Source organism: Amphibalanus amphitrite, unplaced genomic scaffold (assembly GCF_019059575.1).
Source record: "Amphibalanus amphitrite isolate SeventyFive unplaced genomic scaffold, NRLGWU_Aamphi_draft 000382F_arrow, whole genome shotgun sequence".
NCBI classification, from domain to species: domain Eukaryota; kingdom Metazoa; phylum Arthropoda; class Thecostraca; order Balanomorpha; family Balanidae; genus Amphibalanus; species Amphibalanus amphitrite.
The window spans coordinates 428,919-500,526 of NW_024881876.1; the positions used below are offsets into that span (position 1 = coordinate 428,919).

The 71,608-nt window shown below is 53.4% G+C and overlaps 1 protein-coding gene and 1 long non-coding RNA gene across 3 annotated transcripts; both read left to right on the plus strand.

Moving 5' to 3' along the window:
- Window positions 1-9,139: 9,139 nt before the first annotated feature.
- LOC122390112 lies at window positions 9,140-13,202 on the plus strand. Its single transcript, XR_006258091.1, has 2 exons — window positions 9,140-9,437; window positions 12,097-13,202. It is a non-coding gene; the product is annotated as an uncharacterized LOC122390112 (long non-coding RNA).
- Window positions 13,203-18,611: 5,409 nt separating this feature from the next.
- LOC122390110 (homeobox protein engrailed-1-B-like) lies at window positions 18,612-34,105 on the plus strand. 2 transcript variants are annotated; one of them, XM_043382769.1, is made up of 3 exons: window positions 18,612-19,140; window positions 32,066-32,405; window positions 32,953-34,105. In XM_043382769.1, exons 1-2 carry the CDS (start codon window positions 18,663-18,665, stop codon window positions 32,398-32,400), a joined length of 813 nt encoding a protein of 270 aa, XP_043238704.1. In that variant the 5' UTR covers window positions 18,612-18,662; the 3' UTR covers window positions 32,401-32,405; window positions 32,953-34,105. The 2 variants fall into 2 exon arrangements, with proteins under 2 accessions (XP_043238704.1, XP_043238705.1); XM_043382770.1 differs by having other exon boundaries at window positions 18,623-19,140; window positions 32,066-32,326.
- The last annotated feature ends 37,503 nt before the right edge of the window (window positions 34,106-71,608 follow it).

The following is a 71,608-nucleotide window of genomic DNA, read 5'->3' on the forward strand; positions in this document are numbered from 1 at the left end:
TTTAAGCTAGCTAGAGCAGTTTCCATAAAAATTGTTTAGATAGTTGACATGGCTTGTGACAACTCTTTTGCTGTTTCTAAAAAAGTGGAAAAATATTTTCCTGCATTAAGCACACAAGGCATGTTATTCTCATAAGCTATCGAATGTGTGTGTGTGTTTTTTAAGCTGTTTTTTTTTAAGCTTTTAAGCTGTAACTTCAGTTACTTCACTTTAGAACATATTGCCCAGAATGCGTCACTGATCATGAGCTGGTATATCATATCATATGTAGCAAATACATAAATGAGAATAGTGTGTCATGAATTTTTGTGCATGCTTCTGGATCATCTGTAATTAGGGGAAGGTGGGGTAAGACGGACCAGCTAAGGTTTGAGGCCGCATATCTTGCTACACTGCTCTCGTAATTCATATTATTTATAGTCTTCGGAATGCTCAATCCTTCCTCTGTTGATATGTGTAAAGACTAAATTTCAAATTAAAGACATCTAGGTGGTGGATGCTCTTAAAGAGGGACATGTCAAAAACTCAGACAGGAAAAAACGTGGGGTAAGACGGACCACCCAGCAGTGCCTGCTATCCGTTCATGTGTGTTACACTTCTGCTCTGTACTCTTGTAAGAAAAAGTAACCAGAATGGTAAAATAACAAAATGAGCCTTTATTCTTTACTCATGTGTGATGGAAGTGCAGCTAAAAGCTGGGAACATGTGTGTTGATTGTCGTTTGGCATGAATGCATGCTAACTGAGCACTTTCATGCATGGCTCACATGCAACGAAGACTCCTTCCTGAAAAATTAGCTTACTTAAACTTGTGTCAATGTTTTGGAGAAAAAAATTTCCATATGCAGGGTACAATGGACCACCACAGGGTAAGATGGATCACAGTGGTCCGTCTTGCCCCAAATCTAAATTCTGTCATTATCATGACGTATATGTCAAATAGCCCAGCATTGCAAAACCTTGCCTTTCCTAAAGTGTGATTATAACTATGTTTATAACTTTGTTCTTCACAGTAAAGTGCAAAATAGAAACTAATCATGCAAGAAAGGCGCCGTAATTGAATCACCCGTAGACCTCTTATATTAGATCGGTTTGACGAAAAACAACATTTTTCTCAATAACTCAAAAGCTATGCGTCCTAGCAGCATGAGCTCAAGGTGGTCATTGTTACGAAGGAAAACAAACATAGTGAGTGCATAAAGCAGTAGATACCAGCAGCGGTTCAGCCGGGAGGGCTGGTGGTCCGTCTTGCCCCGCTGGGCCGTCTTACCCCACCTTCCCCTACATCAAAGGCTCGGCTCAAGAGTGTCCTGCCGACCAGCTTATGCCCAACCCTTTCTGTCCGCAGAACGTCGCCTGCGACTCCCGCACGCCGTTTGCCCCGGCCGTCCGTACTGGTCTTCGCGCTGCGAGCCGCGCTGGAGTTCGCGGCGGCGTCGTGGAGCTCCCATCGGGACGGCGTGTGATGCCCGCGTCGAGCTTATAAGCCGTGAGCTTCGATTGGCGGCTCACGCGGTCACCAGCTGTATGTACAGCCTCGGCCCCGACGACCCCGCTAATGGCCGAGACCGGCATACCCCCGGCATGGGTCCGCTGTCCGGCGCAGCGCTGGCCGCCCGCATGCTATGCTACTTTTGGCTGTATCGCTGCCCAGCGGGAGCGCGCTCCACGCTGCGGAAGAGGTACACGTTGCGACCCGACTGAGGACTGCAACCGGATGGTGACACGTCGGCCTCTGCGCCCTGGCCGGGGCAGGCGTGACCGACGTCACAGTGGAGGAACGCCCAAACAAGACCAGCCCACCGTCGGAGCAGCATGGAAATATCATGTTCTGCCTGGACGTCGGACCCGGCGGCGGCGCAGTGCACCTGCACACGTGCGGAGAGGGGCGCTGGAGGCTACTCTGGAGCTTCTGCCATTCCGCGGCGCGACTGCTGGCAAAACGGCGGCGATTGAGGCGGTTGGGAACAGCTGCAGCAATGGTGATGGCGGTGATGGCGACATGGCGGTTTGGGACTTCATCTCAGCGCGGCCGCCGCCCAGGCGCCGCTGCGCCCGGCTGCTCAGCCACCTACCGGATGGCGGGGTGGCCCTTACGGCCCTCACGCCCGTTCGGTCTGCGGCCACGTTGTGGGGTGGCGGTCGCGGGGTTAGCGGCGTTGGACTTCGTCCTTTATCCAGACTGCACCGCACCATCTGAACGGATGGATCTGCCAAGAAAGATGACATCCAAGGCGGCTATGAGGCGATCACAAAGCTTCACCAAGAGCTTCTCCTTCATGGGGCCGGCCGGCCGTTAAGTCGCAACACCGGCTGCCGAGTGCCAACAGCTGCGTGCGCTGGCGCCGACGCGTTGTGGGCCGCGCTGCTGACGCCCAAGCTGCGATATCAACCATCTATGAATAAGTGGCAGCGGTGGCGGCTTGTCAGTTGTTAACGTGCCTTAACAGACGTTGCGAATAGCCCGCGTTGGAATCGCATGGTTGGGAACACAACGCAAGTAAAAATGGGCTTCCTTGATGAACCTACTTTTTAAGCATTGTAGCCTTTGTAATTTTGGATGTTTTGCTGTAGATATTATTTTCTACATATATACTATATAGGCACTCACGTGCTTTAAATCGCGCAATGCAATTGAACCATGGTAAAGACAATGATAAATGAACTGAGAGCTGACATGCTCCATGCTTTGTGTGTGTATGTGTGTGCGTGTTTTTTTTTGCGAGTCGATAAAAGTGGTTTTGGACACTGGATGAGTTTTTAGGGGTGTGGTGAGGGGGGATGTAATTCCACAGACCTTCTGTCAGATTCACTAATGCAGTAGGTCTGTGCGGTGTTTAGTTATCGGAGCATTCTTTGAAAGTCGTGAATAGGGCCACCGAGTACCTAAAGCCGTGATATTCCCCCACAAAAACTTCTTTTAAATAACCGGGGATAGGTACATGAGCAGAGTAAATGCTATTACGAACGCCTATCACAATGCTGAGCGAATAGGAAAATCCATAGATGGAGAATTGTGCCGCGTTACGGGTGCTCGGGCGCAGCCAATCCACCGTTACCCCAGCGGTGACCTTAACCCGCATCGTCTGTCTCGGCTCCAAAGCCAAACCGGCGTGGAATTGGGAGCGTTCGAGCACTCATGGTCCAGCGCAATTCTCCACCTAAATCCATTCCTGATACACATTTGCTTGCTCATAGTCATGTAACCCCGGTAAATTCACCCAACTTTCATATTGGTCGCTCCATAGACAGATGGCCACAGAGATCAACTTAAAAGGCCATTGTTGCTTTCATTTAGTGGAGATCATTAAAGAGCCGTGACAGGCCACAAGTCGCGTGACATCATACGTGTAACGACCAATGACGTCGGCCTGCAAAACCCAATGGAAGCGGCTAGCAGCGTGCAATAAAACAGGGCGCTGCTTTATAAATGTCTGTCGTGCGCCATAAATGAATATATTCTTTGTAGCCTGGCAACTCAGTATCTTTTTTTTAACTATTGTACTAGTATTTAATAATTTCATAATTTTATAATTGTGCTTACGCTTTATGTTGATATTAGTGATAATCCTTAGATAAAGTAAATCGATGTGATATTTAATAGAAAAATAGCAAACTAACGCACCATTCATTCGAAAGCTGGGGAACCTACTAAAAAGAACTACTAAAATTCCTGAGGAACTAAAGGATTAAATGGGGATTAAATAGATGCCTGCTATTCCGTCGTGAAAACGGCCACCGGGAAGTATAGCAGAAAGCATTGCGAGATCTCACAGAAAAGTGAATGCATGGAGATGGACACTGGGCAGGATACCCAATGAATTCTACCCTCTGGCCCGAGGTGATCTCTGGTGTCCTCTCACTCTGGCCTGAGGTGCCCTCTGGTGTCCTCTACCATTTGGCAGTGATCTTTGGTGTTCTCTACCCTCTGGCCCGAGGTAATCTCTGTTGTCCTCTGCCATCTGGCTCGAAATGACCTCTGATGTCCTCTGCCGTTTGAACAGCGGTGACCCAGCGGCCCTCCACCTCCCGTTGGCCCCGCCCTCTCCACATGGCTGGGGTACGCAGCGCAGCCTGAGTCCAGCCCCGCCGGCGCGGCGGCCAGGATCCATCCCGACATCCCTGGCCAGATTGAACTCGAAATTGCCGCCATTTTTAACCCGATATTGGTTTCGGAGTGGCCGGCTTCGCTGATTTATTGGACACGTTTTCTCTGGATCGGGGGTGGCTCCGGCTGCGCGCTGGCGCCCATGATGATTGTATTGGTCGGCGGGCCGGCCCATATTTTACGGTCAACATGAGCGTCCGTCCCGGGAGGCCGGCGCACAGAGCGAGGGCATGCCACCACCAAATTATGGCCCGCGGAATTAACGGCCGGCCTCTCCGGAGTTTTTGTGGCGGGCGGCGGTTTTTCTGGCGGGCCGATGGAGATGGGAGGAGCCAGCGTCCAACATGGCAGGGCCTATGAAGAGTTCAAATTCCACAGCGCCACATAAACTACCCGGCCTATGGATGGCCTGCCAGTGAGCGCCCTTTCAGTGACGACTGTAGCCTCGGAAAACATTTTTCTGGCCCAAAGTGACCAAAAGATTTTTTTTTTTTTTTGCTGTGACAGGGGAGCCCACTGGACAAATGACACTGCGGTTACCATGGTGATCAGTGCGGACATCTCTCCCGCCACAAAAACGGCGCGGCGCCCGCTGGAACGGCCCGTCCGCAACAATAAAGGAGCCCCGACCACTAATTTCGACCGGAGTTACGAGCGCCGGCCGGGACAGTTGGAGAGATAAAACTCGCCGCGGCCGCCAGCGACTACAAATGAACGGGCGACAGTTGGTGTCGAGTGCCGGCTAGCCGGCCGCGATGTAACTGTCCGCGCTGTGGCCGCGAGTGATTCGTCTGGGGCGCCGCCGGCCGCGGCAGACTGGCCGCGCCGCAGCCATTTTGAGCGGGGGTGAAGGCGCCCAGTTCGGAGATGGTCCCAAACGGCCGGCCGGCCGGACAGAGTCGGTCTCGGGCAGTCGATCGGGGTCCTGATGGCGCCGCCAGAGCGTCATCACTCTGAATTATGGACATGTTTTGTCGCAGAATGCTTCTAAAACTGGCGTTTATTTATCTAATCGAGCCAATTAGGTTTTTCATGTGTGTTTCCGCTTCTGAGATGAAATTTATCGAGTGTTTAGTGGTATAATGATATCGCGTGTAAATAAGTTACGATACTTTACGCATAACATGCAAGTCATGATTATTTGATTATGATAATGCTGCCAAAATCATGTCTTCCTTTCCACCTTTTTTGTCGCCACCATGCATTGAACCAGGCGACAATTATAGCCGGATTCTCAAGTCTGAACTACGGCAGGCATGAGACGTGAAATAGGAATGAATAGAAATTAAAAAGTGAAATCAAGAGTAACAAAAATCGCAAATGCACTTACACTGCACAATCACAAGCAGGAAAAGAGTCGTCCAATCGTAGCCATGATCACTCGACCTTATGTGGCCCATATGACAAGTATTAACTCGGATGCTGGCTTCTTTTTGAAAGTCTTTTTGCCTACGAGAGATTTTTTTTTTGCACTGCACTTCATATATCCGCATTCCGCGGCCAGTGCGACTGCAGGTAGACTCGAAGCCATGCGAAAACATGTCCCTTCAGCGCTGACCCTGCTTGGGGAGGGCTCTGCGCAAGGCAGAATGTCTTAAATTGGCACAATGCTGGTAATTTACTCGCACTCGTATGTCCAGATAAAGTACACAATTCCGCGTAACTACCCCAAGCCATTTTTCTTTTGCAGATACCAGAAATATTAAGAGCTAAGTTATTCAACGGGTGGATAATTCTTAAGGACGTGAGCCAATGTGTGCTTAACACAACGCCATGGGATAAAACAAAAAGGGCAAATGCCAAAAATGTGTTATCATATAGCTTCAACATGTATTTAACCAGATTTTATGGTTAAATGAGCCACCATGAGCCAATGATCCAGATTTCAGCGGCATTTACTGCGGGAGCGGAAGGGGAGGTGACGAGTGCCCACCTCCCTTCTCAGGCTATCTCAGAAGCTGAGCAGCGCGTCGAAGCGCGAGGGATGATGTTGGAAAACTCTCACCCGGACGCGTCTAAAGCACTGAAGTCAAATTATCAGCTAAATGTTTAGTAGAATCTTAATTCTCAACGATAAACTATGCGTGTACTAAAGGCAGACCGAGTTAAGAAAAAGTCACTTCGCATGTGAGTTGTGACATCAGCGCACAGTGACAAATTTTCAGAATGTTGTGAACTCATGTGTGGTTTCAGGTTTTGGCTTTCTGAGGCTATCATTGGCCCGCTCGCCGATGATGGCCCGCGCCCTGTGACCGGTCACTGACTGTGGAATATGACAGTAGGTATAGCTCTGACCGGCCCGGCCGTTACCGCCGCTGACAACAGGCCGTTACCGCCGCTGACAGCAGGCCGTTACCGCCGCGCCGAGAGCAGGCCGTTACCGCCGCCGAGAGCAGGCCGTTACCGTCTCAGAGAACAGGCCGTTACCGCCGCCCGACCCGGCCGTTACCGCCACCGAGAGCAGGCCGTTACCGCCGCTGACAACAGGCCGATACCGCCGCTGTCAACAGGCCGTTACCGCCGCTGACATCAGGCTGTTACCGCCGCGCCGAGAGCAGGCCGTTACCGCCGCCGAGAGCAGGCCGTTACCGTCTCAGAGAACAGGCCGTTACCGCCGCCCGACCCGGCCGTTACCGCCACCGAGAGCAGGCCGTTACCACCGCTGACAACAGGCCGATACCGCCGCTGTCAACAGGCCGTTACCGCCGCCGACAGCAGGCCGTTACCGCCGCCGCTGACGATCTCGGCGGCCGGCCGTGCACAAAACGGACCGATCTGTTGCACGCCATAACCGGCCGGCCGGCGGCTCATGCAACATGCACACCGCGGCTGCCGAGAGAGGGCGACCGGCGATCGTCCAGATGTGCATGAATGATCAGACAAACCCCCTCAGCCGGTGGCCCCCGGCCCTGTAGTTTCCCGTGGAATTTGGCAACGCTCGTTAAGCGGTCTAAGCGGTCCCCCCCCCCCCCCTGTGTGCGAGTGATAATTGGATTGTTTGTAGTGGCAGTGATGTGATTTTAGGGTGCGCATTATGACGTCAGTTACTAACTATCCAGCTTTGCGTATGTACTAGTATGCACAGTATGTATGTACGCACAGGCGGCCCTGCGACTGTCCGTCGGCCCTGCGACTGTCCGCCGGCGGCCCACCCGGCAGCGGACAGAACTGTCGGCTGATGCACGGCGATCTCTGGACATCAATCATCACCCCCCCCCCCCCTCCAGCTCCCCGGCCAGCCAAACGTCTCCCCCAGGTGCGATAACTTTTACGGCCCGTTGAGTGAGCGGGCGCCGCCGTAGTTTTTCGGCCGTTTTAAAGCCGTCAGTCATAAATAATTCTGGGCCGCCGTGGGTGGTCCGCGGATCAGCACGTAGTGACTCGCCGTCGCCTCCCTCTGCCCCGCCCCTCCCGCGCTCTCTCCTTCTCCAGCCATGTCACAACAGTGCGCGGCCGGCCGTCTCGATCCTATCTGTGCTCCCGACCCTCAGCCTCTTTTAGCCTGTAATGATGAGTCTGTGTGTGTGTACGTCTGGGCAGAGGGGGGGGGGGGGCAGAGGCGGACGGCTCAGATGACGCGATAGGGACCGATTAACGGTTCTGGTCTATGGAGACTCTGCTGGGCGCACAGTGCTCCGCGTTGGCCGCCGCCGCGCCAAAAATGGCGCCTCTCGGCCGGCGCGTCATTAGCATGTGGCGGCAAAAACTGCAGTGACGGCTCTATGACCGGCGTGTACTGAAGGAGCAGCAGCCAGCGGAGCAGGCCCTGTTGTGGTTTTAACTGCGACAACAGCGAGTACATATAACATCTTTTCTTAGCGGTTGTAGTGCAGGCCTAATGCATCAATGCATCAAATGCATAAGGCCATACGAGGAGTTTGAGAAAAGTCTCACTCTGTGCTCTGCGTCGCTCATATATGTAATATATTCATATTGCTAATGTTGCCTTGTCTGACCATACAAAAGTACTGGACACTCTGATTCAGCGTCACGTTTCGTTATAGTGTTCTGAACTATAACAGGAACCCTGCAGGCAATCGTCATAACCGTGCACGAGCTTACGTGCACAGCCGTTTGATGATTGACAAACGATCAAACATCCCAGCTGGCCTCAAAGGACACACGATATTTGTATAGCACCAACCAGTCTTTTTTCCACGCATTCGACCGCCCTGGCGCCTTTAAGTGACCACAGCGAATCCCCGGTGTCAGCATTGTTCTGTTTGCAACAACCTACAGTCACCAGTGACTGGGTCGATTGCGCTGAAGACTGGTATATCGTATGATATTCATGGCTCGGTCCAATTCCTCGTACCTCGAATATATACACTCGTACATTCCGCGGCTGAGGTGCTTCCACTCGGGCGCACGAGTACGTGGAAGCACCTCAGCGGCGGACCGGTGGCACTGTAATTTGGCACGAAGTCTACCAACTTGAATTTTTTATAAGTTAGTTTGGTTTTTGGCATTTTTTATTATTATTTTGTTTGTTTTTGGTTTGGTATCATTACCAAATTTTCTGCAACTGGCATTACCAGTAACTGTGTACAATTTGAGTACCTATATGTGTACCGAGACATTTGTTGAAATGTGTTTGGTACTTTTTTATGTCAGCATCCCCAAGTGATCTTTAGATTTATGCCTGCATTAAGAAGACAATATCTATTGCAAAGGTTTAAGCATAGACGATAGACATACATATGTAGAGCTTGTTATTGACTAGCTTGAAAGTGTACCAACATACGCTTCATACCAATCGAACATTGACTAATAACGTACATGTGTATGAGCTGCACATATGTAAGCATGCACACATGTGTTTGTGCATATGTGTAGACTGTAGATATGTTAAAGTGACTATCCCACCTTAACATGAGTTTCTAGTTGTGATAGCCAAATTGCGGTCCCTGGCTGGCAACTACCGGTTTGGGCACTCGCAGCATCGACCGATGCTTTAATTCGGCGATATCTAATTTCGAATTCTGCAGTTTTCGGATTCTAAAGGCCACCGCACACTAGCCATTCGGCCGGTTCATTCGGCCGTTACAGCAGCGATTTTCTCGCGCGAGTCTTTATATCGGCCGAAACAACGAACCAACGACGGTGCATTCGGCCCATATTATTCAGGCATTCGGCCCAAGCGATGTTCACGCGACGACCGAAAAAAAGTTCGACCGGTTGAACTTTTCTCGCCGAAGCAGTCATTTAGCGGCCGAAAATCAACAGCCGCCATATTGTTTTCATACAACCTTGACAAGTGTTGTTTACATTCCAATCATTTTCGATGTGAGGGGCTCGTGTGGTGTGGAGTTGTTTGCGATGGAAATGAAGTAAGTAGGGGAGAGTGGGGCAAAGCGGCCACCCGGGGCAAAGCGGCCATCCATCGTTTTAGCCCTCCACAGCTGGCGTCAGTTCCAATTTATGATTTCCAATTATACTTCTCTTTGCGGTCGTTCGAATGAGCCAGACCGGGGTTTCAGGCCCATCGCCATTGTTCTGTGAAACACGGGAAAGCATTTCTTGCCAGGTTACCAATTATGTTTACAATTTTTAAATGTTATTTTATTCCATAACCGTTTGGAATTTTTATAAGCGTTTTTGTCCATGCATTGCGTGGTTATCGTATATGCCTTCTACCAATTTTAATGCTTTTTACCCCACTAATAGCTGAGCTGGAATATTTTTGTCTCGGGCGGTATGCGCGGGGCAAAGCGGCCGGGGCAAAGTGGCCAGCCCCCAATTGGCCATAAGTTGTTTCCATCTGGATAAAAACATTATTTATATTCAAATGTGTCGTCATGCATTCATCTTGGCCACTTTTCGGTTACATGAGTTACCAAATTATGCAATTAAATGTTTTTCCAAGAAAATTCTTTCTTTGTTTAGCAATAGGTGGGAAGATAACAAAGTAAACATCCATCTTCCCTTAAACCTTGTCACCATCAAATACCCTAGTCGTGCATGAGGCAACTATTCTGTTTCTCATATCGGGACTTGAGAAGTCGCCAGTGGCCGCTTTGCCTCAGGGATGGGGCAAAGTGGCCAATATGCTATAGGTTTAAAGTTTTGTCAATATCTCCCATATGTGAACGCCTTTGGAAATGAAACGCAGTTGGAATAAAAGACAATTTAATAGGGATCACATTCGTATAGAAAGAATCTTTCCAAGTTTAAAATTCAAGCGTCGGCATCGTTAGAAACGTTAGGGTGGCCGCTTTGCCCCACTCTCCCCTATTCGAATGAATATCTGTGTTATGTATTTTGTCAATTGCATATGTGATTCAGATTGAAATGTTGTTTAAATATTGGTTTCAACTTTCAACCATCTCTGCTCCACTATTCATTTCAATTTCAATTTCCATTTCCCCATTTTCTCCATTTGCCATGATTATACATAGTCAGTGGGCATAAATTTGTCTACTACTCAATGCCACAGTAGGTATTCTTGGAAAATGGCCATTTATTATCCATATAAGCAAATATTTTCTGCTTTTGCCAGTTAACTTGAAATGCTGGACACAATTGTTCTAGGTTTCAAGGAGCTATTCTTAAATTCACATATATAAAAATCAAAACGTCCGTATGTATGTATGTATGTATGTAACGCGTCAGTCACGCTTGGCGGGCTATTGCTCCGGAACGGTGCGGGCTACGGCGGTGAAATTTTGGACTTAAGTCGGACGCGTGCATCTGTTTGTCGTATTAAATTTTGGTGGGGGTGCGCTCGGCGGTTTGCACGTGGCGGGCGCATCTCTGCGGCATTTTGGGCCGCGGCCGGCGCCGATCAGAGAGCACGCGCCGTAGGCTCAGATTGTTCGCTGCGAAAACTGAGCAAAATCAGAGCCGGAAGGTCACTGACCTTTGGCAATGAATACCGGAACAGGGCACCGCCGGCCAGGAGGAGACGCCAAATTTATTCTGGCCATAACTCGGCCGCTACTGGGCCGATTTTGATGAAACTTGATTTATTACGCTGCGCGTAATGCTCGGCACCTAGTTATTTAATCAAAATTCAAACCTTGCAAGTCAAAGTCATTGAAAGTACCTGTAATGTTCTTATATAATGTTCTTACCATGCAATCTGGGTTTTCATTTATCATTTCATTCACATTGCCTCCAACAGGCTACTGTCGCACTAATGTGTCACATATTAGATATGTAGGTACTTAATTGCATGGTTGGTGAAAGTGTTGAGCACAACTCTTTCTTATGGTACAAGAAGTGCCATAATTCAAAATCTGAGTTGTCAAAGTATAATAGAAATTCCATTTTTCAGAGTATTTTTTCCTTTTTCTGTGTTTCTGCCAGATCAAGATGTTGGTTGTGTCAAACGTAGGGCCATGAAAGAAAAGTCTGGAGGCTTTATGGGATGCACACAAACACTTGCATGCAATATTTGCATTGAAAGAGTTGTGAGATCAGCATGCTGAATGTGTTTTTTGTGTGTTTTTGTCTGCTCTGTACAGGAGCTCATTTTATGTTAAATAAAATGTAATGGCACTGAACAAATATAAAAATAGCCACCTGTCCTTTCTGTAGTAGCTATTCACCATTCAATACTGTTTTGTGTATCATTTATTCCCCAGAGATATTTCACAATAGTGATAGTTTTCTTCTCTGCCGGGTCAATGAACCAGGTAGATGTGTCCACTCCAACCAGTGCAGATCCAACTTTGTGTACAGTTGTACACATTTCAGTGTGATGAGCGGACCTTTGATAGCTGTTCCACCAACCCGCCTTTAGATGGCGCGCGCGTCTCCCAGCAGGCAGCAGAGGCGACATCTACTGTCGGCTCAGCTGGTGTGGAGGGTGCACCGAGTGTCATTACCAATATACCTATAAAGTATAAACACGCCATTGCAGTGGCCTCACTCGAGGTGGGCTGGACCCAAGAGGATGGATGACTCGGGCTAAAACGATGACGCGGGTCGTGGGCCCAGCAGCACAACAGGTGGCGTTCAAAATTAACAAAGTCCCTATGTTTTCAGTTGGGTCGGAGAAGTGGATCTCATTCAAGCGGTACACAACAAGCCAGTTTCATGAAACACGAGTCTTCCTGGACGATGAGGCACCAGCTGAACCGCAAACGGCCGGCGCACCAGCTCTGTCCCCGGGGCCGGCGCCCCGGCAAGCAGCACCAGCTCCAAGGCCGGCGCTCGGGCCAGCCCCGTCTCTGGAGCGGTCGGTGCCGGCATCACCAGTGTCCGCAAGGAGCAGCCGTGCCCAGTCGAAACGCTCGCAGCACTTCAAAGTGTACAACAGGTGGCTAAACCGTTGAATGATGCCGACCTGGCTTTCGGTCAGTGTGTAAAAGCGGTTCGAAAAAAGCCATCGCTCCCGGAACTTCCGCTCACTGGCGCGCGACGTCTCCTCCGTCGGCTCCGGCAGGTACACTGCACCGCGGACGTTCACGATCGCGCAACAGATGTACACCAACGCGCGCGTGGTCGACTCCGCGAGCCGGTAGCTCGGCGCCAGAGCGGAAAATTCAGCCCCCGACGCCAGATAGTGGAGTGTAATCGCCAGCCGCAGCGGTGCGCTCACCGGCTGGAGGAAGGTGGTGGTCGAGCGGGTGATCTGGCCCTCGATCTGTGCTAGTAGGAGGCTGAAGGCTCCCTAGCTCAGTCGGAAATACTGAACCTGTGTCGCTGGGGGTCGTTGAGCCGAAGCTCCTGCTCTCGGTTGGCGTGCTCGCCCAGCTCGTCTCGGCGCTGCAGCACGTCGCTGACCCCATGCGCCGGACCAAGGGTCTGCGTCTCTCCTGCACCCTCTGGAGTGCCAGCTTGAAGTACAGTATCGCGATGGCTAGTTGAAGTGTGTACGGGTTGTTTGGTGGCTCAGCATGCTGATAACTAAATCTTTTGGTCCCAGAGCATCAATACAATGCACATTAATGTTGCTAAGTTTGGTTAATCGCTTGCGATATGCTCAGACCATTTAGATCTCAATAGTCGGTGTACTTTGCTCAATGTTTAAACATTTCTAACAGCCAATTTGTTTTCATTATCAAGCAAGCTACCTACTCAAACTGCAATTAACCTATAATTTTGTTTCTTTTTTGAACGATGCACTAAATATATGAAGCTGGATTCTATTTGGTCTTTTCCAATATTCATTATAAAACATTCATTACTTGCGCTCTTGGAATTCGGTTACAACAGTTTAGGCGATATTTCAACGACGATATTTCTGCTCTAAGCGATTCGGCCATTCGGCCGATATAGACACTCGCGCGAGAAAATCGCCGCTGTAACGACCGAATGAACCGGCCGAATGGATAGTGTGCGGTGGCCTTAAGGGTCTAATGCATTTGAATGCCCCTTTAGGCTTTGTGACGTCAGCGCAGATCAAGCGATTTTAAAATCTTATACTAAAACCTTTACTAAAACCTGACAATAGTTTCTTAGGTGGTAGGTATACTCGTATACTACATTGTGCGCAACAACTGTCGCACTTTATACCAAATTATTGCTTCCAAGTGACGTCATAGGAACACCGGGGGCTCCAAAAATAAACAAAAATAAAAGTATTATATCTGAATTATCTGAATATCTGATATTTAGTAGATATTCATTCTTACTCTTTCTGAACCACGGTATACATCACTTTTATGTCTATTCATTACTTTTTTGAAGATGGGAGGGTCCCTTTAACTATGCGCACACTCCTTCCTTCGTAGTTCAAATTCCGGTTAAATAGTTAACCTTGGTGATAATTCGATGACGAATGAGACACACCCAGCTTTTGCTAGCCACCTATGTAGACACGTTCCTCTTCATTGATGTAAGAAGTCACGCATTTACCTATCACAAGACAGAAGAGTTGTTCCGAAACTCACGCTGCATCACCTCTAGAGTACCACTGCGGGACTCGGCTGCAGGGCCGCGCCCGGCTCCCAGCTGCGCCGCTTCACACAGGGCTCATTGCCAGCCCATTACTGCAACCGGTCCAATTTGCATCCTCCGCTCGGCGCCGCTGCGTTTCGCCGCGTATTGCCGTTGGCGGCTGTTGTGCTGAGCCGTCTGTTTGGCTGGCGATCAACCCGCGGTACAAGGGCGATAGATCACCATTATCACCGGCGGCGCTGTGGCCTATCAATGGTAACAGCGGCGGCCTGCCGGCACAGGGGACACGGGGAATGGCGGCGGCACCAGCCCGGCACCAGCCCGGCACCAGTCCGGCACCAGCCCGGTACCGTGGACAGCCGGGCGCCGCCGGCACCAGCCCGGCACCGGGGACAGCCGGGCGCCGGCGGCACGGGCCATGGTGTGGCTCCGGCATCACATCATCATCATATCATATATCTAGGAATACATCCATCAAATGGGTATTCAGCGTTCCACGTCATGTAACATGCAAGTAAAAGCAGTTAACCTATCAATCCACATTTATATTCCCCTTTAAAAGGCATCTGCGATACACTTTTTTTAAAAACAGGATTCAGGAAGAGAAGACGCGATTCTCGCACTCAGCGGTAGCCCATTCCATCCTCTCACCGCCCGATTGAAGAACGACCGACAGGCAAACTCTGTGCGGGCCCGCGGCACCTCCAGCTCGCCGGCACGTGTCGCTTTTGTTTCACGCACAGACACATCAGAGCGGCAGGGCGACCCAAAGCCGAGAGAAGGGTCGGGTCCCGGGTGATGTCCTGCCGACCTCTCCGCTCAGGCCGGGGTTGAAGCAGGTCGACGCCGAGTGGCCACGGTGCCGCTGTTTCTGCTCGCACCTGTACAAACTCCAGTTCACATCAGAACACAGCTGCTACTCGGGATAGGACAGACGGATGGAGTTGGGGTTCCTGTGTTCGTACCTACAGTAGCAGCCTCAGGTTCGCGCGCCACAGGATGCCACTCTTAAATTTGAGAAAATACTTCACTTGCCGCTCTATTCAGCTCCGACCTAAGCAGAAGCGTTCCTTTTACGTTTCATAATGGTTAATGCGAGAACTACAGGTGTCTCTGGAGCCGGTCATAGTTAGGTGACCCCTGAGTATCTGTCTCTGTCGGCCGAAGGTGATAAGGAGCGTGGGAGCCGGTCGCATGCGGCGCCGGCCTGCACCCCGAGAACAGTGGTGCCGCTGTGTTTCCCCAGTGCAGTGAGGGTTTATAAGCGTCGTTAATGACGCGATACCCCGGCGTCGGTCGGTAGAAGAGGGCCCCGTAGCGCTGCATGACGGGATGGCGGGGCAAGGAGAGGGCGGCAAGGTGGCCCTGCGAGATACTGTATTAATATACTGTGTTAAGTATTATTATTAATATTACTGTATTATACTATACTGTATTAAGGACATCCGCAATATACTTGCGGCTATTAATGCCTTTCGTCACGTGCGAGAGTAGGCTGACTACTGTGGGAGCAGGCTGACTACTGTGAGAGCAGGCTGGTCCCTCAGAGAGCAGGCTGACTACTGTGAGAGTAGACTGACTACTGTGAGAGCTGAGAGCAGGCTGGCGACTGTGGGAGCAGCCGGGTTCCTGAGAGAGGCGTCGGTGTGCCACCATCTACCCCCGGTGAAGCTGTGAGGTCCCGGGTCGGTTCAGAGACTGCAGGTGGAGGTGTGAGGTCCCGGGTCGGCTCAGAGACTGCAGGTGGAGGTGTGAGGTCCCGGGTCGGTTCAGAGACTGCAGGTGGAGGTGTGAGGTCCCGGGTCGGCTCAGAGACTGCAGGTGGAGGTGTGAGGTCCCGGGTCGGCTCAGAGACTGCAGGTGGAGGTGTGAGGTCCCGGGTCGGTTCAGAGACTGCAGGTGGAGGTGTGAGGTCCCGGGTCGGTTCAGAGACTGCAGGTGGAGGTGTGAGGTCCCGGGTCGGTTCAGAGACTGCAGGGTCGGTTCAGAGACTGCAGGGTCGGTTCAGAGACTGCAGGTGGAGGTGTGAGGTCCCGGGTCGGTTCAGAGACTGCAGGGTCGGTTCAGAGACTGCAGGGTCGGTTCAGAGACTGCAGGGTCGGTTCAGAGACTGCAGGTGGAGGTGTGAGGTCCCGGGTCGGCTCAGAGACTGCAGGTGGAGGTGTGAGGTCCCGGGTCGGTTCAGAGACTGCAGGTGGAGGTGTGAGGTCCCGGGTCGGTTCAGAGACTGCAGGTGGAGGTGTGAGGTCCCGGATCGGTTCAGAAACTGCGTTGTTTGGTCGGACTGGGCGGACTTGCGCTCTAAAAAGAGCGCTTGGCCGCAGAGTCGTCCGAGCAGTCGTAGACACACACATCAGATAAACAGTGCTGTGCAATAGGCGAACCAGCTCCGCCTCCATTTATAAACACTGGTGTGACTGCTAACTGCCCAATGCTCGTGCACTGTCATCACTTTCCAAGCAGCTTGGACAAACGTGCGGAACTGAACTTCACTATCAGGCTAAATCAGTGATGCAATCTCTCTTGATGTGTTCCATTATAGAACCAAATGAACTAGACTCAGGGGGATATTGAACATACTTGACTGCATACAAGCGATGACCTTGTTACATATTTTGGACACTTCACTAATCAATTTGCCCAAGCGATAGAAGTTTTTATCATTATGGCCAATTACATAAGAGCAAGCAAACTGGCATATGCTATGCAACGTTATATTCACACCAGATAGGTAACAAAGAAAATAAAGATGTAGAAGACGATAGAAAAGATAACTAAAACAAAGAGATAGACGAATAACTATGCCCAGTAAAGCGCTCAATGAAAACATTTATTTAGTGGTGCATGGTCCAGGCTACGGTCGCACTCATTGGTCGCATGTGCCAGTCTGAAGGCCTATGCTCAAGTTCATACGTGGACCGCTGTCAGATACCTGCGCAATGCGCATGCATGTGATGAGCAATTCAAAAATGTTAACAAACCATTTTTATGAACCATTCCTTTGAACTGTGCGCAATACGCATGCTTATCTACTATATAATAAACAATATGACTGCTGGCTATGAGCCGTTTTCACAGCGGTTATCTGGCACACATTTGGTCACATTTGGTGCGATCTGATCAAATTTGACTCACATTTGATTCTTAGTAGTGTTCGGCTTAGTCTTCTGCACTAGTTCCTTATACTCGTATGCCTGATTTAGCAAATTATCAGGCACGTTATTTTCGATTAAAGCATTGAAATAAATTCATGGTTTTTATTTGCTGTAAAAGAAATGTTAGATTTGGTCAAGTTTACTGCATTCGTCAGATGACTCGTCGTGAAAACGGCCATTGTGTTGGACAACTGATGATTTTATAATGGGTGCTCTAGTTGATAATAGTCGTTTTCACGGCGGGCTATCTTACGAATGCACCTTATTTGACCAAATCTGCACCAGTGGCGGCGGAACACTTTCAATTAAGGGGGGGTGTCACTGTCGACTTTTGGTCCCATTCTTTCCATGCAACGCCCATAGGGATAATGATAAGATGCCAAAATCAAAGGGGCACGGTGCCCCGGTGCCCCCCCCCCCGTTCCGCCACCTATGATCTGCACCTAATCTCTTTTATAACAATTAACAAATGTCTCTATCATGGATTTGTGTGTGCTTTAATCGAAAATAATGTCTGATAATTTGAAAGATGAGATTTTTTATAAGCATCTGTGCAACTCAAACAAACAGCCTTTCTTTTAATACCTATTCTATTGATAATCTGAATCTGTTATTAAGAAACAAGGAATCTAATTTGACCAAATTTACACCAAATATGCACGTAATCTGCACTAAATGTGTATCATATGGCCGTCGTGAAAACTGAAAACGGCTATTGCAACCAGTTTTTTCTTAATTCACTGACTAACGTCACAATCAAATTAAAATAGGTGAAAACATAACATTAGCACAGCAGGTTTATCGTTCGTGGTTGCATTGCTACCTACCTAATATTTTTTAATTGTTACTTTGCAGGATTTTCGTTTAATGAAAAGTAGCATTCAATGCATTTCTATTCTTTTGAGAAGATGGCGCCAATATTTATTTCAGCGCTGTCTAACCCAACAGCCAGGTACCTATGATGTATGGCAGCCGTCATGTTTAATATGATTATTATTCATGCATGGCCCATCGTTAGGGAGGTAAATGCGTTTCAATTTCCATTTTACCCAGGGCAATTCGCCATTCACTAATTGCATTTGCAGAACTAACATCTGTTTGCTGGTCCACACGCCAAATAGGTATTGAGTGCACGACAAAGTAGCCATGCCATAAAATACCTCATTCAGTATTTAAAAAATCACTAAAGTGATTCAGTCCGACGAGACAAAACGCTGCATTTGCTGCAAACCATCCGCGAAGGCTGTAGCTTATCACATGCATAATAGACATGTACGACGAAATCTGTTAATAAGCTGCCCAATAGAGTGATCCGGCCAAACGATATCCCACGTTGTCTGACGGCCGGGAGCTCCTCCCTCCGGCGGCGGCGTCTGCGCTCCGCCAATCAGCGGCCGACCAGCCGTTGTAACGCCCCCTCTGATTGGCTCGCCGGTCGGCGGCGGGCGGAGCCTGCGGCTAATGATGACGTCTCGGGCGGGCCGCCCCTGGCCGGCCGGTGGCTCTTCATTCGCGCTGTCCGCCGCCGCGCCAGCGGGTCGCCGCCGCCGCCCCATGTGTAGCAGCACCATGCCGCTGCCGGCCTCGCCGCTGAGTGTGGGCCCGGTCAGCCCGGCGCCCAGTGCCAGCTCGGCCGGCTCGCCGCGCCTGTTCGTCTGCCCGCCGCTGCCGCCGACGCCGCCGCACAGCGAGCGCTCGTTCAGCGCCAGCCCCGGCCCGACCAGCCCCGGCGCCCTGTCACCGCGCCCGCCGCACCGGCCGCTGCCCTTCTCCATCGAGAACATCCTGCGCCCCGACTTCGGCCGGCCGCCGTGCCTGCCGCGGCTGCCGACCCTCTCGGCGCTGCCGCGGCGGGCAGCCGCCGCCGCCGCCGCCGCCGGGACAGCGCGGCCCGTCGACCTGCGGAAGCCGCCGCCGCCGCCAGCCACCTCCGACCCGCAGGTGTTGGCCAACCCGCCGCTGCCGCCCGAGGAGAAGATGGTCTGGCCGGCCTGGGTGTACTGCACGCGCTACTCGGACCGACCCTCGTCAGGTAAGTCACAGCCCACCCGGGGGTGCCGGGAAGGGGGCCGGTCGGCGGCAACTCGCTGACTGGTCTGAGGGAGTGGTGGCGGAAATATTGGAACCGTAGCCTGCCCCGTATGGTTGCACTGGCTGTGGCGGCGACTTTATTCAGTTGATTCAGGTCGTGCTCGTTTCGTCGTTGGCCGCTGTGCCTCTCGGTAGTTGTCACTGGCTCCACTGGCACACGGTGACCCGCGGCGACCCCTGTGACCCGGGGTGACCCACGGCGACCCCTGTGACCCGCGGTGACCCGGTGCCGGTAACGCCGACCGTCGCTCCGAGTGTGCCGCTCTCCGTTGTACCGGCGCCGGTCCGTCCAGGTGTCGTCCGGTCCGGTCGGCCGGTGGACCGGTCGGGGTTCCCGGCCCCAGCGGGCGTGGGCGCCGCCGCTCCACGCCCGGTGCCGCCGCTCCACGCTGGCCACTGCTGAGGGCACGATCGACCCAGTTCGTATGTGCTGGGGTTCAAGAATGTGTTGGCGGGGGGTCGTTATGTACCCATGCCCTCACTGCTATTCGCCGGGGTCCGCTCTCCACTGCTGGTCGCTAAGTCCACCGACCACCGTCCACTGCTGGTGTCGCTAAGTCCACCGACCACCGTCCACTGTTGGTCGCTAAGTCCACCGACCACCGTCCACTGCTGGTCGCTAAGTCCACCGACCACCGTCCACTGCTGGTCGTTAGGTCCGCCGTTCCCTGTTGGCCACCGCGACTCGATTTCCACCGTCCCCTGATGGTGGCTGAGTGATCAGTCCACCGTTCACTGCTGATCGCTGGCTCCGCTGGTCGCCGTCCCATGCTGGTCACTGGGACTCGCTTTGCACCGTGCCCTGCTGCTCGCCGGGTTTACTCCTCACTACTAGTCCACGTCCCCTGATCGCCGGATTTATGTACTCTTCCCTTCTGGTTGCTGGGCGCACCGTCAATGTGGGCAGCAAAAGGTAATATATATTGCATGGAGCTGCCATCCTGTCGGGTTTTCCGTTATGGTCAGCTCAGGAGTTTTGGTGCTGTTGCCGACTTCGCCGCTGCTGTCCACGTCCACAATGCAGGGATTAAACACTCTGTTGTCCCCACCACGGGCACCTGATCCTGCGTCTCGTTATTATGAACGTAGTGTCACAATATTCTGTGCCCAATAATCAATATCACATTACGAGTTCGCTGTCCACTGTGGCTGTGTGCTACTTTATGACCTCCCCCCCCCCCCCCCCTCTGTTCACTGTCCAGGAGCACCCTTCCTGCTAATGAGCCGGTCCCTTCTATGTGTGTTTAGAACATAAAATAGACACAGACTGATATTGAAGTGTTCTGTTAGCCTCCTGCACGTATACCGTCATATGTGCTGCAGACTACAGAGTCATCAGCGCCGCGTTCGGTCGCCTTGTCTGTATGAGCTAGCCCGCGCCTTTTCTCTTCCCGATCCTCTCACTACTTGCAATGGTCACTGCACTGTGGCTGGAGCGTACCGGCCATGTGGCAGCTCTACTACCATGTCCCACTCCCACGGCCAGTTGGAGACCCTGCCGGTGAGATCAGGTGATGTCAGCTGTCCGGACCGCGTCCCCGTAGACCCCGGCACATTCAGTAGATCGCTTATGGCGCAAACGTACGGCTAGGTACCCTGGGAAAGTAATCCGACTCTCGGACCCAGGGGTAGCCAGTAACAGTTGATAGCACTAGACCAAATAGGCGCTCAAAAACTACTATCCCGACCCATAGGGCTCCTATGTTTCAATTTGTTCAATGTTCCTTTTTCAAATGAGCCTCACACGTAATCCATAAGACAAAATGCTAAACCGATTGTGGGGACAGGTAGTCTATAGCTTTCCCTTCAACCTTTCATATCGAGCGTTTTTCGATGCGGAGGCCAGAACAGGTCCAAAAAGCTTAGGGTGTTTCCCGATGTTCCAAAATCCCATCCGTGAGGACATAAGTTCCTGCGCATAAACACATTACCGCAACCTTGTAATTGAGTAGGTGATACTGCTCATGGACTCAGTGAACCAATCAGGCAATCAGCATCCTTTTTTATATTACAAGATGTCATCGGCATCGCTCACGAACACGTTTGATTTGTGTCACAACTGCGCCATTTCTGTTTCTAAAGATTCCTTGCATCTTAGTAGCAACCATATACTTTTAAACTAGCTTTAGACTAACTTTTAAACAAAGTTTTTTTTTACTTTTTTACCCAAACTAAGTTTTTTGGTATGCATTTTCTGACACATATAACTTAAAAAACATATTAGGTATATGAAATTGGCTGAGCTCGTCACAATTCAATATCATAGTTTTTATATATAAAAAGAAAATAGAACCTACCCTATAAGTCATCCAGATAAAATGGAATGGGTATAAATAAATGGGACAAAATGAGATAAATAAAATACCCGATTTTCTTTATAGGTACCTACTCTGCTCGGATCTTCTCACTTTTGGTAAAAAAGCGATATCCGGGGTTAATTAATTGTCAGTTTGCCGTTCACTCCTTTGGTGAGTATAGGTATTGTTAAAATCAAATTCATGGGCGCAAAATGATCTTAGTAGTCAGCACGCCCTATAGCCCCAATTAATAAACAATAAAATAAAATTCGAAACGCAAAACATGGAAGGTGAAAATATTTGTCGAGAAGTCCACACTCCACAGTTCATATCGAAAATGAGTACCCCCGAAGGATCTATTCAGAGCTGCAGAGGGTGGACTGATTTTGTACTTCCCAGAGGAATATTGAAGGTTAGAAATGTTTCACGTTGTGGGAAGCCTGTTAGTATCGTACTAGTGCACTGCTGCAGTCGCAGTGGTGTGGGTACTGGTGATTCAGCCACAGCAGCAGAAGCTGAGCCAGGCCTTACGGGAGCCCTGGCAGGGCGCAGGCCTCGGCCTGCGGTCGGAGTCGGACTGACCTGGACAGGGCAAACCCCGCGGTACTGAGACCCCCGGTCCTACCCTACGGGACCGCGCTCACCAAACGGGCTAAACAAAGGAGGAAATAACAAATGAAGGTAAATAAATACAAAAACCATAGTTTTTCATCACTCCAAGCTTTCATGTCAAGTGTCACATATACCCATTAAATCGCAGGTCGTCCCACCCCCGTAGTCTGACCAGGCTGTCCGACTGGCAAAGTCCCCAGTTCGCTGGTTTTTGAGCCAGACTCCTGGCCGGTGCAGTGTCCGCCTCTCTCTCTCCACATTTCCTCCCGTCCGGCGCCCGGCGCACGGGCCAGCTGCTGAATATCTCGGCGATAGGGCGCTCGCCATTCGGACCGTGTCCGCGACCGTGTCCGCGACCGTGTCCGACAGTCCCGGACACACGACCGACCCCGCGTCCTGCTTAGATTTACGATACCGTTATTTTCCCGTCTTCGCCGTCGGAAACAACATACCCGATCAGGTCACGTGACTGTGTCGCCGGCGCACCGCTAGCCGAAATTATCATCGGAGCCGGGGGGCGCCGGCGACAACTGCTTGTCTCTGCCATGGGCCGGCGCGGCGCCGTGCTGACCCGCGGCTCGCGGGCTCGTGCGGTGGACAGAACACGTGTCGGCCGGCCGGCCGGGTGCCGTATCGGTTAGCGCGACACGCGGACCAGCGGTGGCCGAGCGGTGGCCGGGCGCCGCCGATCGGCGCACCGATCCCAGCTGGGCACGGAAGCCTTAACATAACAGTTGGCCGTGTTCAGGGGTCGCAGCAGCCGTCGGGCCGGTACGGCGCCCCGTATCGGGCGGGTGGGCAGCCCGGGCGGCGGTCTGCGCCGGCGCCCCGTATCGGGCGGGTGGGCAGTCCGGGCGGCGGTCTGCGGCGGACGGGCGACCCGCCCGAGCGGTGTGGTCGGCCCGCTCGAACGCTGCTGGTCCGCCATTGTGCGTCGCGCCGCACGGACAAATTGGAAATTGTATGTTATCTAGATGCGCTTTTCCGCCTGTCGAGCGCCGACGAGTGGCCGCTGGGGATAGCCGATCGGCTTTGTCGGAACCAACCGGCAATTTCGGGGCACAGTGGACGATTTTGTTTATCCACTTGTGGACACGCTCCTGGCAAGTGAAGCAGGTCATTTGGAAACTGAGGCACAGCTAGACGGGCAATAATAGCACCGCTGCTGAAGGACGTCAAAAACAGCGAATAATTCCCGGTTTGAATTTAACCACCCGACAAAACACCCCACCGCATAGCGGCATGTCCAGCCGGCGAAACTCCGTGCACGCTGCGCGCTGACCAGCCGCACTAGCTCGGGGCGGCGCTGCTGCCGGGCTGAGGGTGCTGCGGGGGCTGAGGGTACTGCCGGGCTGAGGGTGCTGCGGGGCTGGGGATGCTACCGGACTGAGGGTGCTGCGGGGCTGGGGGTGCTGCCGAGCTGAGGGTGCAGCGGGACTGGGGGTGCTGCGGGGCTGAGGGTGCTGCCGGGCTGAGGGTGCTGCGGGGTGGCGCTGCGGGGCTGAGGGTGCTGCCGAGCTGAGGGTGCTGCGGGACTGAGGGTGCTGCCGGACTGAGGGTGCTGCGGGGTAGCGCTGTGGGACTGGAGTGCTCCGGGACTGAGAGTGCTGCGGGTGCTGCCGGACTGCTGAGGTTGCTGCCGGACCGAGGGTGCTGCGGGGCTGGGGGTGCTGCGGGGCTGGGGGTGCTGCCGGGCTGAGGGTACTGAGGTTGCTGCCGGACTGAGGGTGCTGCGGGGCGGTTTTCTGTTGGCGTTACCCTGAGGTCAGACCCAGACGAGACCTCTGACCAGACCAGGCCAGACCCCCGTATCGCGGACCCCCGGACTCGTATCTACCGGCACGACTGGCAGACGGATTCGAAGCTAACGGTGCGCCGAACACGGAGGGACGTGTACTGCGCCTTGCATTTTACATGACGCTGCCTGCGCTAAACGTGCAACAAGACACAACAGATGGTCACAATGCAGGCCTCGGTTTTCAATGGGCTATAGTGAATCCTAAATTCGGGATGAGCTGCCGGCTTACTGGCAAACATTGAATCTCAACGATGAATACCGTTGGCCTTTAATGCCATTTTATCGGCAAACATTTTAGCGACTTTTTAAATTAATTCTTGGGCGGTAGAATATTGCATACCTCGTCGGAACCTTGTCTCTATTGCGGTCGCACCCTAACAGTAAATACGTATGAATTGAAACATTACATTGAACACATGGCAGCATAGCCGCAGTGTGCACCTCAATTCTGGGCGATGATGACTCACAGTTTCCGGAGCCGGAAAGAACACAAACATTTGTAAGTGCCACCCACGACGCTGAACCTTTGCCGCCCGCGTCTGCTGCAAAGTCGTACAACGGTGGGTAATGAGCGATATTCTCCGGCTGGAGCGCCGCCAGCGACGCGCTGGGACTGACCAGGTTAGGTCCAGGCCCGCTGCTGATATGTCCATTGGCGTCCGATTCTGCTCCGCGGATCTGCCCGCCCGGGCCGGCGACTGACTGCTGACTGCTGAGTGCTGACTGCTGAGTCAGCGGCCGGCCGGCCGGCCACCTGGGTGGTCCGGGCGGCGGCGGCTGCCGGCCGCGGCTGCAGCCCGCCGCGCCGGCCGGCCAGCTCGCCGGAGCAGCTCCACAGCCGGCCACTAAGCCGATTAGACCACCACGGGTCGGCCATCGCAGCCCGCCCGTCCGTCCGGTCAGCCAGCGGGGCAACCAGGGCAGTCCGGCAGCTCCCGACCGCCGCCTCTCCCCGCGCCGGACCCAGCTCCGGTACCCTCAGAGACCCGCGCCACCCCGCAGTCCGGCAGCGACTCACTGCCGCCTGTCGGCGCGCCCGCGCTGAGCGCGTTTCATGAATGGCCGGCAGGGCGCCGGCGGTCACCTGTGACCTGTGCCGCGGCGCCGGCGCACGCGCCACGCCGCCGCGCGCCGCTCATTTGCATGCTGCAGTCTCAGCGGACGCCGACCGCCGCGACGGACTCCCAGCTGCCGTCATGTTCCGTTACCGACCGACCGACAATCGGCCGCCACATCCGCCAATGAATCCGCCGTTAATGAGCCTCGAGGTGCTACATTGTAAAACGTGGGCGCTTACTTGAGAGGAAGAATCGGCTTATTACAGACACCTTCCGCTACTCGCCACCAGTAGGTATCCGGCTACTGATGTTGCGGGCGAGGCGTCACATGCCGCCGTGTCCCTGTCGGGCCGTCACCGCCGCGTCCTAACGAGCTCGGTGCCACTGTGCGCTCTCCGGCCCGGCCCGACCCGCCCCTCGCGGGCCGGCCCGCCCGTCTCCGTGTGGTCCCGAATTTCACACTGACTTATTGCCGGCTCCGAGCCGAGCCCGCCGCCCGGTAGGAGCCCCGTCCGCCGGCCAGAAAAGCGCGGCGCGGCCGGTACACGCTGCCGGCCGGCCCGCCCGACACGGCCCCTTTCAACCGGCACAATGCAACATTCAGCGGGGTGGGCTGCTACACACGGGTGGAGTGCTCATCGACTATTCGGCGGTAATGTTCGGGAAATTGGCGGTGGCGCCGGGGAAGACGGGCCCGCCCTCGCCGCTGTTGGAACAACACATCGGCTGAGGGCGCCCCCGTGCACCGGACACCATCGGACGCCGCCCACCCGCTGACGATATGGTGCCAGCGGCACTGGTGCCGGGGCCACTGGTGCCGGCCCACTGCCCCCTCCCGGGGCCGGCCCACTGCCCCTCCCGGCCCACTGCCCCTCCCGGCCCACTGCCCCTCCCGGCCCACTGCCCCCTCCCGGCCCACTGCCCCTCCCGGGGCCGGCCTGTGGGCCGGGTACGGCCGCGCCAGTCCTCTCCCGGTGACCGGTACGGCTGGGAAGCGTCTCACTCCCACGGCCGAGGCCCGCCGCCGGCTCCTATCGCCAGTTACGCCCAGTTACGCCGGCCGACTATCGCCAGTTACGCCCAGTTACGCCGGCCGACTATCGCCAGTTACGCCCCGGCGCGTGATCGCCGTGCTTCACAACCATTTCGCATTAGCGCCACTTTGATTTGCATGTGCAGCCAGCTGGCGCCGGGCGCTCCATCTGGTCGGGCCGGCACTCCGCCCCGTCTGCCGGTGCTGGCCGACCTGCAGGTCAGGGGGGCCGGCGCCGTCTGCCGACCCGGAGGCCAGCGCCAGCCACCCTCCTACGACCGGCGCGAGCTCGGCGCACCGGTGTGCAACAGCGGAAATATGCTAATCGAACAGCGGCCAGATGTTGCCGCTAATGGGTGCTTTAGCGGCGACCATTTATCTCGGCGTGTGACACGACCCAGTGCCGTCATAACGTCATCACTGGGAGCGCGGCCCAGCGGCGGGGCCCGGGGGAGGTGGGACTGAGCGCCTCCCGCGTCCCGCGCCGTCACTGCTCTGTGCGCCAGTCGTCATCGACAGGACCCGTCCGGCACGGGCCCGGTGCCCACACTCTGTCCGGCCGTAAACTGAGGCCGAGCGGCGCGCCGACTGGCCGTCCGCAGCGGCGCGCCGACTGGCCGTCCGCAGCGGCGCGCCGACTGGCCGTCCGCAGCGGCGCGTCCCTTTACGAGCGCCTCTGGCGTGCAGGCTCGTCCGTATTCCACATTTAATGAAGAGACTGGGCCACTCACAAATTGCCACGGCTGTACCGTCGAGCGCCTCCCAGGCAATAACGCCGCCCGTTTTGGCACCGGCTCGTTACAAACAATGGCTAAATCCACAATAAAGCGCTCCGACCAGCGGCAATTAAAGTTTAAGGACGCAGTTGAGGGGCGGTTTGATCGCTTTTTGCATCATTACAAATAATTAGCGGCGGAGGCTGGTTGAAATAAAGTTATTCGTCGGCCATTTGGTGGCGAAATGGTGATCTCTCGCAGCTGATCGCCGGTGTAAGTCGAGATAACACGATCGGGCGCGGCGGGGGGTTGCGGGAGTGCTGGTGTGCGGGTCAGACTGTGCAGTGTGCAGTGTGCACCGCGCGGGTAAACCTCCGCGCTCACTGGTGGCAGTCTCAGCACCCATCCGGACTGAGCGGGGCAGCTGCTGTGTCTGATGACCGGTCTAGTTCCTAGGATTGACGCGACACTGCCGCTGATGTCCAGTTGTCCAGGTCCAGTGTCCAGTTTCCGGGTCTGACCCGGCACTGCCTGATGTGGCTGATGGCTGGCCGACTGGACGACTAACTTCTATCCGGCGCCTTCAGCTGCCCAAACCTCAGTCGGACACCGAGTGAAAGGCCAGGTCATAACAATCACCACCGTACTTCACAACCACGGCTGAACTTTGGCCTGACCCCGGGCCGGTGACACCAAGGTCACAGGAAATTGCTATTGGTGAATGATGTGCCATTCGCCGCATTGGACATTTCCTCGCGAGGTGATTTCAGCTCGGCGAGCTGTCCAGGAGCTGACGAATGCGAGTGCGCCGCCGTTAGTGAATTATCCGACCAGAGCACGGAGCACGCGCTAATAACACGGCCGGGTCAAAGCGCGCCGACAGAGCTGCGGCTCTTCTCTCACGCACACCGTGATACCGTGTGCGGCGCGTGATCAGCTGTTGTTTATAGTGCGTATCAATCGTGCCCAACGCACCACGGCAGCCGCAATCGTGAGCTGGCGACACCACTTTCAGTGGCATTTTTCTTCATTTAGCGCTCCTGGTCTCTGTTTACCAATCAAAATTCCTGACGTGAAAGCGCGGCGGGTGATTTGGCTCACCGCTGTTGTGGCTCATTTCCAGAGCGCTAACAGCGTCCGACTCCACTGTGGCCGGTAAAAGTCTCATTGTCGGTAATTTATTGGGTCCCGGCCGCGGTGGTGACATTCTCCGGGCAGAGCGCGGCGCTCGGGGACAGAGGGGCAGGGGAGGAGGACCGGAACCCGGCCGGGATGGCCACTTGACGGCCGTGTCCTGACCAGTGTCCGGCGTGTGAAAATACCCCACCGCGCAGAGCGGTAAATCTCAGGTGAATGTCTCTGGTAATACCACGGGGAGGGGCGGTAGGCCTATTGACGGAACGCTTAAACCCTTCCGTACTGGGAGAGAGAGAGAGAGAGAGAGAGAGAGAGAGAGAGAGAGAGAGAGAGAGGGAGGGAGAGAGGGAGAGAGAAACAGACAGATAGACAGACAGACAGACAGACAGACAGAGACAGAGACAGAATTGCAAAATAACGGTGAAAAATCATGAATGCAATTTTGAGAAATAAAGTGTGACATTATTATCCTGTGTTATATCTAAATAATCTTTATGCATCCCACAGAAAGCCCACATGCAAGCAAACGGTAAACAATAACATTGTATTTGCCTTGTGGGCCATTATTTATTTAAATTGCGCTTACGTTTTCACATAAATGGGTAGTTACTATTTGTACGATAAATTGTCAATTTAACAACCATTTAATGATCCATGTCCCTTGACAGAACAATTTGCAATTGATCAGAATGCTCACGAAAGTAACCAAAATAACTCGAGCTAATCTATGAATGCGGTTATTGTGATCCCGTTCCTTCAACGGCTCTAGAATGCGTTCCTTTAAGTAAATTACACGGCTTTTCGAGTAGCATTTGTTCCAGCCGTCTCACCAGAATGTTCATTGTTTTTTTTTTTTCTATCGGGGGCAGCGTCACCGGCCTTTGTTGGCCTGCGACTGCGATAGACCCATCCTGACACACGGCTCAGTCGGCGCCAATAGCAGTGTCCAAACGGAGCGCCCAGTCGGCACCCGGCGCTCCCCGCCCACATTCCGATCGCCGCGAAATTGACACATTCGACATAGTTGAAACTGGAATTGGATTAAATTTACATTCGCCTGGCGCGAAAACAATAGCCGAGTCAAATAACGCGGAATTAATGGCGCAAAATTGAGACAGTGGGGAAGGGTGTTCCGCAGGGAGAAAGTCGGCCGGGAAATGGCACTGTGAATTTATTCAGTTCCGCTCCATAGTTCACACATTCCACAATGAATAGATTACGAGTTGATTGAAAGACCAACCTCTCCAACCCTCCATTATCGATCACGAGAAAGAGGCAGATGTTTTCTGAAGAGTGAGTCGTGCTTTTGATTAAACAAACGGCGCAGTTTCGATAGTGCCCCGCGGACGGCCGCACTGCTGGCGCGTGTCGGCGGCGCGGCGGCGGCGGCGGCGGTCTGCCTGCCGAGGCCCCTGCTAGGTGGTCGCTGTCCGTGAGGCTCGACTGCTCTCCGATCACCTGGGGGAAGTCGGACTGAGGGACCAGTCACCTACGGGGGGGGGGGGGGCTGAGGACCCGGTCAGTACCCCCAGGGTGGACTGAGGGCACGGTGATTTCGCATGTTTCACGCCTCATGGGCTTTTGGCCCCAGCAGTTAGCTTTTGGCCCCAGCACACAGCTTCCCCGCCATGCAGGGACTGGGCACAGACGCAGCTTTTGGCCCCAGCACACAGCTTTTCCGCCACTGGGCACAGACACAGAGCTGTACTGAGTGTACACTTCATCGAATAGGACACGCTTCTTCGATAAAAAGTCGGATATTTAACCCTACTTGATTAAATGTTTTACCTATAATATGACTGATAAAAGCCTCACCGCCTCTCCGTTGCGGCCGCCCGCCCTGCTGGCCGCTCGGCGGTGGGCGGCGGCGGGCGGCGGCGGGCGGCGGCGGGCGGCGGCTACCGCGGCGGGACCACCAGCGACCAGTGGCGTCCGCCGGCCGACCCACGTCGCCAGTGCGCCGTTTTTGCCGCCGCGTGCAGGGCGGTCGGCGGATCACGACTGGCAGGGGCGGCCCCGACCGGGCCGGAGCCGGGCCGGAGTCGGGCCACAGCCGCCCCGCCGCAGCGCGATTTATGAACGCGATGAAGCTGCATGAAGGGTGTTTAATTGATTCTGCGCCCGGATGGGCGTTAATCGGCACATCAGCGACCGGGCGTCCGGCGGTATCGAGATGTGGGCGAGTGACTGGTGCCGGCTGCTGCCGACTGGTACCGACTGGTGCTGCAGTACTCGACTGTGAAGCTCTGCCAGCTCTATGCTATATTGTATCGGTTGATGTGGTTGATGACGCTCAGCTCGGGTCCGAGTCACACCCATCAGTCCAACACTGTCAATACAACCAGTACCAGCGTCAGTGAAACTCGGGTCGGCTGGGCGGTACGGTGTGCGGGTGTCCTGCTCGGGAGCCTCCACTGATCAGCCCTCTCCGCGGACCTGAACTCACTCAGCCTCTCTCCCTCTCTCTCGCCTCTCTCCAACTCTCCCTCTCTGTCGGACGACCCCGCACCGGTGACACTATCAGATTGACACCGACAGTTAATAAACGGCGGCGTATCGACGCCGTTCCCAGCGCCCCTTCCGGCGGTCCGCGCGTCCGACCGCTCCGAGCACGTATCGGTCTCCCGCCGCCGCCGTCTGCCTGCTCTCCCTGACTCCGTGTCGCGTGGTCAGGTCGCCGCAGCCCCCAACACCCGGTGGCGTTAGGTCGTCGCTGTCGGCGACGACCACCGTCGGGTCGGCGCGCGAGGCGCCACGAGCGACCGACGGCCCCGACGCACGCAACATCGACCGTGCGGCAGCGGCGGCGGTCGGCGGAAGTCACCATCGCGCCGGACCCCGCCCGGCTGGTGCCGGCGCCCCTGGTGCTGGTGCACGATGAGTTCATTAGCGCCCGGTGGCGGCGGCCAAACGCCGGCCACTGCTGAGCCGGGTCTCCGTGGGTGTCGGTCGGACGGTACACCACTCTGCCCACCGTCACCGTCACAGGGCCGGACCGAGCGGTCCTCAATGGGGACCACCCCCGGCGCCCCGACAGCGGCTCCCACGGATCGGTTACCGGTGACAGACAGCCGTCACCCGGCGTGGGAATCCCTCCCGGCCGTCTGTGTAACGGCCCGGCCAGAGGACCGGACTGGCCCCGTCCCCGAGCGGCATACCAGCCGGGCCGTCCACAGCCGTCCGGGGCGCATAGCTGGCCGCCGCCGGGCCGGGCCGTGGCTCTAGGCCGGTACTGTGGGCCGGTATGTACTGTGGGCCGTGTCAGTGGGCCGGTACTGTGGGCTGTGTCCCCGGCCCGACGCTCAGTCCACCGTCCGCCGCCTCTGAGCGGCTCACACGACACACTCTGAGCCGTCACCTGCACGGCCGCGGAGTTGGAGCTGCGCGGCCCAGCTCGGCCGTCAAAGGCCGCGCGTGCAGCTCTCCTCGGGGAGGGCCAGACCCTCCGCCCGGGGTCCGTCCGAGGTCTGTCCCAGCCCTCTGAGGTCTGTCCGAGGTCTGTTCGAGCCATCTGAGGTCTGTCCGAGGTCCGTCCTCGGTCCGTCCGAGCTCAGTCCGAGGTCTGTCCGAGGTCCGGCCGGGGTCCGTCCGAGCTCCGTACGGGGTCCGTCCGGGGTCCGTCCGAGCTCCGTCCGAGGTCCGCCGGCGCGGCGGGCGCGCGCCGCGCCGGTCCGGCCGGCTATTACACGGCTGGGCGCGCAGTAAAAACAGCCGCCGCCGCCGCCTCTGTGGTCTCCGCACAGACGAACGGACCACACAACAGCAACAGCCAGATTACAAAACAGCCCGCCTAAGCCGACCGCGATTCCATTTCACACCGGATGGGATTAAGACGTCGGCGCTGGCAGCTCGGACGCGCTGCGCTGGCCCGACTGCAGCGGTCGAGGTCGGCCGGCGGACTCGGTGACGGGGGTGTTTAGCTCCGGCAATGGGCCGTTTTTTGCCGAGCGGCGGTCCCATGAAGGCCGGGCTGACACGGCCACCGCGGCAGATTGTCACCGTGGAATGTGAACGGATGACACCAGATCGGGAGCGGAATGCGGCGCGGCGCGCGGCCAGTGGCCGTCCACTCGGAGCGTCACCGGTAAAAACGCACTTCCGCCACTGTCTGAATACATTTCCAAGCGTGCCTCATATGATAGTGACCATGAATCCCTCACAAACCGCCTCCACCGGTGGGCCAGCGTCCCTTTAACGCGCGCCGTCTCTCCGCAGGCCCGCGGTCACGGCGCACCAAGAAGCCCAAGTCGTCGGACGAGAAGCGGCCGCGGACGGCCTTCACTACCGAGCAGCTGGACCGGCTGAAGCGAGAGTTCGACGAGAACCGCTACCTCTCGGAGAAGCGCCGCCAGGACCTGGCCCAGCAGCTCGGCCTCAACGAGTCCCAGATCAAGATCTGGTTCCAGAACAAGCGCGCCAAGATCAAGAAGAGCTCCGGCCAGAAGCCGGTGCTGGCGACACGTCTGATGGCACAGGGTCTGTACAACCACGCCACTATCGCGGCTGAGGAGGAGGAGGAAATTCTGAAAATGTGCAAAACTAGCCTATAAACAACGTAAGTAGTCGCAGCAGGGGATAGACGGGACCCGGGCGGGTGTTTTGCATTGTTTCTAGCTCTGCCGTGATCTGAATTTCCTCTGAAGCCTATTGCTTTAGCGCCAGCTGTTTAAATGTTCCTTCAATTATCTTCAATTTGTATAATAGCGTGTTCCGTGGGGCACGCCGACTGCGCACCATAATTCCTGGGCCGGCTCATAAATTAGGCTAGAGTAAACACCGTGTAACTTACACGAAATCCCAGTGTCTTAAATTAAAGCAATAAAGCTTGCTGACGACATGGGCACAATGACTGTGCAGATGGCGTAATGACTGCACGCTGCCTGTGGCCGCCGAGCGCTGTCCGCGGCCCCGGCGGGCGATCCGTCTTGACCCTGTCAGGGCGCGACAGAACGCGGGGTCGGCCGACACCCGCAGGCCCCGCACTGCGCCACAGGGCCCGAGGGCTCAGCCCGGGCCCGGACCGCGCGGCAGTCGGTGTGACCGTCACGACTGAGGGCGCCGGTGCGACCGCCTCTCTGACGCCTCTGCTCTCCCGTCCGCAGGCTGCCGTGCTGGCGTTTCGGGCTGCTAGCCGGGTCTACCAAAGACATCTTATCTGTGATAGTGCCGCTGTCCGGCGGTCTCAGCCGGTCCCCGCCGGATCCCACAGTCCACCGACAGGAGCTGGGACGGACGCCGGTCTCGGGTGTTCCGGCGGTGTCGTCCGAACCTGACGGGTCGCTCCGCGGTCCCTGTCAGTCACCGCCCCCTGCTCGGCTCAGCTGCCGGCGCAGGGGCGACCCTCGGCGCCCCCGCTGCGCCCCAGTGGCTCTGAATGGGCTAATGAAGACGGGTGCGGCGGCGGCCACTCGATGGACGATCTCCGAGCGGCGGGACACTTCCGGTGTCAGCGGCGCTCGACGGTACGCCGCCGCGGGGCTCCTGGTACTCTGCAGCGGGGACGGGTCCACTCGCCGCCGCGGGGCTCCGTCGTACTCTGCAGCAGGGGACAGGTCGACCCGCCGCCGTGCATTTATTGCGGACCGCGCCGGTTGTCACTAGCCGAGTCGCAGCAGGCTGGTGTGATGTTGTTACCTTTCGTAGGGATGTGTCTAGATTTGAATTTGATGAAATGCTTGCTAGATTTGATGCTATCCTGTCCTACTAAAAATTGCATTTGTTGCTTCAATTTTGGGCTTCACGAGATCGTCAAGTTTGCAATAGAAGCTTTTTCTCAGCTTGACATGTAACGTTTCAGTTCGGCCTGTGTATGTATAAATCGCCGGTGCCTAGCCATTTTGACTCAGTCCTCGTTATGTTTGTCTGAGCTGTTACCGCAGTGAATGTTCCTAGGCCGCAGTCGGCACCGGGCAGCGCGCCGTAGTGTGGGCGGCTCATTAGTACATAGAAACCCGCCATCCTCACCGGCGTGACAGAGCGTGAGAGCGAGAGAGAGAGAGAGAGAGAGAGAGAGGGAGAGAGAGAGAGAGAGAGAGAGAGAGAGAGAGAGAGAGAGAGAGAGAGAGAGTCAGAGAGAGGACGAGCGACAGAGCGCCAGTGCGTGCATTGTACAACTCACCTGCAGCGGCCGACTAGTGATATATGATGCCAGAATGACTATCAGAGCCATAGCGCTATCGTTTATGTTCGCGTTACAACCTTTAATGCGTGTGTACATGTTTTGTGTCGGTTCAATACATCATGTGTTGTAAGTGAGAGCGTGTGTTGGCCATCGTGGACGGTCCGACGACACGCCAGGTGCCCGAGCTCGCGGAAACGGTGACACACTGAACGTCCGTCCGTCCAACAGATACAGATGTACCCCCAAACGAGCAAAGGTGTAGTACCTACCCAGAGAGATGCGTTCAACTACTGCAAAATATCCCTAGCCTAAGCAAATGTCTACCGTCTCAAACGACACGCCACAACATAACGCCCAGAGGCGCCCATACCGGCTCGGTGTGCTGAGGTGGAGCCCGGCTGTCCCCGCGGCGCTAACGCCGGCACCCCGCCGTCCGCCGGGCGCGGTGGTGCTGCCGTGCCGCGCGGCGGGTACATTCCTCCGATCAGCGCCGATCAAAACAGTGGCATTCCACACCGGTCTGACGGCGGCTGTTGCAAACATCGGGCGCCCCGCCGCGGGCGCGGCGTTAGTGTCCGCCTGACGGACTCTGCCGGCCGCCCGCTGACCGTGTACACCCGTCCGGTGTGTCTGTGTGTTCCTCCGGCTGACGGACTCTGCCGGCCGCCCGCTGGCGCGGCGTCCTCCCGGTCCCACACAGACAGATACACCTGGGACGGGTGTACACGGACACACACACAGGACGGACGTACACACACAGACAGATACAACTAGGACAGGGGTACACGGACACCTTGCGGACGTGCACACACAGACAGATTCACACCTAGGACGGGTGTACACTGACACACACACCGCGGATGGGCGTATATACATACAAAGACATTAGACAGATACACCGGACAGGGGTACGGCCCTCCAGGTATTAAGTGGTTGGTTGCCAACATCACAATAATCGATCTGCATTGATGACTACGTCAAATGGCTTTTGAAAACCACTGCCGAAATGTGTGCACGAACCCTCTTCTCATTTCTATTTAGTCATTTTACAGGAGTGTCTCTGTCATTTAAAGTTATTACACCAAAAGCACATAGGCTAACCAACCACTCTTTTGCTGGAGGGCCGTACACGCAGAAAGACACCCCGGACGAGTGTACACACACCTCGGACGGGCGAACGCAGACAGACACACCCCGGACGCCGTATAAACTGAAAACACACCGGGTTGTGCACGCGGACTGCGCTCGTGTCGTCTGACACTATCACCCGTGGAGTGCGCGCACCGGTCCGAGGAATATCGCCAGAGCTGAGACCGGTATATGTCACAGGTCTGCTGGTGGGCGGCCTTGTGGCCAGCCGACCACCCACTCACTGTAATGATCCACTTAATTACTGCCGCCGACTTACTGGCGTACTTAAGGTCTTACTCAGTCGGATTCTAAATTGCTTGTTGAATTAGGGAGTCGGTGTTCTTGATTACCTCACCCGACTGGCGAGCAGGCCGGTTTAGTTGCGTCTTTAATTGCTGTCTGACTTTGCGGGAGTTTCTGAGGCTCAGGGATAAGTCGGTCAGCCCGACGGATTGTCTACTCGGGCTGACCGCCTTACACAGCCACTCAGGACACCTCGTTAATCCCGTCAGAGCCCGGAGTCCCGCGATGTCCGGCCAGCGGACTCGGAATCATGGCCGCCCCGGGGCCGAGTGGCGACACAGGCGGCTAACGTGTACCAATGTAGCCAACGATAGAGGCGGATAGCGGGTGCCAATGTAGTCACCGATAGAGGCGGCTAGCGGGTACCAATGTAGCCATCGACACAGGCGGATTGCGGGTACCAATGTAGTCAACGATAGAGGCGGCTACCGTGACACGCGCAGTCAGAGGCGGCTGATCGCAATAGCTGATCGGATAGCTCCCCCGGCTGGAAGGGAGCTGGGAGGGCAGGAGCCGCGGCTGGGAGTGCGGGAGCCCCGCCTGGGAGGGAGCTAAGAGTGCGGGATCCCCGTCAGGGAGGGAGCTGGAAGTGCGGGATCACCGTCAGGGAGGGAGCTGGGAGTGCGGGATCCCCGCCTGACAGGGACCTGCAGCCGCGGCTGGGAGTGCGAGATCCCCGCCTGCGAGGGAGCTAGGAGTGCGGGAGCCCCGGCTGGGAGTGCGGGATCCCCGGCGGGGAGGGCCCTCTCAGCGCTCCCCTGGATCAGGGCTCGGCCATCGGCCGCTCCGACCGCGCAGTGCGCTTTAGCATCGACGTGCTGCAGCGGACGTGAGGCAGACCTAATTAAATCGGCATGCTTAGCATGTAATATTCAGAACAAGCATCGAATCAGTCGTGTAAGCATGGGCAGCACGCCTTCTTAGCGCTGTGTCCCGAGTAACCTTACAGGACGTACTAGCTAAATGCACGTAGCTACATGCATGTTCGCATTTATACAGATGACAAATGGAAGACAAACGATTGAGAAGCACTGTACTCATGTATTGGTGGTCATTAGAATGCTGCATCAGTCGATCCAACACATCCATTTATATTCAGCAGCCTAATTAAACAAAGCGACTGCCTCGCTGCATGCCATTGAGGCCGTTGCAGTGCGCGGTGGACTCCTATCGCGCCGCCGGACCGCGAGTTACCGGGAGCCGCCTACAGGGAGGCGCGCGGCGCAGCTGGCAGCTCAGTCCGCGGCTGTGTGTCTGTGTGTTACACTGCCGCAGCTGGCAGCACAGTCCGCGGCTGTGTGTCTGTGTGTTACACTGCCGCAGCTGGCAGCACAGTCCGCGGCTGTGTGTCTGTGTGTTACACTGCCGCAGCTCGCAGCACAGTCTGCGACTGTGTGTCTGTGTGTTACCTTGCCGCAGCACAGTCTGCGACTGTGTGTCTGTGTGTTACACTGCCGCAGCACAGTCGGTGTCTGTGTGTATGTGTGTTACACTGCCGCAGCTCAAGCTGGCAGCACAGTCTGTGTCTGTGTGTCTGTGTGTTACACTGCCGCAGCTCACAGCACAGTCCGTGTCTGTGTGTTACACTGCCGCAGCACAGTCCATGTCTGTGTCTGTGTTACACTCCTGGTCGCAAAGGAGACGGCACCTGAACTGAACAATTAACATACTGCAAAGTGCAAAGCATGGATGGACGATAGTGTCAGGTCTCCCTTAAACTCACTCACTTAAAACAAAGGCCAGGTTATGGGTCACATTTTCGACCGTTTACAGGCCTTTTAATCCGTTCATGATTGGGAGGGGGGGGGGGCTATAAAGAGTCCCCTCCCGTTTTTCTGCAATATCTTCTAAACCGCTGGACGTATCGACCGTTTACAGGCCTTTTAATCCGTTCATGACTGGGAAGGGTGGGGGGGGGGGGGGAAGGGGCTCCCGTTTTTCCGCAATATCTTCTAAACCACTGGACGTATCAGCAAAAAACTTTGTGGCTGGGGGGATCCGTGCTATCGTAAGTTATATCGGACGTGGCTGCGAAACTTCTCTCGGTACGAAACTTCTCTTGATCGGAAGAAAATCGGAGGGATGAAAAGAAAGAGCGGCAAATCGGAGCTACGTTGTACGTAAGTTGTTTCGCAGCGTTTAAATGCCAGTTTTACTACGATTTAAATGCCAAGCAGATCAGCTGACCTCGTAGTACCATGTCGATAAGGTCGAATTCCCCATACGTCTGTAGTGTAAAAGTGACCCTTATTGCAAATAGGCTGTCAGGGACATCTCCTCCTCTGTAAATTTGGAGGGATCATGTGTCGGCATTCCCATGTTCGTTTCGGAGTCCATCTGTTCCATTTGGAGCCCGTCAGTTGGCGTCAAGAGTTGGCGCAGCGAGCGCCCCGAAGACTGCGTCTGCGCACGAGGCTTCGCGATGGAGGAGTATTTTGACGAAATCGCCCTCGCTGCAGAAGAAATAGAGGGACTTGTTGAGAAAGAGGAGGCCGCAGTGTGCCGACGACTTTAAACTGTACGCCAACGCCAAGACCAAGGCAATCAGGGGGCGCTCAGATGATCGGGAGGTTTCAATTGATCAGGGACCCACCAGGTGACCAGGGAACCCTCTGATAACCAGGGGTCCTTCCAGTAACCAGGGACTCCTTCAATAACCAGGGGTCCCTCAGTAAACGTGGGCCACTCAGGTTACTGCAAGAGACAGGAGTCCCTTATAACCAGGGACCGGCAAGGTCTCTCAGGTCCTTTTTTGACAAAGCTGTTATTGACGTCATATACGAGCCCTTTGCCACCAGCAGAGGGCCCTTTCAAGCCTTTTTAGGGCCATTTAACGTCTCTTGAGTTTCCTTTGAGGCTAAGTGCCTCTTCAGCAGCCGAGGGGTCTTTGAGGCCTTTTTGAGGGCCTCTTAACGTCAGCTGAGGACCGTTGGACGCCATCTGAGGACCGTTTGGTGCCTTCTGATGGCCAGTAGATGCCAACTGAGGGCTCTCTGACACCAGCTGAGGGCACGCTGACACCAACTGGGGGCCTCCTGACACCAGCTAAGGGCGCTTTTATATTTGACACGAGCTCAGGGCCCTTTGACGCCCTTTGAGACCTTCTGAGGTCCGTTTGACGCCAGCAGAGGACCCTTTGGGGTCATATGAGGGCCCTTTGCTGCCTTCTAAGCGGCCTTTGAGGCTTTTTGAGGGCCGCTTGACGCCACCTGAGGACCGTTGCGGTTGGACTCCAGTTACGGACCGTTTGAGGCCTTCTGATGGCCATTTTGCGCCAACTGAGGGCCCTCTGACACTAGCTGGGGGCCCTCTGACACCAGATAAGGGCCCTTTAAGGCCTTCTGAAGTCCAGTTAACGCTAGCGGAGGGCCTTTTGAGGCCAAATGAGGGCCCTTTGAGACCTTATAAGGGCTCCTTGAGACTTTTGAGGGCCGCGTGACGGCATCTGAGGACCGTTGTACTCCAGCTGACGACCGTTTGAGGCCTTCAGATGGACTTTTGGCGCCAGCTGAGGAGGGCTCACTGACACCAGCTGGGGGCCCTCTGACACAAGCTAAGGACTCTTTAAGGCCTTCGGAGGGTCGTTTGACGCGAGCTCAGGGCCCTCTGACGCAGGTTTAGGGCCCTTTGACGCCCTTTAAGGTCTTCTGAGGTAGGTTTAACGTTGGCTGAGAGCCCTTTGAACCCATCTGAGGGCCCTTTGAGGCCATCTTGTGGCCCTTCATTTGGCCATCTGAGGGCCCTTTGACACCAGATGAGGGCCATTTGACGCTAACCGAGGGCCCTTCGAGACCATCTGAGGACCCGGTGACCCCATCTGTGCGCCCTTTGAGGTCTTTTGAGGGCCATTGAAATTTCACCACAATACCCCTGGCTGCGCTACTGGGCATTTATGGACTCGTATGGGCCTGCTGGGGAACGAGATGGGCCCTCCCGGTCTTTTCAATCATTATTTCAGTTCATTTTACATGGTCTTCGGCGGTCTAAAGATTAGGGGCCTCAACTCGAGTGGGGGGAGGCCCGGTGCCCTCTCTTGTGTGCGGCCTTGCCGACACTACACCGCTTCCCCTCCCTCCGCCATAAACGCACCGCTGCACTGTTAGGCGCCGACAAATACGGACCGGCGCCGCAACCGGCTCCCCCGCGGCCTGCCTCGCGTTGACATAGCCCTTCCCGAACACCAGTGTAACCCCCACGCGGCCTAGGTATCGTCGCGCCCACCTGTCCGCGGCGCGGCCTCTGATGGCGTATCGGATCATTGAAGGTGCGATGCATGTTTTGGTCAGATTTTCGCAATTAACGCGAAAAATTGCCCAAAACACTTTTTAAATTTCAAAATTGAAAAAAGTGAATACAAAAATGACGTGAAAGTGACCGTTTTCAACGTGTAAATTTAAAACGCTCTAGCGCAGCCATTTTTGAAGAAATCGACTTCAAATTTTGCACACGTGTTCATCAACCATATTTGTTTAACATATGTTTCGGTTTTGTGAAAATTTTGAAAATTTCTTATATTTTTCTCTTGAGAAAGAGGTAAAGCTTCGCTACGATCGGCCTTCCGATCGACCGAGAAGATTCGTAAAGTTAGTTCGTATCTTCACCATTTGCGATACAACTTGCGTATCTACTTAGCCTACGATGTGATGGATCCCTCCAATATCTGTTCCGATTCAACTTACGTTTGATCGCAACTGCGAGGTGCCTTGCGATCACATGGATCCCCCCAGCCACAGTACCTTTGGCTGCACCAATTTGACACACTGTGTCCAAAAAACATTTTTAGCTGCCATATGTTGGCTGGAACTGACGTCAGAGTGACGTCATGTCGGCCGATTTTGATGCCAAATATTGAACTATAGCAATCGCTTTCGAGAGCTAAGCTTTTAGGCTAGAGCCAATTTTCTTGCATGAGAAGACTCAAAACACACAGGGCTATCGAAATGCTCAATCTCGGATGTTCAGAATTTGGAAAATTTTGAAAGTTTTATACATAGGTACCTAGTCTAAAAAAATGTTTTTGAATTTTGTCCTAAAAGTTCTTTACTTTTCAAAAAAAAAGAATTAATGTGATTGAACACATACCGATAATCTAGTTCAGGAAGTTTTAGCTCAATTCCTTCAAAAAAAAGCTGAGTTAACCCGCGCCGGGCCGGGGGTGTTTTAACATCCCCCTGCAGTTTTTCGCGGATATCTCAAAAACGGCGGCGCTCCGCGCCACCGTTTAGCTACACCAATTGATCGATTGCCTTGAAACTTTCAGCGATTGATTAGAGCAACATTATCTATAGAATGTATATCTCGGAATTTTGATATTCCGCGGCTGTGTGTCTGTGTGTTACACTGCCGCAGCACAGTCCGTGTCTGTATCTGTGTGTTACACTGCCGCAGCACAGTCCGTGTCTGTGTGTCTGTGTGCTACACTGCCGCAGCACAGTCCGTGTCTGTGTGTCTGTGTGTCACACTGCCGCAGCTGGCAGCACAGTCCGTGTCTGTGTGTCTGTGTGTTACACTGCCGCAGCACACTCTGTGTCTGTGTGTCTGTGTGTTACACTGCCGCAGCTCTCAGCACACTCTGTGTTTGTGTGTCTGTGTGTCACACTGCCGCAGCTGGCAGCACAGTCTGCGGCTGTGTGTCTGTGTGGTACACTGCCGCAGCACAGTCGGTGTCTGTGTGTTACATACACTGTCGCAGCACAGTCGGTGTCTGTGTCTGTGTGTTACACTGCCGCAGCTGGCAGCACTGTCCGTGTCTGTGTTACACTGCCGCAGCACAGTCCGTGTCTGTATCTGTGTGTTACACTGCCGCAGCACAGTCCGTGTCTGTGTGTCTGTGTGTTACACTGCCGCAGCACAGTCGGTGTCTGTGTGTCTGTGTGTCACACTGCCGCAGCTGGCAGCACAGTCCGTGACTGTGTGTCAGTGTGTTACACTGCCGCAGCACAGTCCGTGTCTGTGTGTTACATACACTGTCGCAGCACAGTCGGTGTCTGTGTCTGTGTGTTACACTGCCGCAGCTGGCAGCACTGTCCGTGTCTGTGTTACACTGCCGCAGCACAGTCCGTGTCTGTATCTGTGTGTTACACTGCCGCAGCACAGTCCGTGTCTGTGTGTCTGTGTGTTACACTGCCGCAGCACAGTCCGTGTCTGTGTGTCTGTGTGTCACACTGCCGCAGCTGGCAGCACAGTCCGTGACTGTGTGTCAGTGTGTTACACTGCCGCAGCACAGTCCGTGTCTGAGTGTTACACTGCCGCAGCACAGTCCGTGTCTGTGTCTGTCATGTGTGTTACACTGCCGCAGCACACTCTGTGTCTGTGTGTCTGTGTGTTACACTGCCACAGCTCTCAGCACAGTCCGTGGCTATGTGTCTATGTGTTACACTGCCGCAGCACAGTCCGTGTCTGTGTGTCTGTGTGCTACACTGCCGCAGCACAGTCGGTGTCTGTGTGTTTGTGTGTTACACTGCCGCAGCACAGTCCGTGTCTGTGTTTGTGTGTTACACTGCCGCAGCACAGTCCGCGTCTGTGTGTCTGTGTGCTACACTGCTGCAGCTCACAGCACAGTCCGTGTCTGTGTGTTACACTGCCGCAGCACAGTCCATGTCTGTGTCTGTGTTACACTCCTGGTCGCAAAGGAGACGGCACCTGGACTGAACAATTAACATACTGCAAAGTGCAAAGCATGGATGGACGATAGTGTCAGGTCTCCCTTAAACTCACTCACTTAAAACAAAGGTCAGGTCATAGGTCACATTTTCGACCGTTTACAGGCCTTTTGATCCGTTCATGACTGGGAGGGGGGCTGTAAAGAGCCCCCTCCCGTTTTTCTGCAATATCTTCGAAACCGCTGGACGTATCGACCGTTTACAGGTCCTTTAACCCGTTCATGACTGGGAGGGGTGGGGGGCTTTATATAGCCCCTCCCGTTTTTCTGCAATATCTTCTAAACCGCTGGACGTATCAGCAAAAAACTTGCAGTACCTTCGGGTGCATCAATTTGACACACTGTGTCCAAAGAACATTTTTAGCTGCCATATGTTGGCTGGAACTGACATCAGAGTGACGTCATGTCGGCCGATTTTGATGCCAAATATTGAACTAATAGCAATCGCTTTCAAGAGCTAAGCTTTTAAGCTAGAGCCAATTTCTTTGCATGAGAAGACTCACAATACACAGGGCTATCGAACTGTTCAATCTCGTATGTTCAGAATTTGGAACATTTTGAAAGTTTTATATGTAGAGTCCCCTATTTCTTAACCCGCGCACCGACGGGGGGGGCGGATATCCGCCCCCCCCCTGAGGTTTTTCGCAAATAGCGGGAAAACCGCGGCGCGTAGCGCCGCGAAATTTGGTATGACTATTCCCTCATCAATTTTACACATGGTGTGCAAGTTTGAACCTCCTACCTTTTAAGGTCAGGTCACCAGGTCACTTTGAATGACCCAACCTCAAGTCACTTTTTTGCAACTTTGTCACCGTGCCAGAGCTACAGCAGATGTCGGAGGCCTTTGAAAGTCGCAGGATGTTATTAGGTCATTAGTAGCTACAATTTGTTTATCTCGGAATTTTGATATCGGTGACCTAAGGTCAGGTCAATTTCGCGACCTCCCCATTATAAGTCAATGGGGGAAAAATCAACTCCCTGTTTTTACCACTAAAACGGGTCGGAATGGCCCCATATACCATACATGACATCATATACGATCAACCTTCACTACCTTGAGGTCTGTTTTGCTGTTGGGCAGCTGTGAGGTCATGTGACGTCATCAAAGGTCACCAAAGGTTTTTGGCCAATAACTCCGTACAGGAACAAGATACAGACACGTGGATGGTCTCATTGTGTTCAGCTCGTCAAGACGCATCGAATGATATATATGATGACCTCGAGGTCACGTGACCTGAGGTCAACCTTTGACCTTGACCTTTCGAGGTCAACATATATATCATTCGATGCGGATTGACGAGAGGATCACGATGCTGCCCTTAGGTTGTTCCTATCTTGACTAATTCGAAAGTTATTCGAGAAAAACTCTCTCCATATCCAGCGCCGCCATTTTGACTTTTTCGACCCCTGTGACGTCATCTTTGACCTGACCTGAAAATGACCTTCGTAAAAATTGTAGATCTTGACCGTGCGTATCCGATGCCGTTTACCGCTTGTCGCTATCTTGCTTCGTTCTCGAGATCTCAGGGGGGGGCGGTCATCCGCCCCCCCCCCCCGTCGGTACGAAGTTGGCGCAGACCCCCGTCGGTGCGCGGGTTAAAAAAGATAGCTGTGTTAATCGTTTTGTAGTCAATATTTTCATCTTCTTTTCCATTTTCATCTTTTGAAATAACTTTTCAGTACGTTTTTGACATTGTACACCAAAATGAGAAGCACCATCGTGTTCCTGAGCTCAATCTGCATCTGCTAGATGCCTTTCTGTTAAAAAAAAAGAATCAACCTCAAAGCTGACCTTTTTTACCTGAAAGTGTAAAAAAGGTCAAACTTTGACCTTTTTTAGAGCCCTTCAGTTATATCCAGCTGAAAATGAACTCCAATGACACGGACGACATTCTTTTCGAAACCTACAGGGTGCGTACAAAATTGTGGCCCTTTTAAGCATTTTCACAAACAAATACAATTGGAGCGAATGTATTCAACATCAACATCAAGCGGTAGGTGGCTACGACTAGCTACACACTTTCACACGTCTCTCACTCGATGTAGCCGCCGTTAGCCCTGATGACGCCCTCCACACGGCGGCGGAAAGACTGGCACGTCTTGACGATGTAGGAAGGCTCCATCGCCTCCCATACCTCCGTGATGTGCGCCTTCAGGGCTTCCAGATTTGGATGGGATGATCCCTGAACCTTGTCCTGCAGAACGCTCCAGATGCTATGGTCGAGCGGATTGAGGTCCGGCGACTGGGGAGGCCACATCTCTTTGCGCCAGAAATGCGGCGCTCCGCCGAGTTCCTCCGTCAACTTCCGCTGGATAGAACCCGCAGTGTGCGCGGGCGCGCCGTCCTGCTGGAACACGAATTGCCCATCAGGATAGGTCCGCAGGATCCAGGGGATGACGTGCCTGTCCAGCAGACGCTCGTACACCGCCTTGCTTATCTTTTCATTCGCGTCAACGAAGATGATTGGACACCTTTGTCCATCGGAACCGACCACGCCGAGAACCATCACTTTCTGTGGGTGCTTGTTGACTGGGTTAAACTTGATCTTCGGATCAACTTCTCCGACAGGCTTGTCGGAGAGGTATCGTGAGTTCCTCCTGTTGAGTTGCGCGTCCACATGAAACAGCTTCTCATCGGAGAAGATTCTGATGAAGTTGCTGGATCTGCGGCTCTTCATGAAGTTGAGAAGGTGCTGGCATCTCTCCAATCGCCGCAGACGGATGGTTTCGGTCAGAAGTGGTCGGTCCTGGATTGACCGCGACGTCATCTTCAGGTCTTCATGGACCAGCTTCCGCATGGACGACTCGTGGCATCCGAACTTCTTGGCGAGTTTCCTGATGGACTTTCGTGGGTTGTTCTCAACTTCCAGAGACACAGCAGTCACATTCTGTGGAGTCCTGACAGATCGCGGTCGGCCTGACCTGGGGGCATCTTCCAGAGACACCCCTGCTCGTATCCTGGCCTTGATCCTCTTCACAGTTCGCAGTGGGACATCACATTGTTCAGAAACCTGCCTGTCAGTCATACCGGTTTCGGCCGCGGCGCGCAGGCATCCAGCGACATGGTGACGCTTCGCTTGTTTATACATGACTGAGAGGCATTGGACGGCCCTGTTGCTACCCCCATTGCGTGACCGGGTCACCAAGGTCACGCCTACGGCTATTTCCCCCCTGGCAACCAGCCACAGCGCACGTAAGAAAGCTGACCGTAAAAGGGCCAAAACTTTGTACGCACCCTGTATAGTTGAAATGGACCATTAAACATGAGTCACGTGAACGATACATGATATAAAGTCTCCATGACCTGGCCTTGACCTGAAAAAATTCGAAGTACAAGTTCGGTACCCTCAGAGTACCTAGGGCATATATCAAAGAGTGCGTAAACCAAAAATGAGCCTGACCGGACTTGTAAGCCGGCGGCCAGAGCCTAAATTGTGAACAAGCCAAAATGCTGATAACTTTTACTTTGACGTGACCTGTGACATCATCTGTGATCTTGAGGTCATTGAAATAAGGTTTCGCTGTCTTTAAGATTTGTATTGTTTTACTTTTATAGGTAAAACAAAAGTGACAGCTCGCGCAAAACTCTTTGGACGAAAATGCCGAAAATAACGTCATTCTGACGTCATTTTCTGCCAAACATCATAGACTCTGAAAAAATGCAACATAGTATACAATTGGTTGAAAAACGAAATACGTCTGTGAGGGTCCCTTTAAAAACAAATAGTTTTTAATCTCCACTCAAGCTGCTATCACCTTTCCAACATCACATTGCATCAAATTGTAAGCAGCTCGATTCTCCCAAAGTACCTACATGATCACCCGGCCGTAATGCGGTCCTTATCCCGAGCCACCGTTAGCCGCGGGTAACCGGCTACATCCGGCGTCAGGCTCCGCCACTGGCCGCGCCAGTCCATCTCGGCGGCCCATTGTGCTGCCGCCCGAGTCGCCGCCGCCTGTCGCCGCCTGTCGCCGCGCGGCACCGCTTTGTGTCGCACTGTGCGCTAGCTACCCAGCGTCATCTTACATCACCTCATGTATCCTGACGTCAGTTTAACTGGCAGCCGCTGCTCCCCGCTACCGCAGCAGCCATCTGATCAGAGCTGCCCCCGCAGGTCACCGTGTCGTCTGTGTGCCTGTGTCTGTGTGCCTGTGTCTGTGTGCCTGTGTCTCTGTGTCTGTGTCTGTGTGCCTGTGTCTGTGTGTCTGTGTCTGTGTGCCAGTGTATGACTCTGTGTCTCTGCTACCACTGGGTTACTGTGTCTCCCCTCAGGGTCAGCGTGTCTGCACGTGTGTCCGCGTCTGTATGTGTGTCTGCGCGGCCCGCTGCGCCAGCCGCCTGTCGTCGATGGGACTCTGATAGCGGCGCTCCGGTGAGGTCGTGTCTGACGGCCCTGTCGCCGGCGACGGTCGCCCACGCCGCGCGGTCGGACAGATGGACGGAGGTCGGACGCCCAGGTCACCGGACGATCCGATCGGCGCGCTGCAGGGGTCACCAGGCGGAGGGCCGGCGCCCGATGGCAGGACACCGCTGACCGTGTCCGGCTGACCGCGCCGCGGGGCCGGCGGAGGGAGCCGGTAGGGTGGTCTCCCAATCCGACACCAGACGAGCAGCAGCTCACCGCACGCCACGCCACGCCGGGGCATCCTGCAGCGGGCCGGAACGGCCATCTCCCGGCAAACACAGACGGAGCCGCTGAATGGAGCTGAGTGCTGTGACCTGCAGGGATTTGGACCATGTATCTGTGATCCGGGCCCCTTGTACTCGTATATGCCCCTGGGATGTCTCTGTGCCCTGATAGGCTCGACTGTCTCTGTGCCCTGTTAACCCGCGCCCCACTGGGGGGGCTATTTATAGCCCCCCTCCCGTTTTTCTGCAATAACTTCCAAACCGCTTGACGGATCGACGCCAAACTTTCAGTACCTTCGGCTGCATCAATTTGACACCTTGTGTCAAAATTTGAACTTCGTAGCTACCATAGGTCGGCCGGAAATGACGTCAGAGTGACGTCATGTTCGTCCGATTTCGACGCAAAACATTGAACCACGGCAATCGCTCCCAAGAGCTCAGTTTTTAAAGGAAGGGTGCCACCTTCCGAAATTTTTGTTCTATGAATCTATTTTACTTATTTGAATTTTTAGACGTGGTTAGCGCGTCCACAATATACAAAAAACCGAAACATTGCATTTAATACATTGGCCAAAAAAAGATCGTTGTTTATATCACCACTACAACTCAAGGTCGTTTGATGTGGCAGCTAGGACGGCTGGCATATCCTGTTGTCATGGCAACATATCATTCTGCCATTTGCATTGATGGCGCAACTGAGACAAAAAGATGAACAAATAAAAAGGAAGAAGATAACATGATTTGAACTAAGTTGTAGGTAACCAAGTAGGTAACTGTTGGCCATATTTGCCAACAGTTAACCCGCGCGGGGCTGGGGTCTCCAGCCGAACGCGCGGGGCTGGGGGGGGGTAAATTTTACCCCCCCCTGTTATCTCCCGAACTAATGGTCCGATTTGGAAAATTCAAACGCCAATCGAAAGCTCTCATCACGAACTACTAAAACATGTACTTAATTTAAAGTTTGAGGTCAAGGTCAAGGTCAGGTCAAGGGTACAAATTGCAAGTTTCTACAGTATCGGCCTTGCACCGTAGTTGCCGAAGAATGGGGTCATGGACTGAGACTGATCGCCCAAAACGTGTTCTTAGGCTACCAAGACAATATTCGTTGCATACAATATCATTCAGAGGTCAAGGTCAAGGTCAGGTCAGGTCAGGTCAGGTCACCAAAAAACAAAATATAGAAAAGGGCATGTGCGACACATGTTTTATGGGTCATTTTACTCATAGAATTCAATAGGCACACTCAATAAGTGATATGGACCACCTCTGGATGAATTTCAGGTCGAGGTCAGGTCAAGGTCAGGTCAAGTGAGGTCAAATTATGAAGTTGGTTGCTAAGGCCTAAAAAGGTGTCTATCTGATGCAGTTTTTCACGGCGAATCGAATGGTGCTATTTTTGTTTCCGTACGAGGTCTAGAACTTCCAAAAAAGTCATTTTTCAAAAAATTTGTGTGTCGTGACGTCATAAAATTTTGAATAACTCCCACATTTTTGAACCGATTCTTCTCAAATTTGGTATGTAGGTGCACATAGACCACTTCTCTGACATATATTCCGGTTTTTTCGATAGACTCAAAATTTTTGATTTTATAATGATTTTCCCAAAAAAGTCAGTTTTTTGAAAAAAATTTAGGCCAAAATCCAAAATTTTCAAAAAACCGAGATAGCCATTTGATAGACAAAGTAAAATTACGTATAACCTTTTTTTGTTACGTCTTGATTCCTTTAAAAATGAAGATGTTAGCGGCGTTTGAACTTTTGCCGTTTTTGAGGCGAAAATGGCGAACATGACGTCACTAAAACGTCAATTTCGCAAAAATTTTCCGACGGATTTCGCTCAAATTTTCAGGGAACGTGTCAAATTGATGTAAGAAAAGGTACTGAAAGTTTGGCGGCGCTGCGCGCCGCCGTTTTTGAGATATCGCAAAAATTCGCGAGGGGGGGTAAAATTTACCCCCCCAGCCCCGCGCGGGTTAAAGAACATCAAATAAGTCGAGTAAAGGTTTTTCCTTTACAATGCTTAAGAGATCTATGGAACCCTTCACCCTTCATGCAACTTACTAGAAAAACTTCCCAATTAAAATTTTAAAACTTAAGTGTATACCATAAAGAAAAAATATACCCTTTCAAAATGATAAAACATGCTTCAAAAGTATAACTTTTATACATAACTTTGCTGATTTCATGTTTTATAAAATACCCTTAACACGACGAGGAAATAGTGCTGAAGATTTTTGCCTGCCCGAATGCTGGCAGCAAAACTCGCAAATGATAACTTCACGTGCGGATTCAATGCTGACCGTCTCGAGCATAGGTAAGTGAAGCCGGTTTTTAGGTTCATGTGAGGCTAATCTTGTAAAAACTGCGTTGTGTCCAAAAGGTGGCACCCTTCCTTTAAGCTAGATCCAATTTCTTTGCATGAAAGGACTCAGAATTGACCGCGCTATCAAACTGCTATCTCGGATTTTCCAAATTTTGAAAATTTCGAAAATTTTATATAATAATATTCAAAATTTATATTTTTAGAATTTTTTCAAAAAGTTTTTGGCTTTTCGAAAAAACCGGAATATATGTGACAGAACGCATTATTATGACTAACTCTAGCAAGTTTTAGCTAAATATCTTCAAAAATGGCAAAGTTATACGCATTCCCAGCAAACATGCCCACATGGTTCCCATATGGGGCCCACATGGGCCCCCCACCTCTTCCATATGGGTCCCACATGGGAATGGCAGTGGGTGACACGTGGGACCCATATGGGTCAGCCCACGTAGGCCCCATATGGGACCCACGCGGCGCCCACATGGGACCCATATGGGTAGCCCATCTGTAGCCCATGTCCCACGTGGGCCCATCTGGCCCATGTTCACCCCATATGGGACCCACATGGGATGCCCATCTCCAGCCCATGCATGCGTTTGGCCCATCTGGCCCATTTTTATCCCATATGGGGCCCATATGGGTAGCCCATCTGTAGCCCATGTCCCACGTGGGCCCATCTGGCCCATGTTCACCCCATATGGGACCCATGTGGGCATGTTTGCTGGGTTATTGCAAAAAATTCACAATTATCAATTTTTCAAATCAATTTTTCAGTACGTATTTGACATCGTACACCAATATGAATGGCACCATCGTGTTCCTGAGCTCAAACTGCATCCAATAGACACCTTTTTTGTTGAAAAATTTTAACTTCAAAATTTGACCTTTTTTGACCTGAAAGTGACCTGACCTAAGCTAAATTCGACTCAAAATGACCTCGAATGACACAGACGACATCAAATTCGAAATCTATGGCCTAAATGGACCATAAAACATGTGTCACGTGACCGACGCATGATATAATATTTTCGTGACCTGTGATGACCTGACCCTGACCTGAAAATCAAAGTACAAGTTTGGTACCCTCAAGGTATCCAGAGCATCTGTTCACGAGTGTGGAAACCAAAAATGAGCCTGATCTGACTTGTAAGACGGCGGCCAGAGCCCAAAATGTGAACAAGCCAAAGTGCTAATAATTTTTACTTTGACCTGACCTGTGACGTCATCGGTGACCTCGAGGTCAATGAAATTAGGTTTCGCTCGACAGTTTTTCCGGGGCTATCAGACGCCGTTTGAATTTTGACGATCGGCCCAGTAGTTTCGGAGTTAGGAAGGGGGGCTATGAATAGCCCCCCCCCCCCCCCAGTAGGGCGTGTTATACACAGACCCCAGTGGGGCGCGGGTTAAGGACCGCGGGACTGTCTCTGTGCCCTGGCAGGGACCGCGGGACTGTCTCTGTGCCCTGGTATAGGGACCACGGGCTGTCTCGGTGCCCTGGTAGGGACCGCGGGGCTGTCTCTGTGAGCTGGTGGGGACCGCGGGGCTGCCGCCGCCGCCGCCGGACTGGGTGGTCGGCCGGGCTGACGGCGGCCGCCGCCGCTACACACGTTACCGGCTCGGCGCCCCGTGCGGCCGCGCGATTCGACACGTCACCTAATGCAAATGGTACGCCGGCTACATTACCATTAATTTCTGCGGGCCCTATCTTGGCTATCTGTCTCTGTTCCGTGAGACAAATGATTATTTACATTGCGGTCGGTGGCTGGTCCGTGGCGGTGGGTCCGATGCGCCGCTCAGAGCTGCAGCTCGGGTCCGGTGTGCCGTTCATAGAGCTGCAGCCGCCGACGACATCAAACTGCCAGCCGACATCCCCCCCCCCCGCGCCCGGCCGGGAGTCGGTGGGCTGGGCAGGATAAGACAGCGACCGCACCGGAAGCTGCAGGGAACTCGGCTGAGTAGTCTACCGTGTAGCCTGACCGCTGGGGCAGCCATTCCGGGTGCTGAGCCGCCATACCACGACACCTAATACTGCTGTCACATGGGGCCTGTTTCACGGCACGCTGTGAACGCTATTAGCGCTACTGGCGTTTTCAGTTTCCGTGGAAACATCAACATGCTTCATTGTGAGCGCCCGAGTTTGCTGACATAGATATAGACACCGGAAGGGTGTAATGTGCGGTGAACCAGGGCCCGGGGGCTGCGGAGGGCAGCTGTCGAGCCGCCGCAGCTCTGTCTCGGGCAGCTCGGGCCACTAATCAGGGCAGGGCAGCTCGTCAGGGCAGCCCGTGCCACTAATTAGACAGTGCTCGGCCGGGCGTGCCGCGCTCTCGGCGTGCCCGGCACCGCGGACCGGCGCACCGAGGTGCGTGGGCGTGCTGGGCGTGCTGGGCGTGCTGGGCGTGCTGCGCTGACGGATGGGACCGCGCGCCTGCTGTATGGGCGTGCTGCTCTCTGTGCCGTGCGTGCTCTGCCCAGGGCGTAATCTGCGCCCTGTGTGTGTTCTGCAGAGGGTGTAATTCACGGCCACAATGAGGGCCGATTGGCTGGGTGCTGCCGGCGGGCCGCTGCCGGCGAGCTGCTGCCGCCGCCCTGCCGTCTGGACTGCGCGGGAGCTGCTGTCGCCCTGCCGTCTGGACTGCGCGAGCGGGGAGCTGCTGCGGGCTGTCGTCCTGCCGTCTGTACTGGACTGCGGTGAGCTGCTGCCGCCCTGTCGTCTGGACTGCGCGGGAGCGGCCCGCCACTCTCGGCAGCTAGTCCCGACTCAGGGCTGTTCTGTGCTGGGCAGGCTGCCGAGCTGTAAATGCCGACACAGATCTGTGTCAGTGGCCGCTGGTCTGGCCGCGGCGGGGGCTCCGGGCCGCGCCTCTCCGCGCAGTCACAACCGCCTTATATGGCGCATACAGCTCCATTACCGCGCGGCGCACTCACATGGATGTCGCCGCACTCCGCTACAGGGCGGCCTCCGACTCAGAACTGATCATTGAACGCTGAACGTACTGCACTCACGCACTCGAGTGATCACTGCACGGAGTGGCTCTGACGATCACAGAGAGAAAAACTCTTGCTGGACGAATTATGAAGCAGACAAAAGCTGAATATGGTTTCCGCTCTAGGCCGTAGCTGCATTATGATAAAGAGCGGGTGTCTATTCTCGACGTCATCAAGCTGGTGCTAATGGAATTGTGTGCCAAATCAGCATAGTTCAAATGATCTATGTTATAACTTATATCCATCTAATTCAAATGATCTGTAGTTAGTTCGAATGATCATTTGAAGACAGTGATCGCTTGCTTTCAGCTTTTGGTGCACTCTTGGTTCCATCCAGCTGTAAAGCACCTAATTGGCGTAACTGTAGCACTCCTACTTCCAGAAGCACTCTTACGTACACCAGGCAACAGAAGCTTACATGGATTGTGTAAACAATCATCCGCATGCATTGCAATTTTCCACCTAGTTAGCCGGCGCGGCCGGCGGTGGCTGGCGGCTGGCCTGCAGACCACACCGGCGGCACATGGCACAAAAAGCGGCCCAATTAGGCGCTGCCGGGGCCTGGACGGGACGCCAGACGCCGCGGCGACCCGCCCCGCTCGCTACCGGCATCCCAAACATTCAGATACTGTTCATTAAGACATGGACGGCGGGCGCGGGCGCCGCCGGACCACCGGAGCAGCGCCGCCAAATTAAGCCACTGAGCTATTGCCTGACCTAAATAGCGATGATATCTCCATTATTAATATGCCCCCCGCCATGGACCGGGGATTGGAATCGGACCACAACTGGACGCGCGGGTGACGTCAGAGTCACCCACGGCGGGCCGCCGCAAAGCACGCCCACCGGTGACGTCATCCTGCGATATGATGTCACTCAGCGATTGGACGTCACTTTGTCATATATCACTGCGATATGAGGCCACTGTGCGATCTGACATCATTGTGCGATCTTAGCAGCAGTATCAGCGGTAAGCAGCGCAATCTATCTTTGAAAGATGTTCCGCTTCCCTGTTTTGCCTCAATTTATTTCTTACACGACTGAGGAGCGGCACTATGTAGGGGAGACCGGGGCAAGGCGGCCGCCCTAATGTTCGTATCAATGCCGACGCTTCATTTTCTAACTTGGAAATATTCTTCCTATGCCAACATGATCCCTATTTAACCCTATTCCTGGCGGGCTCCACCGGGACAAGAAACTGGCGGAGGGGGGGCCGATTCGGCCCCCCTTCAGATCTCAAAAACTACACATCGCAGCGACAAACGGCGAACGGCGTTTGATAGTTTGTTTAAAGATCTACAACTTTTACATAAAACATTTTCAGGTCAGGTCAATATTGAGGTCACCAGAGGTCATCAACCATAAAATGTTTTGGAATTAGTTACCTATATAACTTTTAAACTAAGAAACATAGAGACATAAAACCAATACATTTTTTGTTGCTCACGCCGAGGCGATGCGAAATAAGTATGTGATGACCTTCACAGGTCAATTTGAAATTTGACCTGAGGTCAAGGTCAGGTCATTCATCAATGAGGTTGTGGGGTATGGTCATGCTGCATACCAAACGACGCGCCTTGACCAGGCGAGCAGTTTGGTACCACTTACAAGTCTTTAGCATCATCATGTCGTGATTTATTGACAGAAAAACGATTTATGACGTCACATGACCTCAGATGACCTTTGCCGGTGCCCCTATCAATTAGCGGCACCAGGATCATCACCGATGAGATAATCTTCCATAATACTGAAAGAATTGGGTAGTTTTGACTCGTTTACACGAAGCAGGAGGCGTTTCAATATTTTCCCGTAGGCTTGCAATGTAAAGGTCACGAGTCTGGCCTGACCTCAGGTCACAGATATGAAAATTCTGAGATATACAAATTGCACATACTGGTACCCTAACTAAAGCCTGAAGAGAAGAAATTGATCGGTCAAAAACTCTAGCTCTGGCGTGATTGCAAACTTTTCTGAGGTAGGGTCACCAAACCGCCTCTGGTGACCTGACCTGAGGTCAGATCAACTCAAAATTTTCAGAAATGTTGCGTAAAAGCCTTTTAGGAAAAGTCAGAAAATTTGAGCTTCCTAGCTCAAAGCGTTTGGGAGAAATAACCAAAAAACCTCAGGGGGGGGGCTCCTGAGGCCCCCCCGCCAGGAATAGGGTTAACTACCTTTCATTTCAACTTCGTTTCTTGTCTAAAGGGGTTCACATGTAGGAGACATTGGCAAAACTTTGCATATTGGCCGCTTTGCCCCAACCCCTAGGGGCAAAGCGGACACCAGCGTCTCCTGGCTCCGATATGAGCAACAGGATAGTCGCCTGTGCGACTTGAATTGTTGATGTTGCGAAAGATTTAAGCGAGGATGGATATTTATTTTGTCATATCCCCACCTGCAGAAAACAATGCAAGGACATCCATGGAAAAACAGTGCATTGCATTTTTGGTAGCCCTTAGAACGGAAAAGCGGCCAAAATAAACGCATGACGATATATTCAAAAGTCAATATCGTTTGTTGTCCAGATGGAAGCAACGCATGGCCAGTTGGAAGCTGGCCTCTTCGCCCATTTCACTTTGCCTAGCCCATACCGCATACCGAGACAAAAATATTCCGGCTCAGCTACTAGTGGGACAAAAGCATAGCAAAGGTAAATATCATGCAGGATAGCCACGAAATGCATGAACTAGAAAAAAATCCAAAACGGTTGTGGAATACAATAACGTGTAAAAATAGTAAAAATAGTACACTGGGACAAAATACTTTTCCGTTTATCACAGAACAATGGCAACGGGTCGGGAACACCGATGTGGCTCATTGGAACGACCGCGAAAAGAACTATAATTAGCAACCAATAGCTAGAGTTGACACCAGTTGTGAAAGCCTAAAAAACGGGGTGGCCACTTTGCCCCGGTCTTTCCTAATGCTATAACTACTTTTCAATTGGTGCCTCATAACACCTCATGTTATTGAATTTGTACTGGAGCGGCACTAACTCCACTGAAATAATTCAGTTGAAGTTTTGTTGATCCAGGAACTTGCCTCAAACGAAACTTAACTTATATAAACGTGTAATTACCAATGTACAGCCCACCGCTAAAGTAATGTGTGGTTTTACCAATCTCAACGGATGGCTTTGACCGACGATTTTTAAATGCGGACTGATTGAAAAGAAGACGTCAATAGATAAAGTTGTAGCTGCAAGGGTGTAAGCTACATTTAAAGTCTCGTTGCAGTCTGGCTAATCGTTCCTAGGCTTCAGAAGCAGAACATACCCATGACTGAAACCACACATTACTTCTGCTGTGGACTGTACATGAAGCAGGAAGCAAGTTGTTCAACGCGAACAACAGTCACGGTGACAGCCACAGTGTGCAACACGTATTTGAACTGGACTGGCCGCAGCGGTGCCCGAACCGGGGGGGGGGGGCTAGCGGGGGCTCAGCCCCTCCAACTTTTCGGCTGGGGGAGGGCTCGTAATGTATTTGAGCCCCTCCAACTGGAGGAATCGAAATCGGAAATCTAGGTACCAACTACCAACGTAGGTAATTTCATAGATTCATATACACCTTTTCGAAATGTTAACCAGAAACAACCTTCGTTATGGAGCGTTCTAACGCAGAAGACTGTGACAGCATGTAAGCACATATTCATTCTCCATACATCATACATTTCCACCAAACGCCCTCCACACATAATGCTCAGAAATCAAGCAGCTATCTACGAGCTACCGGTAACCGGAAGAGTAGGACGGAACGCGAGTGGCCCGGCACGGACGTCACAGAAGCGCGTCTGAGCGTGCCACAGGTCTTTCCCCGCGACTCTGCCAGACGCCAGCCGGCATATGCGCGTGAGCCGGGGGTAGCATGGGGGCAGCCTGCCCCACCACTCTGGGGCCTTGGGGGCGCTGCCCCCACAAAGTTTTATAGGGCCAGGAACCGTCGGGGCAGCTTGTCCTCCCTATATTAGCGGCCGTGGGCCTCAAAGAAAAGCTGAATGGAAGGCAATACCTATTTAAGTATAAAAAGAATCCCCTCTGTACCTGACTTGACAGCTCATGTGTGGAAGCTTTAAACGTTTATTCCAGGTTACCAAAAAGCTTGAATCAGATGAGACGGAATACCTATCTCACTTTTTTGCAAATGTTTTCGTTTCGATTTTTCGCTGCAAAGGCCAAAGGGTGAAAAATAAGTGGCCTAAAACCGGTGAGAAAACTAGATTTAGGGGCACCCTATATGTTCCGGGAAGGATCAGGTGTGCTCCCCCATCTCAAATTACCTTCCGCCGCCTCTACGTCCATCATTTGGCCTAAAAGAAGGTGTAAAGTGTTCAAAATCGGAGTTGAAAAAGATGCTATTTGACCACAAAATCTGGTAGCATCACGTGACTTGTTTGGAGCAGTTTGTTGATAATTTACTGATATAATTATCAACCTGGCCTCGTTGGGGGGGGGGGGGCAAGTTGTCCCCCCCCCCGTGGTTTTTCCTGAATAGCAAGGAGACGTTCCTGAAAAAAGAAAAACTGACCTGACCCGGTCTGGCGGCCTGTGAGAGGAGCGAGGAGCGGTCCGGCGCCGGTGCGGGTCTCGCTGTGGGGGGTGGGTGGGGGGCGGAGGGGTCGGACCGGGGCCCCCATACACCCGCTGTCGGCGGCCTCAGCCGCAGGCCGGACCGGGCCAGTCACGGCGCCATTGTGCACATGCTAAACAAACTGGGCGCGCTGTCAGCAGCCGCGGTTATTCGCCGAGCGGCGAGCGCCGTATATCGGAGATGTCGGGACCGCCGCGCCGGCGGGCGCACCACCCGGCCACTGGGTATAAGGTGCCCCGGGAACCGGTGAACCTGGTTGGAGCGGGGGCGGAGGGCGGCATGGATGTACATACACTGAACACTCCACAGACCATCCCGGACCAGACCAGACCAGGTGGCCATCTGCCGGCTGGAGGAATGAAAATGTCCTATCGATAGGAGAAGCAGCCGCCCCACGCCCCAGGGCTGGCTCTGCCCGTCCCTCCGCTGACTCCCCGTCCCAGAGCTGGCCTCACCTCCACCCACTTGTCCGCGTCAGCTCCCTTTGCGTCACCGTTCTATCCGCTCTGGCGGCGCCGCGACCCGCCCCTCCCCACCACCGTCACCAGCACCACCGTCACCACCGTCACCACCGTCACCACAGCCAGCCAGCCGACAGCCGAGGCGACACGGCATCTCAGCCCGGGTGCGTTTGCATGCGTGTGTGGGTGCGTGTGTGCGGGCGCTGAGTTACATGTGAGTGACAGAGTGAGCGAGCGAGCGTGAGCCGCCGAGCGGAGAGCGGACAAACTCGACCGCCAGCGGAGATCCGACAAAGCCGACCCCTCGAGAGAGAACATAAACGACCACCTCTCTGCCGGCGCGTCACCCGCGACCCGACTGTCGGGATGGCAGGACTGTCGGGCTTTCAGGACTGTTGGGCTTATAGGGCTGTCGGACTTACAGGAGTGTTGGGCTGTCAGGGTTGTCGGGCTTACAAGGCTGTCGGGTTTATAGGAGTATTGGGCTTATAGGGCTGTCAATCTTTCAAGCTGTTGGGCTTTCAAGGCTGTCTAACTTATGTGGCTGTCGAGTCTACGGAGCTGTCGGGGGCTTACGTGGCTGTCGAGTGTCGAGTTTGCAAGGCTGTCGGGCTTACGTGGCTGTCGCACAGACCGATCTGTCGACTGTCGGGCTGTCGACTGTCGGGCTATCGTCTGAGCCGTGAGCGGGCCGTGCCGCCGATCTCGTTGATAGGCCAGTCACCGGCAGCCTGCGCTCAGCCATCTGATGGGACCATACGGACCTGACTCGGACTCAGCAGTGACCTGCCTCGGACCTGACTGGGACTGAGCAGTGACCTGCCTGGGACTGAGCAGTGACCTGCCTCGGACTGAGCAGTGGCCTGCCTCGGACCCGACTCGGAGTGAGCAGTGACCTGCCTCGGACCTGACTGGGACTGAGCAGTGGCCTGCCTCGGACTGAGCAGTGACCTGCCTCGGACCTGACTGGGACTGAGCAGTGACCTTCCTCGGACCCGACTGGGACTGAGCAGTGACCCATGTCTCAGACTGAGCAGTGACCCATGTCTCGGACTGAGCAGTGACCTGACTCAGACCCGACTGGGACTGAGCACGGAACGGGGCGCGCCTGACTAGTGCCTCGGACTATGCAGGGCACGCCAGACTACCTCGGCGGAGCGTCTTGTGTCTCCTGACCGTCTGTCCGTTTCTCTCTCTCTCTCTCTCTCTCTCTCTCTCTCTCTCTCTCTCTCTCTCTCTCTCTCTCTCTCTCTCTCTCTCTCTCTCTCTCTCTCTCTCTCTCTCTCTCTCTCTCTCTCTCTCTCTCTCTCTCTCTCTCTCTCTCTCTCTCTCTCTCTTCTCTCTCTCTCTCTCTTCTCTCTCTCTCTCTCTCTCTCTCTCTCTCTCTCTCTCTCTCTCTCTCTCTCTCTCTCTCTCTCTCTCTCTCCTCTCCTCTCTGCACCTCTGTGTGTGTGTGCCCATTCGTCCGCTCACGAACCTGCCTGTCTGGCTGTCCTTGCCTGTTCGTCTGTCTGCTCGTTTGTGCAAAAGCGCAGCAAGATGACAGCAGGATCCCGATACGCGTGTCCGAAGCGCGCGCGAGCGCCTCGTCGCTCGGCTGGCGGGCAGAGAGCTGAGGTCGCGACTCGCGCGCGCTCCTTTTATGAAAAGCGACAGAACCGGACAGCCATCCGTCGCTAAAACGACAGTTTAAGGATCGGTCCCGGTCGCGCCATTCTTCACATGTCACATAAACGAAGCCTGCAAGCGTAATTAGGGGGGTGATTATCATGCATATAATGCTATCATCTTTAACTGTGCAGCCGGCGGACCACACACGGCGCCGGCAGCGCCGCCCAGCCGGTTGGCGGGCGCTTAATTTGGCGCGCCGTCTGGCCGCGTCTGCGCCGCGTGCAAGGCTGATACGAATGCGGCGCACGGCGCAGTCGCTCTGCAGCGAGGCATTATCGCTCTCCAAACACGGCAAACACTCTGTTATTACCGAAAACAGGACGCGGAGCGCGCCGCGCCCCCAGATTAGCTCCCACAAGACCCGGGCCGAGCGGCCCACCCAGCATTGAAAAGATAAAGCTGGCTGAAGTCTTCATTGAACTTGAATGAGTGTGAGAGCTGCTTTGGTGGTCGGCCAAGCGAGCCCTCCCTTACGTCGTAAACAAATCAGAGAGCGGCGGCGCAGAGTTGTCGGAGCGGCTGTCGCACCGAACCGGTACCGACGGAGGGAATCAGTCACAGGAACACAACGTCACAGGGACACAACGTCACAGGGACACAACGTTACAGGGATACAACGTCATAGGGACACAACGTCACAGGGACACAACGTCACAGGGACACAAAGTCACAGGGACACAACGTCAGAGACACAGTGTCAGGGACACAACGTCACAGACACAGATATAACAGCGTCACAGAGACAGGACAGAGGAGACTCAGGAGAGCACATTTAACAGTGATTTATGACGTCACAGACACAGGGATGGCTGCCGTCACGGTCAGCAGTGATTGCTGACGTCACCACGGGCGGCAGAAGACCACAGAGCACCCTCCCCCCCCCCCCCCCCGGCCCGACTCGGTGGAGCGCGCCTGACAGCTCAGGCGCTGCCGGTCTTGTTCCCAGTCATGATCCGACTGAGGCCGCTCATTAGGTCATCGCGGTCCGGCTGAAGTAATTACCGCCCGAACGAGAGCGGCCAGTCATGCACGGCTGGGGAGTCCGTCCAGCCGCTCGCTGGTGCGGTCTCCGACAGGCACTGGTATTGCTGCCATAGGCGGCGGAACGGGGAGGGCACCGGGGCACCGTGCCCCCCTTTGATTTTGACATTTTAACAATAGCCTTATGGGCGTTGCATGGAAAGAATGGAACCAAAAGTCGGCAGTGCCCCCCCCCCCCCATTAATTGAAGGTGTTCCGCCGCTACTGATTGCTACTGATATACAGTAGCAACCTACCTAGTCACTGGCGGTCACTGACGGTCACTGTGTCAAGTTCAATTACGGTCACTGATATTGCTATTGATATACCTAGTCACTGACTGTCACTGACTGTCACTGACAGGCACCAGGGGCGGCGCCACGGGTTTTCGATAGGGGGGGACGGGGACCTTGCCTGACCGAAAATCCCAAAAGTAGATACTGATCGTGTATGAAAAAAAAAAAACGAGGCACGTAACGCCGCGAAACTTGGCAAAGCCCAAAACACATCGAATGGTGCATCCCGTTTCCAAACTTATCCTAAGGGCACCTAAGATCGATCACCTTTTCAAGCATCCTTGCCTCTAAATCAAAATTTGCAGTCTTGCCAACTCAAAGCTGGTTTCCTACAAGCTGCGAATTGCTTAGGTATATGAGTAGCAGTGCCAACTATTCTTACGTTTCGTACTTTCAAATTTTCGATCTTACGTCTGGTCAGCTTTATGGTTTCACCATCAAATAGTCATGGAGGAAAAGTGGGAATGTCTTCTGCTCTGACAAGTGCGCCAAAACTGCTATATAATTTCAGAATCATGACATCACCACCTGATCCATATGCAACGGGCAGGGTGCAGCTAATGGCTAGCCGTCAGTGGTCATGTCATCGGTGGTCACTCAAAAGGTCATGCTAGGTCATGGAAGGTCACCAGCCGTTATTTGATCACACTTTCTGATGGATTTTCTTACCAAGAGCTTCGCGGGAAAAAACGAGCGCATGCACCGTTGAAAAATTGAGTGAAAGGGTCTCAGGTCCGACGACCTCTGCAGGTGAAATGCCCCAGGGTAGGATTCCGGTCCTTGTTGATTAACTTCGTCAAAAATGGCAGTATAGAGCTGTGATGTCGGTACCATTGTGTTCGTCATGATCGAGCTGGCACGACCTGCATCGTTCTCATATTCACCCTCCAATCGTAACAACTACAGCAGGGATTGGCAAATGGCGGGGCACCCCCTTTGGGAGGTAATGAAGGTCTCTGGAAACCTCATCCCTCATCTCTTTAGCATTAGTGGCTCTCCTTATGGAACAGGTCTCTTGGCTGGTCTGTTTCACCCCAGAATTCAAAGACTAGTCAAGGTAAAACCGAGCGCACCACAGTGAGCACAATTTGATAAGCTGGTGTAGGTATCTCAATTTTCATGTAGAACCTTTCACGTATCACGTACCTAAAACCCTTTCGTGCACTCATGCAAAAGCAACTGCCATGTTTCAACAGCTGGTAATGGCATTTTCACAGCCGCTGACGTAAGAAGGGGAGGGGGCTCGATTAGACCCCCAGCCGTTCGGCCGCCGACCGAACTTAGTTTTGAAGAAAAAAAAGAGTGCTATCGAACCCCTTGACGAGAGGGAGCCGATGCCAGTGGCGGATCTACGTTGGGGCAAAATGGGCAATTGCCCCCCCTAAACGGAAAACGTCTGGGCAAACATATCTTTTTGCCCCCCCTAAAAAAAACTACAACTTGAATACTAAAAATATGGTGTTTGAAAAGAAAATGTGAAATAAATGGAGGACTAGAAGGTTGTCATATTCGTGATATTAAGTTGTGAGCTGATAAAAAGTCCTCCGCCCCATGAATGTCAGTCCATCATCCATCAGATATGGTTGAGCTACTGCCGCTGTGTCACTCAGTGATGGCCAGAAAGAACGGTGTACTGCGTGCCTTTGAGAACAAGTGCGAGATAGGTTTCTGAGAGGAATAACGTAAAGAAGATTACCAATCGCGGCTTTTTCATGAGCCATAACGTTATCTAACGGGGACAAACACAGAAAGGCTCAGTCAGAGCTTTTGGTTTGCGAGGTGTTGGAGAAGCTCAGTATGTTGTGGGAACTTAACGCTGTTCAGTGTGATTCCGTTGGCTGTTGCGCTGTGGTCCTATGTAGTCTGTAGAAGCATCGTTTATCTCCTCTCGAAAGTAACACTTATTGTATAATTTTGCTAGCTCGCGAAGTTTAGTCCCAAAGTTAAGGAATGATCATTGTAATTGCATCAATAAATGCAGGACCGAAAACAAATGCGCTGTTCTTCGTCTATTTCTTGTTGGGATTCTTAATCGACTGATCTCATTTTCTATTACCGGAAACAACTGTTAATACGTTTAACTACGTGGCAACCCTGACTGCGTATAGTATCGCAGGTGCGCTGATGTGGCCTTTGGTCGTGGGCATTTACACATGAACCTGCTGCTGCGACCCTTATCGGTCTCCGGATAAAGAAGCCCTTGAGAACCGGCGCGGGCGGACCTTTCGGACGAGGTCTTGCCGAGGTGATGCGGGAGGTAGAGGACGGACCGTCCATAGCGCCGGTGAGCTATTCTCTAACTATCTCCCGGAGTCAGGGTGGCTGCAATTTTTTTTGCGCTGCCCTGGCTTGGCCGGACTGACAAAAATGTAAAAAAAAAAATAATTCCCGAAATCCGAGGAGAAAAATAGGGGTAGCTCGTTTTTTTTGTTCCTAAGACTGGACGTTTGAAATTCTCGTCGACTTGCCTGGCGGCGCAATGTTTGCCCCCCCTAAACTCAAATCCTAGATCCGCCACTGGCTGATGCTACCCAATTATAAGGTCTTGGGCTATTGCGTGCTTTTTGGTCCTGCCTGTGATCTATCCGAACACTTCTCCCCAAGTGCTGGGTTTAAATGGCATAGATTTCAAATGGTTCCTGTGGTAGAACTGCCATGCTTGAATTTGACTTACATATTAGGAATGGAAAATATCCATAGAGTAACGGAAATCTATTGAATTTCAGTAGACTTGGTTTTGTCGGCAATGGGGTCTGGCAGTGGGGTGGGGAGGTAATAACCCTGCCTGGCGCCCCAAAAAGGGGGGGGCACGATCCCCGAGGCCCTACCGATCACCTTATAACTACAGGCATCACAGCTCCACACCTTTTGCAGATGGCCAGGACCCCCTGCAATACATCCCAACAACAATTTTTATTCAGAACCTGCCTTGATTAACCAACGATGCATTAAATGCGACGGATAGCTCTATAATGCATTATTATCAACTATTGAACGGGCCTCGCCGATAGGGGGGTACTGTACCCCCCTAACTTTCGATAGCGGGGGACCTGTCCCCCCCGTCCCCCGCGGTGGCGCCGCCCATGACAGGCACTGACGGTCACTTTGTCAAGGCCACTGACGGTCACTGTGTCAAGGCCACTGAAGGTCACTGAAGGTCACCACTCACCATGACCTTGGCATAGTCCCTGAAAACCTGGAATAAGCATGAAGCATGTGTGATTCGATGCTACCACGGCGAACCGACAAGTAGGAGAATGAGTGGTATGGGTATTTCCTAAGCGGGAGCTTAGAGTTCTGATTAACGCACATCGTCTGCTGATAATTGAATAAGGTAGCTGATTTCAAAAGCGTCACGAAGTTCGTTTCTGTATGTACCAAGCAGGATCTGGCAGTGCGTACTGTGTGAAGTCGGACCAGCCGCCAGCCAGTGTCGAGCTCCTGCGGCGGAAGGCGCGCGGCTGCCGGTGTCCTGCCAGCTCCGACTGCCGGTCCTCCCAGCCCAGCCCGGCTGCCGGTCCTCCCAGCAGCGGCAGCCGGTCCTGCCAGCCCGGCTGCCGGCGCCTCCGACACGCACAGTGCGCGTCCGCGCGCCCCGATACCATCGCACGCGTCGGCTCGTTAAATCGGCCGCCGGTCGCGGCGGCCGGCGATCGTCCGGCGGCGGCGCCTCTGAAGTGCGGCGTCCTAACGAGCCGCCGAGCCGGCCCACGCGCCGCCGCGCCGGTCACAGGTCGCAGAGGTCGCGCGGCGACGCGCACTCGGCCCGTCGGCCGGCTAATGGAACATTATCGCTGGCGGTCGCCGCTCCCAGAGAGATACCTACTCCCGGGCGAGATAAAGGCTGCCGGTGAGCCGACGCGGCACCTGGGTCCGGACAGAACGCTAATCTGGGCACAGGACGGCGGTCATCATCATAATTGGGTAACTGGGGCTTGTGTGACAACACGGTGAACTGAGGTGATTTGGAATGCCAACGAGCCGGGCGCCGTTTGGATGCGGCAGTTTGCCAGCGAATGGGGTGCGAGGATTAGTGGTCGACGGGAAGGGAGCGGCACATTTCTCCCACTACCGGCACGGGAGGACGGCAATGGAGGTGTCGTACCTGTTGAGACCTCTGTTACCGGTATGTACGACGGTACCGATAGAACCTAACGGGGATGCAGCTATCACGCGCCCGTTCAATGGAAAGCTCGTTAGGACTTCCAGCCGTAATGGCCTAGCGTATCATCTACCAGAATTAAAGGGGCCCTGACACTTGCACGATTTTGTGGCACGCATTGGCACGAATCGAATCGTGCCCGTGCGCAAACTAGTCGTGAACTGACGTGAAGTGTGCGTTAACTCGTCGTGACTTCGTGCCATGTCGGGGCAAAAACTTTGAAATGTTCAAAGTTTTGGTCACGACAAAATTTCGCAACCGGATAGTAAACTATGCGCAAACTGTTCGTGAACTCGTCGTGAACTCGTCGGGACGGTGCGGGAAGTGCGTAAACTATGCGCAAACTATGCGAAAAGCATTCGTGAACTCGTCCTACCAGCCCGTGCCAATGTGTGGATCTCGGCTTGCTTCGCAGCGCGAAATTTGGGATTGGTTGGTGTTTTTCCCGAGTCGATTGGACGCCTAGATGGGAAGTGATGACCGAAAATGTATTTAACGGGTCATTTCAGGTCAAAGGTCAAACTAGGTCACACGGGCTCATGTTAGGTCACATAGGTCAAATTAGGTCACACGGTGTCAGGTTAGGTCACAGAGGTCACCATGAGGTCACGATGGGTCACGCCAGGTCGCACAGGTCAGCCAAGGTCACGATAGGTCAGTCCAGGTCAAACTGGTCACATTAGGCACGGTCAGGACATTTGTGTCACTGGAGGTCACGATGGGTCTTGCCAGGACACGGAGCTTACAATACATTAGTGAATGGGAGGTCCCATTTCTACATGGCATGCCCAAGTCGGCACAATTTGCGCAAACTTGTCGTGCCAATGCGTGAAGTGAGTAAACTATGCGCAAATTATGCGGAAAGTATGCGTGAACTCGTCGTACCAGTCCGTGTCAATGTGGACACTGATGGGCACGCATTCGTGAATTATTCGTGAAATCGTCGTGAACTGGTCGTGCACTAGTCGTGAACAGTGCGGGAGCCATCCCATTTCGTGCACGAAAATGGCACGGCTTGCCACGACAAAATCGTGACCAAAAGTCGTGCAGGTGTCAGGGCTCACACCTATGTAGCAGACATCCACCAAGTTTCAAGTCTTCACTAAGAATACTTTTAGTAGTGTGTGTTTTACGGACGCTCCACAATGTGCTACAGGTGAGCGCCCCGGCGCTGCAGGGCGTAGGCACACCTGCATCCGGCGGGCAAAGTTGCCGATAACCCGATAAGAATAACGTTTCAGGGGTAGCACCCCCCTGAGCACTGTCTCCAGAGGCCATTGCACTCTGTAAAGTGCACAACCATCGGGTTATCGACAACTTTGCCCGCCGGATGCAAGTGTGCCTACGCCCTGCAGCGCCGTGGCGCTCACCTGGAGCACATTGTGGAGCGTCAGTAAAACACACACTGTACTAAAAGTGTATGTAGTGAAGACTTGAAACTTGGTGGGTGTATGCTACATAGGTGTGACCGTAAGTGGCCGAAGTTTGGTGATGATCTGAATAAAACTTCCGAAGTTATTCGAAATTTGGTGATGACCGTTTTTTTGTGTCACCCTGTACCTACGTCGTACACCTGTCGCGCCTGGATGATTTATAAGATGTTTTGAGTTTCTCTGAATAATGCACCGATTCGAAGCATTTAACAGCATAATTGATATTTAACAAAAAGCAAAAAAAAAAGATAAGAACACACACAATTGCGACATTTGGTTTGCCTCAAATGTTGCCCAGCATGTTGCAATAATAGCTAACAAATTCAGCCTTCGACAGTGATCAGCAATCAACATTCCATATTGATACGAGATCGGCCATCAGTTCCTTTAGCCTCCATTAGCGTTAATAAATCGGCATAAGCTGCCAAAAGTGCCGTGCAATGAGCATGATTCAGTCACCGCTCTGAGAAGCCGTACAGCGCGGCCGGCCGGCCTGCACGTAGCTGCCGTCGAGGCTGACGGATGTTCGGAGCGGCAGAGGACAGCAGCCGGCCGGCCGGCCGGCCGGGCCGCCAGATTCCGGCGGTCTGCAGTTGACATAACTATCGCAGGAATGGCCGATAGTGGGGCCGCCGGCGCGGCTCGGACTGCTCAGACTGGCCACACTGTCCGAGCTTAGTGCTGGCCGCGGACCACCCAGCGCGCGCTGGTCCGGGCGGCCCACTGTTGGTCCGGGTCGGCCCGCTGACCGGCCCACAGGTGTAGTAAACTGACTGAGAGCTGACTGACGGAGGGCTGACTGACGGATGGCTGACTGACGGAGGGCTGGCTGTCTGGCTGTCTGGCTGACGCAGGGCTGGCTGGCTGAGGACTGGAGGAGGGATGGCGGAGGGCTGGCTGAGGGAGGGCTGACGAAGGGCAGGCTGGCGGAGGGCTGACTGACGGAGGGCTGGCGGAGGGCTGACGAAGGGCTGGCTGACTGAGGGCTGACTGACTGAGGGCTGGCTGACTGAGGGCTGACTGACGAAGGGCTGACGGAGGGCTGACTGACGGAGGGCTGACTGAGGGCTGGCGGAGGACTGGCTGTCTGAGGGCTGGCCGGCGGAGGGCTGGAGGAGGGCTGGCGGAGGGCTGGCTGACGGAGGGCTGGCTGACGGAGGGCTGGCTGACTGAGGGCTGGAGAAGGGCTGGCTGTCTGGCTGTCTGGCTGACGGAGGGCTGGCTGACGCAGGGCTGGCTGACGGAGAGCCTACTGTTAACGCCAGACCCCTTGAGACCCTAATTTTTCGCGATTACTTTTAAATGCGTGAAGGAATTTCAACCAAGCTCAGGACATGGCCGTTTCAAGACAGGCCGAAACTTTTACAATTTAGATATTTTATCGCCATTTCAATATTTCAGGCACTTGTCATTGACTCGTAATGTTAAATTTCGAGCAAGATTTTCATCCGGTGTGTAGAGGCTATCACCAGTCAGTCTGTGATACGTTATGACGTCACAGCTAAGCCCCGCCTCTGTGGTCTTGGCCTGCGGCGGTTTCGGGCCGGCGCGCGGTCACTCTCGCTGTGGCGGGGAGCGGGGACGGGCGACGGTCGAGCGGTGCCGAAAGCCGGCGGAGTTGTGCGTAGCGTCTTGGCTGACAGTGCCCAGAGAGCGACATGATGACTAAGGAGTCATAAATGCTCAATGCGCATTGCTTCTACAATGCTGATATGTTCGCTGATATTTTTTTTATATAAGCTGCATATGACGGGCAGATGGCATATAACTGACATAAGGTTAGGAAATATTCACCTGTATTTAAAGCCTATGGCGTTGCAGATAATGCGATAATGGGATGTCGGATGTCACCAAGTAGCTGCCGATTTGTACATCGCTATGCAACCATCAAACAACGCAATAATAAGTTAATTGCCTGAGCTTCACATCATACGGCTCGCTCGTATTTCAAACAGATACCCTACATCGAAAATCGTATTTCTTAGGAATCGTTAACGTTTGTTCGAAGCACGACTGAGTAGTAGGTTGAGGAGTGATGGTCCTCTTGGTCCTATATACAAGAGTCAACAAGAGCCTAACATTTACTTGACTGTCTGCTGCAATTGACTCATAGCACGTGAAGCGTCAACGAAATTCATAATCCTTTACAGATGGCAGGGGTGTCGTTTGTACAGAGGTCGCTGATGGGCACGAGTCAATGCCGCAGTCGTGGGCGGAGCCTAATGTCATATGACGTAGAAAGCCTCTATCCAGGATGGAAAATCAGTTAACATTACGAGTCAATGACAAGTGCCTGAAATATTGAAATGGCGATAAAATATCTAAATTGTAAAAGTTTCGGCCTGTCTTGAAACGGCCATGTCCTGAGCTTGGTTGAAATTCCTTCACGCATTTAAAAGTAATCGCGAAAAATTAGGGTCTCAAGGGGTCTGGCGTTAACAGTAGTCAGTTATCAGCCGGGTCGGCAAAACACCATATCAGCGGACATTGTGAAAATATGTGACTGATAATTATCAACCACCACGCCAGCTATCTGACAGGCTCATACCAGCCGAGTACGGTCTAAAGAAAAAAATATTAATTCTCGCCCGGCGAGGGGGGTTGATGCAACCCCCCTAAGGATTTTCGCGAATAATGTAGAAACGGTGGCGCGTAGCGCCGCGAAATTTTTCATACTTTCTGGGGCAGCCTTTTCGCACTTATCTTGAAAATTTCAAGTCCCAGTCTTCTCAAGTCAGGTCACCAGGTCACGAAAACCGGTACAAGGTCAAGGGAAAATTGGACTAATTTAGCCGCAACTGAATACCAGAGTTATTCGTTGATAGCGTGGGTGTTATGGCACGTAGCGCTACCAAATCTCAGACACAACTTGGGGCATCTATTTGACACATGACCTGGGAGTTAAAGATTCCAGTAACTTGAAGTCAGGTCACAAGGTCACAAGGTTACGTCATACGTGTGAAAATTCCAATTAATTATCGAGGAAAAGGTCATTTGAAATCCTAACTACATACAGGGTGTCCCATAACTTCGTTCTCACCTTATATTTGCATGTAAAACAGAGTACATTGCGTTTTGATATATTTATGACCCCTCGATGTGCTCTCCATTTCATAGGCAAACTCATGAATACATGCTGCGGCATGCCAACCGGCATGTTTGGCAGCATAGCAGGCTTGAAGTTAGCCCAGACTGACTTGACATGCGCCGTGAGCTCCTCGAGGCTGGAACAGTGCTTCGCTTCGACGAGCCTAGATTTCAATATTCCCAACACATTTTTATGAAATTTGGATCTGATGAGTTGCCTGGGATGTGATCTTGCCACAGACGCCTATCACAGTCTCCTGGCACTGCTTTTAAGCTTTACTTGACCTGTGCAGTGATGCACTGTCTTGCTTGATGATGGGCCTACGACCTTCCGGATGCCATTTTCTCCTCCAAAAATATGTTCATACCTGCGGTTCGAGTTAAGCTACATAGAAGGCTGAAACTCCTCCTAGATCTTCTTCACTAAAAACAAATCGACACAGTGAGGGCATGTTCTGTACTGGTAACACACCAGTCATATGTTAATCGCACCCAAAACACAATAAGGCTGAGTATTTTCACGCTTGGCGGGACCTTCGACACGTTTGATAACACATAAAACAGAATAATGACACAATTTTATCGTGCCAAGCACGCTGGACGAATGTAATGCATCAGTGTATCGAAATCATGTGTTGTCGGATATGGTAGACGTGTACCCTTGCACAAATACACCGTGCCATCCACTAGTGAGTGACCTCTGAACCTTAACTTCAAATGGGGATAAGAGAGGGCGTTTTTCGAGCACCGACTTTTATGCTGGGTTTTTGTAAAAATTTGCCAAAGTGTTTTGAGAAAGGTCAAAATGCACAATACAGCCGAGGGAGTCGATACATGATAAATTGTCTAGAGCAATATGCGCTGATTACATCAAGTGCAAGCTGAAGCATAGCTAATTAACGTCTGCTTGGAGGAAGAAACTCCTCCGTCTATATAGGATATATTTGAAAAATAGGTGGCTGTAAGTCACCTATCCGTGCTTCTACCCTCAGGATACTGAAATCCTTCTCCTCCACGCCGCAACCCCTTCCGGGCTGGACAGGCAACTTTATCTCATGCGGGCTGCTCCCTTGGAGCGGCGCCGCTGCTCCCGAGGGAGCGCGGGCTCAGCCCCGGCGACTCACTAGGATGCCTGCCCAGACCAATGTCTCCCCCTAATTCCTATCATCCTTCCGGCTCTGCAATGGTCTTGTCGACCGAAAGGGCCTAACCCAACAAAACAAACAAACAAGGCTGTAAGTTTATCCCGGCTATCTGGACAACTGTATTGAACAGCAGTCCTCCAGTTTGGGGCTTCATCACTTGGTGCTCCGATTGAGCCGTCCACGTGACGCTTTCACCCTTCGGCTCTGAAGTGGCCGACCGGGCGCAACTCCAGCTCGCGTATGGGTCGGCGGCCTCGTATGGGTCGGCCGGCCGCCTGCTCAGCCCTGACCGCGCCCTGACCGTATGGGTCGGCCGGCCGGGTACTCAGCCCTGACCGCACCCGAGCGCCCGATTCTACTCGGGGCCCGGCTTTGGCAGTCAGCCTGTCCAGCCAAAGCCATAGTCCCTTCAACTGCGCCCCGGCAACAAACTACATAATCACCACGTGTTTCCTTCTTTCACTTGCGATTTGGGTTAAATTTAGTGACATATTTACCTTGTATTCTGCAAATGTATTCACACAAGCCTTATGTGTTGAAGACACAATGATATTGTGTTTTAGGACACAACACGACTGGGTTAACACATTTGTAAATTGACACGTCTGCGACGGGTCAAAAAATGCATGATGCAGGGTACACAAGAAAGCCTAGTTAACACGCTCTGCCTGTGCGTTTTTAGTCGTTTTTTGTGTCATTTTGTTTTCAGTGTTGGAGACGCATTCTGCGTCCCAACACTATTTCTGGAGTATCAATCGCAACCTGTTCAGCGTCTGGACGCATATTACCCCACATTACCGTGACACTGGCCTTTTGCATAGGAATAAAGCGGGATGACACGAAGGCCTTTCCCAGCCAGCAATTCGTCCGGGATGCGGTTGGGGACGGTCGGGATAAGCTCCGGATGTCCCGACTTGTCCCTACCGGGTTGGGTAGGCTTGGGTTGTCCCAATCGATACCGGACCTCGATGGCCGGCGGTAGGGGCGACTCGGGATTTCCGGACCGCATGCTTAATCGGTTGGGACGCGGTACGGATAGCCCAATCGAATCCCATGTTTAGACAGGCTTGTGATTTACGTTGTTATCCCAACCGATCTGAGAAGGCGCTTCGGGCACCATATCCGGTGGCCCAGAAAGCCTGGAAAAGCAATCAGATGGGCCGCGTGCAGGCAGACGCGTCCTCTGAGCGCAGCGGCCAGTCTAGCTGCCGCGTTGGTCAAGTGTCGATCCCTCCTTTGAGCTGCTGCCTTAGAATATTGCTTTTGAACTGGCTCTAGCAAGCGGTCGGTTGAACTGTTGTCGTTGCAGGGAAATCAGTCCGTCTTTGAGAACAGGGTGAGTATACATAGTGCACACTTCATCCGTGATGTAGGGAGCGGGAAAGCTATAGGTAATATAAATTTTATGTTCGTTGTGGTTGTACGGCATGTGAATTACACTCGTGCTGTCGCATATTTGTTCAGTTATCATGGACAGAAGATGTTTGGTCTCATTGTCAAGTGTCGTTGGTTGCATTGTAGGTTTGAAACCTGAATTACCAGGCATACCACGTGAAATATCAGATGTGGGTTATTTCTTAGTGATTTTTAGTGTGTCCCAGACTTTGATTAATTACCTCTTGGTCATTTTCAGATGCTCTCTTCGCACAGTGGTGAACCGCCCGACCAGATGCCAGCCGTCTACCTACATAGTTTCGCGGTGGCTCTCTGAAGCCCGTGACGGCACACGGACACACTGTC

Bases quoted from the DNA above. Each gene is read 5' to 3' on its own strand.
- LOC122390110 (XM_043382769.1), top strand. From the start codon at position 18,663: ATGTGTAGCAGCACCATGCCGCTGCCGGCCTCGCCGCTGAGTGTGGGC. The intron at 19,141-32,065 runs GTAAGTCACAGC...GTCTCTCCGCAG, and splicing joins CTCGGACCGACCCTCGTCAG to GCCCGCGGTCACGGCGCACC.